Source organism: Adiantum capillus-veneris, chromosome 9, assembly GCF_014529385.1.
Source record: "Adiantum capillus-veneris isolate H3 chromosome 9, ASM1452938v2, whole genome shotgun sequence".
Lineage (NCBI taxonomy): Eukaryota > Viridiplantae > Streptophyta > Polypodiopsida > Polypodiales > Pteridaceae > Adiantum > Adiantum capillus-veneris.
The window spans coordinates 65,742,846-65,814,934 of NC_140939.1; the positions used below are offsets into that span (position 1 = coordinate 65,742,846).

Below are 72,089 nucleotides of genomic sequence, written 5' to 3' on the forward strand. Positions count from 1 at the left end.
GTGCAGGGACAAGGAAAGCACTTGAATACCACCTCTGCAAAGTTTCATGGGCAACGCAACCCGTGTCTACAATGTATTATGGCGAAGCCAAAACGAAAGAATTGGCGATTGTGCCACCATAGACCGATGAGACGGGAGCGGATGGCCATGAAATATTGCAAGGATAGGGAAACCATTTAAATACCTATTCTTGCAAGGTTTCATGGGCATCCCAATCGATCTCGACGGGCTTAGGTGGCACAATCACCAATTTTTGATCGTTGGGCCCTTAACGAAGCCAAAACAAAAAAATCGGCGATTGTGTTACCCTAGACCGACGAGACGGGAGCGGATGGCCATGAAACTTTTCCAGGGCAAGGAAAGCACCTAAATCCCTACCTCTGCAATGTTTTATAGGCATTACACTCCGTGTCGACGGGCTATGGTGGCACAATCGCCAGTTTTTGACCATTGGAACCTTGGAGAATCCAAAACGAAAGAATTAACGATTGTGCCATCCTAGACAGACGAGACGGGAGCGGATGGCCATGAAACTTTGCAAGGGAAGGGAAAGCACTTGAGTATCCACCCGTGCAAAGTTTCATGGGCGATGCAACCCGTCTCGACGGTTACTATGGCACAATCACCAGTTTTTGACCATTACGCCCCTAGCGAAGCCAAAACGAAGAAATTGGCGATTGTGCCACCTTAGACCAACGAGACGGGAGCAGATGGCCATGAAACATTGCAAGGGCAGGGAAAGCATCGAGATCCCCATCCCTATTATGTTTCATGGACATCCTAATCCATCTTGACGGTTTACAATGGCACAATCACCAGTTTTTGACCGTTGGGCCCTTAGCGAAGCCAAAACAAAAAAATTGGCGATTGTGCTACCCTAGACCGACGAGATGGGAATGGATGGCCATGAGACTTTGCAGGGGTAGGGAAAGCATCTTAGAAAGTTTCATGGACACAAAATTTGTCTTGACGGGCTGCAGTGGCACAATCGCCAATTTTTGACCATTGGGCCCTTAGCAAAGCCCAAACGAAAAAATTGGCGATTGTACCACCCTACACCAACGAGACAGGAATCGATGGCCATGAAACATTGCGGGGGCAGAGAAAGCACCTAAATCCTTGTTCTTGGAAAGTTTCATGGGCATCACAATCGGTCTCGACGAGCTACAGTGGCACAATCACCATTTTTTGACCATTGGGCCCTTAGCGAAGAGGGAACAAAAAAAAAAGGAGATTGTGCCACCCTAGACCTACGAGACAGGAAAGGATGGCCATGAAACATTGCAGGCACAAGGAAAGCACCTAAATCTTTGCCCCTACAAAATTTCACGGGCAACGCAATGCGTTTCGACGGGCTACAGTGGCACAAATCGCCACTTTTTGACCATTGGGGCCTTAGTGAAGCCAAAACAAAAAATTTGGCGATTGTGCCACCCTAGACCGACGAGACGGGAGCGGATGGCCAGGAAACGTTGCAAGGGTAGAAAAAGCATCGAAATCCCTATCCCTGTAAAGTTTCATGGTTATCACAATCTGTCTTGACAGTCTATGATGGCACAATCACCAGTTATATACCGTTGGGCCCTTAGCGAAGCCAAAACGAAAAAATTGGCGATTGTGCTACCCTAGACCGACGAGACTAGAGCAGATGGCTATGAAACTTTGCAGGGTTAGGGAAAGCACCTTGGAATTTTTCATGGGCACACAATCCGTCTCGACGGGCTACGATGGCACAATCACCAGTTTTTGACCACTGGGTCCTTAGCGAAGCCAAAACGAAAAAATTGGCGATTGTACCACCCCAGACCAACAAGACAGGAACGGATGGCAATAAAACATTGTGTGGGCAGGGAAAGCACCTAAATCCCTATTCTTGCAAAGTTTCATGGGTATTGTAATCAGTATCGATGGGCTACGGTGGCACAAATTGCCAGTTTTTGACCATTGGGGCCTTAGCGAAGCCAAAATGAAAAAATTGGCGATTATGCCACCCTAGACCGACGAGACGGGAGCGGATGGCCATGAAACGTTGCAAGGGCAGGAAAAGCATCTAAATCCATGCCACGTAAAGTTTCATGGTCATTGCAATCCATCTTCACGGTCTACGATGGCACAATCAACAATTTTATACAGTTGGGCCCTTAGCGAAGCCAAAACGAAAAAATTAGCGATTGTGCTGCCCTAGACCGACGAGACTAGAGCGGATGGATATGAAATTGTGCAGTGGTAGGGAAAGCACCTTGAAAAGTTTCATGGGCACACAATCCGTCTCAACGGGGTACGATGGCACAATCGCCAGTTTTTGACCATTGGGTCCTTAGGGAAACCAAAATTAAAAAATTGGCGATTGTGCCACCCTAGACCAGCGAGGCAGGAACGGACGGCCATGAAATGTTATTGTCAGTTTTTGACCATTGTACCCTTAACGAATCCCAAGCGAAGGAATTGGCGATTGTGCCACCCTACACAGACGAGACGGGAGCAGATGGCCATGAGACTTTGCAGGGAAAGGGAAAGCACTTGAGTACCCACCCTGCAAAGTTTCATGGGCAATGCAACCCGTCTCGACGGTCTACTATGGCACAATCGCCAGTTTTAACCATTAGGCCCTTAGCGAAGCCAAAACGAAGAAATTGGCGATTGTGCCACCCTAGACCGACGAGACGGGAGCGGATGGCCATGAAAAACATTGCAAGGGCAAGGAAATCATCTAGATCCCCACCCCTATTAAGTTTCACGGGCATCGCAATCTGTCTTGACAGTTTATAATGGCACAATCACCAGTTTTTGACCGTTGGGCCCTTAGCGAAGCCAAAACAAAAAAATTGGCGATTGTGCTACCCTAGACCGACGAGATGGGAGCGAATGGCCATGAAACTTTGTAGGGGTAGGAAAAGAACCTTGGAAAGTTTCATGGACACACAATCCGTCTCGATGGGCTACAGTGGCACAATCGCCAGTTTTTGACCATTGGGTCTTTAGCAAAGCCAAATCGAAAGAATTGGCGATTATGCCACCCTTGACAGAAGAGACGAGGGCTGATGGCCATGAAACTATGTAGGGACAGGGAAAGCACTTGAATACCACCTCTGGAAAGTTTCATGGGCAACGCAACCCGTCTCTACAATCTATTATGGCACAATCGCCAGTTTTTGACCATTAGGCCCTTAGCGAAGCCAAAACGAAAAAATTGGCGATTGTGCCACCATAGACCAATGAGACGGGAACGGATGGCCATGACATGTTGCAAGGGGAGGGAAAGCATATAGATTCCCACCCCTGTTATGTTTCATGGGCATCGCGATCCGTCTTGACGGTTTACAATGGCACAATCACCAGTTTTTGACCGTTGGGCCCTTAGCGAAGCCAAAACAAAAAAATTTGACGATTGTGCTACCCTAGACGGATGAGATGGGAACGGATGGCCATGAAACTTTGTAGGGGTAGGAAAATCACCTTGGAAATTTTCATGGACACACAATCCGTCTTGACGGGCTGCAGTGGCACAATCGCCAGTTTTTGACCATTGGGTCCTTAGCAAAGCCAAAACGAAAAAATTGGCGATTGTGCCACCCTAGATCAACAAGACACGAATGGATGTCCATGAAACATTGCGGATGCAGGGAAAGCACGTAAATCCATGTCCTTGCAAAGTTTCAAGGGAATCACAATCGGTCTCGATGGGCTACAGTGGCACAATCAACATTTTTTGACCATTGTGCCCTTAGTGAAGAGAGAACAAAAAAAATGGAGATTGTGCCACCCTAGACCTACGAGACGGAAAAGGATGGCCTTGAAACATTGCAAGCATAGGGAAAGCACCTAAATCTTTAGCCCTACAAAATTTCATGGGTAACGCAATCTGTTTTGATAGGCTACGGTGGCACAATCGCTAGATTTTGACCATTGGGCCCTTAGCGAAGCCAAAACAAAAAAATTAGCGATTGTGTTACCTTAAACCGACGAGACGGGAGCGGATGGCCATGAAACTTTTCAGGGGCAAGGAAAGGACCTAAATCTTTGTCCCTGCAAAGTTTTATGGGCGTCACAATCCGTCTTGGACGGGCTAGGGTGGCACAATCGCCAGTTTTTGACCATTGGGCCCTTAGCGAATCCAAATCGAAAGAATTGGCGATTGTGCGACCCTAGACAGGCGAGACGAGAGCTAGTGGCCATGAAACTTTGTAGGGATAGGGAAATCACTTGAATACCACCTCTACAAAGTTTCATGGACAACACAACCCGTCTCTACGGTCTATTATGGCACAATCGATAGTTTTTGACCATTAGGCCCTAAGCGAAGCCAAAACGAAAAATTGACGATTGTGCCACCATAGACCGATGAGACTGGAGCGGATGTCCATGAACTATTGCAAGGACAGGGAAAGCATCTCAATCCCTATTCTTGCAAAGTTTCATGGGCATTTCAATCGGTCTGGACGGGCTACATTGGCACAATCACCTATTTTTGACCCTTGGGCCTTTAACGAAGCCAAAACAAAAAATTGGCGATTGTGCTACCCTAGACCGACGAGATGGGAGCGGATGGCCATGAAACTTTTCCACGGCAAGAAAAGCACATAAATCCCTACCTCTATAAAGTTTTATGGGTATCACAATCCATGTCAACGGACTATGGTGGCACAATCGTCAGTGTTTGACCATTGGACCCTTCACGAATCCAAAACGAAAGAATTGGCGATTGTGCCACCCTAGACAGACGAGACGAGAGCGGATGGCCATGAAACTTTGTAGGGGAAGGGAAAGCACTTGATACCCACCCTTGCAAAGTTTCATGGGAAACGCAACCCATCTCGACGGTCTACTATGGCACAATCGCCAGTTTTTGACCATTAGGCCCTTAGCGAAGCCAAAACGAAGAAATTGGCTATTGTGCCACCCTAGACCGACGAGACGGGATTGGATGGCCATGAAAAACATTGCAAGGGCAGGGAAAGCATCTAGATCCCCACCCCTACTAAGTTTCATGGGCATCGCAATCTGTTTTGACGGTTTATAATGGCACAATCACCAGTTTTTGACCGTTGGGCCCTTAGCGAAGCCAAAACAAAAAATTGGCGATTGTGCTACCTTAAACCAATGAGATGGGAGCGGATGGCCATGCAACTTTGTAGGGGTAGGAAAAGCACCTTGGAAAGTTTCATGGACACACAATCTGTCTCGACGGGCTACAGTGGCACAATCGCCAGTTTTTGACCATTGGGTCTTTAGCGAAGCCAAATCGAAAGAATTGGCGATTGTGCCACCCTAGACAGACGAGACGGGAGCTGATGGCCATGAAACTCTATAGGGACAGGGAAAGCACTTGAAGACCGCCCCTGCAAAGTTTCATGGGCAACGTAACCCGTCTCTATAATCTATTATGGCACAATCGCCGGTTTTTTACCATTAGGCCCTTAGCGAAGCCAAAACGAAAAAATTGGCGATTGTGCCTCCATAGACCGATGAGACGGGAGTAGATGGCCATGAAATGTTGCAAGGATAGGGAAAGCATTTAAATCCCTATTCTTGCAAAGTTTGACGGGCATCCCAATCGATCTCGACGGGCTTAGGTGGCACAATCACCAATTTTTGATCGTTGGGCCCTTAATGAAGCCAAAACAAGAAAATTGGCGATTGTGCTACCCTAGACCGAGGAGACGGGAGCGGATGGCCATGAAACTTTTCCAGGGGAGACAGACGAAACGAGAGCGGATGGCCATGAAACATTGCAGGGGAAGGGAAAGCACTTGAGTATCCACCCCTGTGAAGTTTCATGGGCGACACAACCCGTCTCGACGGTCTACTATGGCACAATCGTCAGTTTTTGACCATTAGGCCCCGAGCGAATCGAAAGAATTGGCGATTGTGCCACCCTAGACAAACGAGACGAGATCTGATGGCCATGAAACTTTGCAGGGATAGGGAAAGCACTTGAATACCACCTCTGCAAAGTTCATGGGCAAGGCAACCCGTCTCTACAGTCCATTATGGCATAATTGACAGTTTTTTACCATTAGGCCCTTAGCGAAGCCAAAACGAAAAAATTGGCGATTGTGCCACCATTGACCGATGAGACGGGAACGGATGGCCATGAAATGTTGCAAGGATAGGGAAAGCATCTAAATCCCTATTTTTTCAAAGTTTCATGGTCATCGGAATCGATCTCGACAGGCTAGGTGGCACAATCATCAATTTTTACCGTTGGGCCCTTAACGAAGCCAAAACAAAAAAAATTGACGATAGTGCTACCCTAGACCGAGGAGATGGGAGCGGATGGCCATGAAAATTTTCCAGGGCAAGGAAAGCACCAAAATCCCTACCTCTGCAAAGTTTTATGGGCATCCCAATTCGTGTCAACGGGCTATGGTGGCACAATCGCCAGTTTTTTACCATTGGACCCTTAGCGAATCCAAAATGAAAGAATTGGCGATTGTGCCACCCTATACAAACGAGACGAAAGCGGATGGCCATGAGACTTTGCAAGGGAAGGGAAAGCACTTGAGTACCCACCCCTACAAAGTTTCATGGGCAACGCAACCCGTCTCGAGAGTCTACTATGGCACAATCGCCATTTTTTGACCATTAGGCCCTTAACGAAGCCAAAACAAAGAAATTGGCGATTGTGCCACCCTAAACCGACGAGACGGGAGCGGATAGCCATCAAACATTGCAAGGGCAGGGAAAGCATCTAGATCCCCACCCTTGTTAAGTTTAATGGGCATCGCAATCCGTCTTGACGGTTTACAATGGCACAATCACCAGTTTTTAACCGTTGGGCCCTTAGAGAAGCCAAAACAAAAAAACTTGGCGATTGTGCTACCCTAGACCGATGAGATGAGAGCGGATGGCCATGAAACTTTGCAGGGGTAGGGAAAGCACCTTGGAAAGTTTCATGGACACAAAATCCGTCTCGACGGGCTGCAGTGGCACAATCGCCAGTATTGACCATTGGGTCCTTAGCAAAGCCAGAACAAAAAAATTGGCGATTGTACCACACTAGACCAACGAGACAGAAACGGATGGCCATGAAACATTGCCGAGGTAGAGAAAGAACCTAAATCCTTGTTCTTGAAAAGTTTCATGGGCATCGCAATCGGTCTCGACGGGCTACGATGGCACAATCTCCAATTTTTGACCATTGGGTCCTTAGCGAAGAGAGAATAAAAAAAATGGAGATTGTGCCTCCCTAGACGTACGAGACGGGAAAGGATGGCCATGAAACATTGAAGGCGTAGGGAAAGCACCTAAATCTTTGTCCCTACAAAATTTCATGGGCAACGTTGACGGGCTACGGTGGCACAAATTGCCAGTTTTTGACCATTGGAGCCTTAGCGAAGCCAGAACAAAAAAATTGGCGATTGTGCCACCCTAGACCGACGAGATGGGAACGGATGCCCATGAAACATTGCAAGGGTAGAAAAAGCATCCAAATCCCTACCCCTGTAAAGTTTCATGGGCATCACAATTTGTCCTGACGGTCTATGATGACACAATCACCACTTTTATATCGTTGGGCCCTTAGCGAAGCCAAAACGAAAAAATTGGCGATTGTGCTACCCTAAAGCGACGAGACTAGAGAAGATGGCTATGAAAGTTTGCAGGGGTAGGGAGAGCACCTTGGAAAGTTTCATGGGCACACAATCTGTCTCGATGGGCTATGTTGGTAGAATTGCTAGTTTTTGACCATTGGGTTCTTCGTGAAGCCAAAACAAAAAAATTGTCGATTGTGTCACTCTAGACCAGGGAGATAAGAATGGATGGCCATGAAACATTGCGGGGATAGGGAAAGCACCTAAATCCCTCTCCTTGCAAAGTTTCCTAGACATCGCAATCCGTATCGACGGGCTACGTGGCACAATGACCAAATTTTGACCTGAAGCCACAACAAAAAAATTTGAGATTGTGCCACTCTAGACCTACGAGATGGGAAAGGATTTCGATGCAACATTGCAAGCACAAGGAAAGCATCTAAACCCTTGTCCCTACAAAGTTTCATGGGCAACACAATCCATTTCGACGGTCTACGATGGAACAATCGCCAATTTTTGACCATTGGGCCCTTAGCGAAGCCAAAACAAAAAAATTGGCGATTGTGCTACCTTAAACCGACGAGACGAGAGCGGATGGCCATGAAACTTTTCAGGGGCAAGGAAAGAACCTAAATCCCTACCCCTGCAAAGTTTTATGGGCATCACAATCCGTCTTGGACGGCCTAGGGTGGCACAATCGCCAGTTTTTTACCATTGCGCCCTTAGCGAATCCAAATCGAAAGAATTGGCGATTGTGCCACCCTAGACAGACAAGACGAGAGCTGATGGCCATGAAACTTTGCAGGGATAGGGAAAGCACTTGAATACCACCTCTACAAAGTTTCATGGACAACACAACCCGTCTCTACAGTCTATTATGGCACAATCGATAGTTTTTTACCATTAGGCCCTAAGCGAAGCCAAAATGAACAAATTGGCGATTGTGCCATTGTAGCCCGTCGAGACGGGAGCGGAAGGCCATGAACTATTGCAAGGACAGGGAAAGCATCTAAATCCCTATTCTTGCAAATTTTCATGGGCATCGCAATCGGTCTCGACGGGCTACAATGGCACAATCACCAATTTTTGACCCTTGGGCCTTTAACGAAGCCAAAACAAAAAAATTGTCGATTGTGCTACCCGAGACTGACGAGACAGGAGCGGATGGCCATGAAACTTTTCCACGGCAAGAAAAGCACCTAAATCTCTACCTCCACAAAGTTTTATGGGCATCACAATCCATGTCCACGGGCTATGGTGGCACAATCGTCAGTTTTTGACCATTGGACCCTTAACGAATCCAAAACGAAAGAATTGGCCATAAGTTTCATGGGCAGCGCAACCCGTCTCGACGGTCTACTATGGCACAATCGCCAGTTTTTGACCATTAGGCCCTTGGCGAAGCCAAAACGAAGAAATTGACGATTGTGCCACCCTACACCGACGAGACGGGAGCGGATGGCCATGAAAAACATTGCAAGGGCAAGGAAATCATCTAGATCCCCACCCCTATTAAGTTTCACGGGCATCGCAATCTGTCTTGACGGTTTATAATGGCACAATCACCAGTTTTTGACCGTTGGGCCCTTAGCGAAGCCAAAACAAAAAAATTGGCGATTGTGCTACCCTAGACCGACGAGATGGGAGCGAATGGCCATGAAACTTTGTAGGGGTAGGAAAAGAACCTTGGAAAGTTTCATGGACACACAATCCGTCTCGATGGGCTACAGTGGCACAATCGCCAGTTTTTGACCATTGGGTCTTTAGCGAAGCCAAATCGAAAGAATTGGTGATTGTGCCACCCTAGACAGACGAGACGAGAGCTGATGGCCATGGAAATTTGTAGGGACGGGGAAAGCACTTGAATACCACCTCTGCAAAGTTGCATGGGCAATGCAACTCATCTCTACAATCTATTATGGCACAATCGCCAGTTTTTTACCATTAGGCCCTTAGCGAAGCCAAAACGAAAAAATTGGCGATTGTGCTACCATAGACGGATGAGACGGGAGTGGATTGTTGGGATTAAAGCCCAAGTGGCCTCTTATGCGGATATGGCCGGCTGCCTGCCTAACTCACTTTCCTCTAACTCTTTGTATATACTCACATATACTTTGTGAATACTAAGGTAATTGGGAGATAACCCTTCTAACAGTTCTCTGCGTACTGTACTGTGTAAGCTCACTATGTGTGTGTGTGAGAGAGAGTCGACCCACGCTCCGCTCCGCGACTTCAATTGGTATCAGAGCCTTGGTTCAGTGCGGTTTTGCGCAATCGCGCGCGCGCACTTTTTCGGCAGATTCTGGATCCGGAGTTCGAAAATTCACACTCGGCGTTCCGGGAGCGTTTCCATTAGGCGACCTGTGGTTTTACCCCCCTTTCGAAGCCGTTTATGCCCTCAAAATTTCGTTCTGAGCACTACAGCAGAAGATAGATTTCAGCCGCAAAGAAATCCGTCTTGTGTAGATTGGCAAGCAGGAGGTGGTCGACATCAATATCGGCATCGACATACATCACTTATTAGTCTTCAGAGCATCATCTATAGACCAAGTACACATATATATCATCAGATATATATATTGCAGTCTGCATTGCTACTTCTTGTGCTTGCCAGGTTCCAGGGGAGGTGTGGCCATACGACGGCTTGACACCACTGGCATGTATTGCAGATTGATGTACTGTGATTGTGGGTCTGCTAGTTGTGAGTCACGCTAGAAGACAAACCGCCGCAGCGGTCATAGGACAGTGATTGGTCTATTATACGATGTATGCTAGTTCTGGGCAGTTTGCTGAGCCATCTGAGAGGGTCGTGTGTGAGGTTTTTGGAAGCCAAGCACTGGGGGCTGGGTTACCCAGTGTGAGGTGGATTAGGTTGCTGGAGTTCCCCTCTACACGCATCCTCTTCGGCGACTTTTATCCCTTAGGATGTATGACTTTGTGTAGACACTGGATTGCATCTTATGCGTCAAGCCGTTGAGGCATTGTTCAGGGTTCAGTCTTGAGACAGATACAGGTTCTGTCATCGCCCAGAGAGAAGACAGTGTATGCTTACAGGACAGCATATTACAAAGATTTTTTAGATTTGTCACTGGTCAGCTATTTATTATTGTTTTTTGAGCTATCTTTTGGTTCCCAGAGCTCAGTTTACAGGGGAGACTCTGTCAAAAATTTTCAAAATACTGACAGTTCCTGAGGAGAGGTGTTCAGCTTGTTGATTACAGCTTGTTTACTGTGTACAGAGGCCAGTTTACAGGGGAAACTCTGCCGGATTTTTCTCAGGAGTAAACAGTTTGGCAGATATGGCATCTTCTCAAAGTGAGACTCTTTACAACATAAAGAAGCTGGATGGCACAAACTTTCCATTCTGGAAGAAGCAGATTTGGCAGGTTTTGGTGCAGAAAAAACAAGTGAAGCCACTGAAGCTCAAAGGGGAGAGACCAGAAGGTATGGCTGAAGATGAGTGGGAAGAGCTTGACGAGTTAGCTTGTTCCACAATCATGCTGACACTGGCAGAAAATGTTTACTTCAACGTAGCAGAAGAGACTACAGCGTATGGCGTATGGCAAAAGCTATGTGATATGTACGAGAAACAAAGTGCTGCTTCTCAGATTTACTGGCTCAAGAAATTGGTGGATTTAAAGATGAAGGAAGGGACAGCCATGTCAAATCATTTGAATGAATTTCACACAATTTTCAGCCAGTTAACAGCACAGGAGATAGTCTTTCCAGATTCAGTGAAGGCTATGTTTCTCTTAATCACTTTGCCAGACAGTTGGGATACTTTTCGTACAGCGTTAAGTAATTCTGTCGCGCCAGAAGGTCTTACAAGTGCCAATGTAGAAGGCAGCTTGCTCACAGAGGAAGTGAACAGGAAGAACATTGACAAAGGCAAAGGCAATAGTGCTTTGGTCGTTCGAGGGAGACAACAGTTTAAAGAGAAGAAGGGTAAGAAGGCACAAAACCGAAGTAAGTCTCGTGATTCGAAGTCAAAGGATGACATAGAATGCTACCATTGTGGCAAGAAGGGTCACATGAAGCGAGACTGTACGAAGTGGAAACAAGAAAAAGGAAAAACAAAGAGTTCTGAGCAAGATGAAAAGAAGAGTTCAGTGAAGATTGAAGAGGTGAATGCCACAGGATCTGGTTCAGACAGTGATTCTGGTATAGCAGCTGGTGACATCTTCCTTACAAGCAATCTTGATTCTGTTTTCTTGACTGCAGACGATGGACATGCTATGAGTGATTGGATTATCGACTCAGGGGCATCTTTACATGTTTCTCCGCACAAAGAGTGGTTTACATCATATGTGGCTACTAAAGATTATGTCAGACTTGGCAATGAGCAGGTTTGTGACATACTTGGAGTGGGAGATGTGCAGTTGAAGTTTCAGAATGGCTCTTCTTTATGGCTCAAGAATGTCAGACATGTTCCAGCAATCCAAAAGAGCTTGATTAGTACAGGGAAGTTGGATGATGCGGGTTATGTGACAGTTTTTGGGAAAAGCGCTTGGAAGATCTCCAAAGGTTCGATGACTGTAGCACATGGCAGCAAGTCAGGAACTCTGTACACTTTACATGTTTCAGAGGTTAAAAACCATGTAATTAATGTGATTGAGCAACCAAGTGTGTCACTGTGGCATCGTAGGTTGGGACATATGTCAAAAAGAGGAATGGAAATACTTTCTCATTATGGTTATTTTCCTGGATTTTCATTTCAAGATTTCGAGTTTTGTGAGCATTGTGTTTATGGTAAGCAAACATAGGAACCGCACAGATCAAAGAGCAATCGTAGGGATGAACGGTTAGCTCTTGTACACAGTGATCTATGCGGACCAATGCCTAGTTTGTCACTAGGGGGAGCAGCGTACTTTTGTACATTCATAGATGACTATTCTCGCAAAGTATGGGTTTACTTCTTGAAGCACAAGGATGAGGTGCTCAAGGTCTTTAAGACATTCTTGCAGCTGGTGGAGAATCAAAGTGGTCAGAAGCTGAAGTGCTTGAGAACTGACAATGGTGGAGAGTACGTTTCCAAAGCTTTTCAAGACTTTTGTGAAGCAAAAGGGATTAAGCGGGAACTTACTACACCATATAATCCTTCACAGAATGGGGTTGCAGAACGTATGAATAGGACCATACAAGAGAAGGTCAGAAGCATGTTGTCAAATGCTGAGTTGCCTGATGGATTTTGGGCGGAAGCAGTGGCTACAGCAGTCCATTTGATCAACAGGTCTCCTAGTAGGGTTTTGGATAAGAGTGGAGTGGCCGAGATGCTATGGACAGGCAAGGCACCTTCATATAAGCATCTCAGAGTCTTTGGTTGTGAAGCTTATAGCCATATTCCTAAGGAGTTCAGAAATAAGTTTGAACCAAAGAGCAAGAAGTGTATATTTCTTGGCTACGGAGAATCGGGCGAGATGGGTTACCGGCTTTGGGATCCTGAGTCCAGAAAGCTTATTCGTAGCAATGATGTGCATTCCAATGAAGCCAAGTTTCACGCTAAGCCACAAAAGACAGAGGAGATCAGAAGAGTTGTCTTCAGGGAAGATGGACCTAGTGCTAGCACATCAAGACAGCATGGTCAGGCTCAGGAACAACCTATAGTGGCTAGAGAGGCAGAATCAGTTGTGGTGAGACGTTCTGAGCGTGTCTCCAAACCACCTGATCGTTATGTGCCATCTCTAAATTATGTCATGCTCACAGATTGCGGAGAACCATCTTGTTACAAGGAAGCATTACAAGTGGTTGACTCGAAAAAATGGCAGTTGGCCATGCAGTCAGAGATGACAGCTCTGCATAAAAACCAAACATGGAAGTTGGTTAAATTACCACAGGGCAAAAAGGCTCTACCTTGTAAATGGGTTTACAGGTATAAGATCACCGCTCATGATAGTCAGCCAAAGTACAAAGCAAGGCTTGTTGCCAAGGGCTTTAAGCAAGAACAAGGCATTGACTTTGATGAAGTCTTCTCTCCAGTGGTCAAGATGACTACATTGAGATGCTTTCTTGCATTGGTTGCTATATTGGATTTGGTGTTGCACCAAATGGATGTCAAGACAGCGTTCTTGCATGGTGATTTAGATGTGGAAATTTACATGCAGCAGCCAGAAGGGTTTGTTGAGAAAGGCATGGAACATTTGGTATGCCAGTTGTTAAAAAGTCTTTATGGCTTAAAACAATCACCGAGGGCATGGTACCATAAGTTCCACCAGTTTATGCTTTCTCAAGGCTACAAACGTAGTGAGTTCGATCACTGTCTATATACAAAGAAGGCTAAGGATGGCAGTTGGCTGATCCTTATTTTGTATGTGGATGACATGTTGATTGCTGGCAAACACTTGGAAGAAATTTCAGCTTTGAAGTCAAAGATGGCAAAATCGTTTGACATGAAAGACATGGGTAAGGCAAGTCATATACTTGGTATGCGCATTGAGAGAGACAGATCAAAGAAGTTGATTTGGTTATCTCAAACAGAGTATATTTACAAGGTTTTGCAACGTTTCAATATGGAGAAGGGAAAGGCATTGAGTGTTCCATTGCCACCATATGTGAAACTTAGCAAACAAGATTGTCCTGTGTCTGAGGAAGAAAAGGCTGAAATGGATAAGATTCCATATGCGTCTGTAGTGGGTAGTTTGATGTATGCAATGATTGCTACACGTCCGGATATTGCATTTGCAGTGGGAGTGGTTAGCAGATATATGTCAAATCCCGGCAAGAAACATTGGGAGGCAGTGAAAGGTATCATGAGATACTTAAAACATACAAAGAGTATGCGCATATGCTATGGTAGTCAGGATTTGAGTGTCAGAGGATACACTGACTCAGATTATGCAGGAGACTTGGATAAGAGGAGATCTACATCAGGCTATGTCTTTACATTGGCTGGAGGTGCCATATCATGGCGATCTCAATTACAAGATTGTGTTACGCAGTCTACTACAGAAGCTGAGTATGTTGCAGCAAATGAGGCATGCAAAGAAGCTATTTGGCTTGGTAGATTGGTTGCAGACTTGGGAATCAAAGTAGATATGCCAGAGTTATATTGTGATAGTCAAAGTGCTATACAATTGGCAAAGAATCCAGTGTTCCATTCGAAGACTAAGCATATTGATGTCAAATATCACTTCATTAGGGAAGTACTTGAAGACAAGCAGATACAACTGCTGAAGATCCACACCAAGGACAATCCTCCTGATCTACTCACAAAGGGACTTCCAGGAGAGGGCTTTGTGCATTTTCGTGAGTTATTGGGCATTGGATAGATGGCAGCCATGTAAATCTTTGTACATTTATGTTCATAGATTTACAGTTACTTAAAGTGCCACATTGGACTTTAAGTGGGAGGTTGTTGGGATTAAAGCCCAAGTGGCCTCTTATGCGGATATGGCCGCCTGCCCGCCTAACTCACTTTCCTCTAACTCTTTGTATATACTCACATATACTTTGTGAATACTAAGGTAATTGGGAGATAACCCTTCTAACAGTTCTCTGCGTACTGTACTGTGTAAGCTCACTGTGTGTGTGTGTGTGTGAGAGAGAGAGAGTCGACCCACGCTCCGCTCCGCGACTTCACGGATGGCCATGAAATGTTGCAAGGATAGGGAAAGCATTAAAATCCCTATTCTTGCAAAGTTTCATGGGCATCCCAATCAATCTCGACGGGCTTAGGTGGCACAATCACCAATTTTTGACCGTTGGGCCCTTAATGAAGCCAAAACAAAAAAAATTGGCGATTCTGCTACCCTAGACCGACGAGGCGGGAGCGGATGGCCATGAAACTTTTCCAGGGCAAGGAAAGCACCTAAATACCTACCTTTGCAAAGTTTTATAGGCATTACACTCCGTGTCAACGGGCTATGGTGGCACAATCGCTAGTTTTTGACCATTGGACCCTTAGAGAATCCAAAACGAAAGAATTAACGATTGTGCCACCCTAGACAGACGAGACGGAAGCGGATGGCCATGAAACTTTGCAAAGGAAGGGAAAGCACTTGAGTATCCACCCCTGCAAAGTTTCATGGGTGATGCAACCCGTCTCGACGGTTTACTATGGCACAATCGACAGTTTTTGACCATTAGGCCCCTAGCGAAGTCAAAACGAAGAAATTGGCGATTGTGCCACCCTAGACCGACGAGACGGGAGCGGATGGCCATGAAACATTGCAAGGGCAGGAAAAGCATCTAGATACCCACCCTTGTTATGTTTCATGGGCATTGCAATCCGTCTTGACGGTTTACAATGGCATAATCACCAGTTTTTGACCGTTGGGCCCTTAGTGAAGCCAAAACAAAAAAATTGGCAATTGTGCTACCCTAGACCGACGAGATGGGGACGAATGGCCATGAAACTTTGGAGGGGTAGGGAAAGCACCTTGGAAAGTTTCATGGACACACAATCCGTCTGGACGGACTGAAGTGGCACAATCGCCAGTTTTTGACCATTGGATCCTATGAAAGCCAAAACGAAAAAATTGGCAATTGTGCTACCCTAGACCAATGAGATAGGAACGGATGTCCATGAAACATTGCGGGGGCAATGAAAGCACGTAAATCCCTGTCTTTGCAAAGTTTCATGGACATCACAATCGGTCTCAACGGGCTACGGTGGCACAATCATCATTTTTTGACCATTGGGCCCTTAGCGAAGAGAGAACAAAAAATATGGAGATTGTGCCACCCTAGACCTACGAGACGGGAAAGGATGGCCATGAAACATTGCAGGCACAGGGAAAGCACCTAAATCTTTGCCCCTACAAAATTTCATGGGCAACGCAATCTGTTTCGACAGGCTACGGTGGCACAATCGCTAGTTTTTGACCATTGGGCCCTTAGCGAAGCCAAAACGAAAAAATTAGCGATTGTGCCACCCTAGTCAAACGAGACGGGAGTGGATGGCCATGATACTTTGCAGGGGCAGGAAAAGCTTTTGAATATCCACCTTTGTAAAGTTTCATGGGCAACGCAACCCGTCTCGACGATCTACTATGGCAAATCGCCGATTTTTGACCATTAGGCCCTTAGCAAAGCCAAAACGAAAAAATTGGTGATTGTGCCACCCTAGACCAACAAGACGGGAGCGGATGGCCATGAAAAGTTGCAAGGGTAGGTAAATCATGTAAATCCTTGCCCCTGTATAGTTTCATGGGCATCACAATGCGTTTTGACGGTCTACAATGGCACAATCACCAGTTTTTGACCGTTGGGCACTTAGCGAAGCCAAAACAAAAAAATAGGCGAATGTGCTACCCTAGACCGACGAGACGGGAGCGGATGGCCATGAAACTTTGCAGGTGTAGGGAAAGCACCTTTCAAATTTTCATGGACACAAAATCCGTCTCGACGGGCTACGATAGGAGAATCTCCAGTTTTTGACCATTGGGTCCTTAGCCAAGCCAAAATGAAAAAAATGGCGATTGTGGCACCCTAGACCAACGAGACAGGAACGGATGGCCATGAAACATTGCCAAGGCAAGGAAAGCACCTAAATCCTTGTCCTTGTAAAGTTTCATGGGCATCCCAATCGGTCTCAACGGGCTACGGTGGCACAATCATCATTTTTTTACCATTGGGCCCTTAGAGAAGCCAGAACAAAAAATTGGAGATCGTGCCACCTTAGACCTACGAGACGGGAAAGGATGGCCATGAAACATTGCAAGCATAGGGAAAGCACCTAAATTCTTGCCCCTACAATGTTTCATGGGCAACGCAATCCGTATCGACGGGCTACGGTGGCACAATCGCCAATTTTTTATCATTGGGCTCTTAGCGAAGCCAAAACAAAAAAATTGGCGATTGTGCCATCCTAGACCGACGAAACGGGAGTGGATGGCCATATAAGATTGCAAGGGAAGGGAAAGAATCTTAATCCCCACTCCTGTAAAGTTTCATGGGCATCGCAATCCGTTTCGACGATCTAGGGTGGCACAATCGTCAGTTTTTTACCATTGGGCCCTTAGTCAAGCCAAAACAAAAAAATTGGCGATTGTGCTACCCTAGACCGATGAGACGGGAACGGATGGCCATGAAAACTTTCACGGGCAAGAAAACCACCTAAATGTCTTCCCCTACAAAGTTTTATGGGCATCACAATCCGTCTCGACGGGCTTCGGTGGCACAATCGCTAGTTTTTTACCATTGGGCCCTTAGCGAATCCAAAATGAAAGAATTGGCGATTTTGTCGCCGTAGACTGACGAGACGACAGTGGATGGCCATGAAATAGTGCAACAATAGAAAAAGCATCTAAATCCCCACCCCTATAAAATTTCATGGGCATCGCAATCCGTCTTGACGGTCTACAATGGCACAATCATCAGTTTTTTACCGTTGGGCCCTTAGTGAAGTCAAAACAAAGAAATTGGCGATTGTGCCACCCTAGACCAACGAGATAGGACAAGATGGCTATGAAACATTGCGGGGATAGAGAAAGCACCTAAATCCCTCTCCTTGCAAAGTTTTCTGAACATCGCAGTCTGTATCGACGGGCTACGGTGGTCAAATCACCAGTTTTTGATCCGAAGCCAGAACAAAAAAATTGGAGATTGCGCCACCCTAGACTTACGAGATGGGAAAGGATGGCCATGAAACATTGCAGGCACAGGGAATTCATCTAAACCCTTGCCCCTAGAAAGGTTCATGGGCAACACAATCCGTCTCAACAGTCTACGGTGGTACAATCGCCAATTTTTGACCATTGGGCCCTTAGCGCAGCCAAAACGAAAAAATTGGCGATTGTGCTACCCTAGATCGACGAGACGGGTGCGGATGACCATGAAACATTTCAGGGGCAAGAAAAGAACCTAAATCCCTACCCCTACAAAGTTAGATGGCATCAGAATCCGTTTTGACGGGCTAGGGTGGCACAATCGCAGTTTTTTACTATTAGGCCCTTAGCGAATCCAAATAGAAAAAATTGGCGATTGTGCCACCCTAGACAAACGAGACGAGAGTTGATGGCCATGCAACTTTGCAGGGACAGGGAAAGCACTTGAATACCACCTCTGCAAAGTTTCATGGGCAACGCCACCCGTCTCTACAGTCTATTATGGCACAATCGACAGTTTTTCACCATTAGGCCCTTAGCGAAGCCAAAACGAAAAAATTGGCGATTGTGCCACCATAGACCGATGAGATGGAAACGGATGGCCATGAAATGTTGCAAGGACAGGGAAAGCATCTAAATCCCTGTTCTTGCAAAGTTTCATGGCCATCGCAATCGATCTCGACAGGCTAGGTGGCACAATCATCAATTTTTTACCGTTGGGCCCTTAACGAAGCCAAAACAAAATAATTGGCGATTGTGCTACCCTAGACCGAGGAGATGGGAGCAGATGGCCATGAAAATTTTCTAGGGCAAGGAAAGCACCAAAATCCCTACCTCTGCAAAGTTTTATGGGCATCACAATCCGTGTCGACGGGCTATTGTGGCACAATCGTCAGTTTTTGACCATTGGACCCTTAGCGAATCCAAAACGAAAGAATTGGCGATTGTGCCACCCTATACAAACGAAACAGGAGCGGATGGCCATGAAAATTTGCAAGGAAAGGAAAAGCACTTGAGTACCCACCCCTACAAAGTTTCATGGGCAACGCAACCCGTCTCGAGGGTCTACTATGGCACAATCGCCAGTTTTTGACCATTAGGCCCTTAGCGAAGCCAAAACGAAGAAATTGGCGATTGTGCCACCCTAGACCGATGAGACGGGAGAGGATGGCCATGAAACATTGCAAGGGCAGGGAAAGCATCTAGATCCCCACCCCTGTTAAGTTTCATAGGCATCGCAATCCGTCTTGACGGTTTACAATGGCACAATCACCAGTTTTTGACCCTTGGGCCCTTAGAGAAGCCAAAACAAAAAACTTGGCGATTGTGCTACCCTAGACCGACCAGATGAGAGCGGATGGCTATGAAACTTTGTAGGGGTAGGGAAGCACCTTGGAAAGTTTCATGGACACAAAATCTGTCTCGACGGGCTGCAATGGCACAATCGCCAATTTTGACCATTGGGTCCTAGCAAAGCCAAAACAAAAAAATTGGCGATTGTACCACCCTACACCAACGAGAAAGAAACGGATGGCCATGAAACATTGCGGGGGCAGAGAAAGCACCTAAATCCTTGTTCTTGCAAAGTTTCATGGGCATCGCAATCGGTCTCCACGGGCTACGGTTTCACAATCACCAATTTTTGACCATTGGGCCCTTAGCGAAGAGAGAACATAAAAAATGAAGATTTTGCCTCCCTAGACCTACGAGACGGGAAAGGATGGCCATGAAACATTGCAGGTGTTGGAAAAGCACCTAAATCTTTGTGCCTACAAAATTTCATGGGCAACGCAATCCGTTTTGACGGGCTACGGTGGCACAAATCGCCAGTTTTTGACCATTGGGGCCTTAGCAAAGCCACAACAAAAAAATTTGGTGATTGTGCCACCCTAAACCGATGAGATGGGAGCGGATGGCCATGAAACGTTGCAAGGGTAGAAAAAGCATCTAAATCCCTACCATTGTAAAGTTTCATGGGCATCACAATCTGTCCTGACGGTCTACGATAACACAATCACCAGTTTTATATCATTGGGCCCTTAGCGAAGCCAAAACGAAGAAATTGGATTGTGCTACCCTAAACCGACGAGACTAGAGAGGATGGCTATGAAACTTTGCAGGGGTAGGGAGAGAACCTTGGAAAGTTTCATGGGCACACAATCCGTCTCGATGGGCTATGTTGGTAGAATTGCTAGTTTTGGACCATTGGGTCCTTAGCGAAGCCAAAACAAAAAAAATTGCCCCTAGACCAAGGAGATAGGAATGGATGGCCATGAAACATTCCGGGGACAAGGAAAGAACCTAAATCCCTCTCCTTACAAAGTTTACTGGACATCGCAATCCGTATCGACGGGCTACGTGGCACAATGACCAGTTTTTGACATGAAGCCACAACAAAAAAAATTGGAGATTGTGCAACTCTAAACCGACCAGACGGGAAAGGATGGCCATGAAACATTGCAGGCACAAGGAAATCATCTAAACCCTTGTCCCTACAAAGTTTGATGGGCACCACAATCCCTTTCGACGGTCTACGATGGCACAATCGCCAATTTTTTACCATTGGGCGCTTAGCGAAGCAAAAATGAAAAAATTGGCGATTGTGCTACCTTAAACCGACGAGACGCGAGCGGATGGCCATGAACTATTGCAACGACAGGGAAAGAATCTAAATCCCTGTTCTTGCAAAGTTTCATGGGCATCGCAATCGATCTCAACGGGCTACAATGGCACAATCACCAATTTTTGACCTTTGGGCCTTTAACAAAGCCAAAACAAAAAAATTGGCGATTGTGCTACCCTAGACCGACGAGATGGGAGCGGATGGCCATGAAACTTTTCCACGGCAAGAAAAGCACCTAAATCCCTACCTCCACAAAGTTTTATGGGCATCACAATCCATGTCGACGGGCTATGGTGGCACAATCTTCAGTTTTTGACCATTGGACCCTTAACGAATCCAAAACGAAAGAATTGGCGATTGTGACACCCTAGACAGACGACACGGGAGCGGATGGCCATGAAACTTTGCAGGGGAAGGGAAAGCACTTTAGTACCCACCCCTGCAAAGTTTCATGGGCAACACAACCCGTCTCGACGGTCTACTATGGCACAATCGCCAGTTTTTTACCATTAGGCCCTAGCCAAGCCAAAACGAAGAAATTGGCGACTGTGCCACCCTAGACCGACGAGACGGGAGCGGATGGCCATGAAAAACATTGCAAGGGCAGGGAAAGCATCTAATGGCACAATCACCAGTTTTTGACAGTTGAGCCCTTAGCGAAGCCAAAATAAAAAAATTGACGATTGTGCTACCCTAGACCGACGGGATGGGAGCGGATGGCTATGAAACTTTGTAGGGGTAGGAAAAGCACCTTGGAAAGTTTCATGGACACACAATCCGTCTCGATGGGCTACAATGGCACAATCGCCAGTTTTTTACCATTGGATCTTTAGAGAAGCCAAATCGAAAGAATTGGCGATTGTGCCACCCTAGATAGACGAGACGAGAGCTGATGGCCATGAAACTGTGTAGGGACAGGGAAAGGACTTGAATACCACCTCTGCAAAGTTTCATGGGCAACGAAACCCGTCTCTACAATCTATTATGGCACAATCGCCAGTTTTTTACCATTAGGCCATTAGCGAAGCCAAAACGAAAAAATTGACGATTGTGCTACCCTAAACCGACGAGACTAGAGAGGATGGCTATGAAACTTTTCAGGGGTAGGGAGAGCACCTTGGAAAGTTTCATGGTCACACAATCCGTCTCGATGGGCTATGTTGGTAGAATTGCTAGTTTTTGACCATTGGGTCCTTAGCGAAGCCAAAACAAAAAAAATTGCCCCTAGACCAAGGAGATAGGAATGGATGGCCATGAAACATTGCGGGGACAAGGAAAGAACCTAAATCCCTCTCCTTACAAAGTTTCTTGGACATCGCAATCCGTATCGACGGGCTACGTGGCACAATGACCAGTTTTTGACATGAAGCCACAACAAAAAAATTGGAGATTGTGCCACTCTAGACCTACCAGACGGGAAAGGATGGCCATGAAACATTGCAGGCACAAAAAAGCATCTAAACCCTTGTCCCTACAAAGTTTGATGGGCACCACAATCCCTTTCGACGGTCTACGGTGGCACAATCGCCACTTTTTTACCATTGGGCGCTTAGCGAAGCCAAAACAAAAAAATTGGCGATTGTGCTACCTTAAACCGACGAGACGCGAGCGGATGGCCATGAAAATTTTCAGGGGCAAGGAAAGGACCTAAATCCCTTCCCCTGCAAAGTTTTATGGGCATCACAATCCGTCTCGGACGGGCTAGGGTGGCACATCGCCAGTTTTTGACCATTGGGCCCTTAGCGAATCCAAATCGAAAGAATTGGCCATTTTGGCCACCCTAGACAGATGAGACGACAGCTAATGGCCATGAAACTTTGGAGGGATATCGAAAGCACTTGAATACCACCTCTACAAAGTTTCATGGACAACACAACCCGTCTCTTTAGTCTATTATGGCACAATCTACAGTTTTTGACCATTAGGCCCTAAGCGAAGCCAAAATGAAAAAATTGGCGATTGTGCCGCCATAGACCGATAAGATGCGAGCGGATGGCCATGAACTATTGCAAGGATAGGGAAAGAATCTAAATCCTTGTTCTTGCAAAGTTTCATGGGCATCGCAATCGATCTCGACGGGCTACAATGGCACAATCACCAATTTTTGACCCTTGGGCCTTTAACGAAGCCAAAACAAAGAAATTGGCGATTGTGCTACCCTAGACCGACGAGATGGGAGCGGATGGCCATGAAACTTTTCCACGGCAAGAAAAGCACCTAAATCCCTACCTCTTCAAAGTTTTATGGGCATCACAATCCATGTCGACGGGCTATGGTGGCACAATCGTTAGTTTTTGACCATTGGACCCTTAACGAATCCAAAATGAAAGAACTGGCGATTGTGACACCCTAGACAGACGACACGGGAGCGGATGGCCATGAAACTTTGCAGGGGAAGGGAAAGCACTTTAGTACCCACCCCTGCAAAGTTTCATGGGCAACGCAACCCGTCTCGACGGTCTACTATGGCACAATCGCCAGTTTTTTACCATTAGGCCCTAGCCAAGCCAAAAGGAAGAAATTGGCGACTGTGCCACCCTAGACCGACGAGACGGGAGCGGATGGCCATGAAAACATTGCAAGGGCAAGGAAAGCATCTAATGGCACAATCACCAGTTTTTGACCGTTGGGCCCTTAGCGAAGCCAAAATAAAAAAATTGACGATTGTGCTACCCTAGACCGACGGGATGGGAGCGGATGGCTATGAAACTTTGTAGGGGTAAGAAAAGCACCTTGGAAAGTTTCATGGACACACAATCCGTCTCGATGGGCTACAATGGCACAATCGCCAGTTTTTGACCATTGGATCTTTAGAGAAGCCAAATCGAAAGAATTGGCAATTGTGCCACTCTAGATAGACGAGACGAGAGCTGATGGCCATGAAACTGTGTAGGGACAGGGAAAGCACTTGAATACCACCTCTGCAAAGTTTCATGGGCAACGCAACCCGTCTCTACAATCTATTATGGCACAATCGCCAGTTTTTGACCATTAGGCCATTAGCGAAGCCAAAACGAAAAAATTGGCGATTGTGCCACCATAGACCAATGAGATGGGAGCGGATGGCCATGGAATGTTGCAAGGACAGGGAAAGCATTTAAATCCCTATTCTTGAAAAGTTTCATGGGCATCCCAATCGATCTCGACGGGGACTTAGGTGGCACAATCACCAATTTTTGACCGTTGGGCCCTTAACAAAGGCAAAACAAAAAAATTGGCGATTGTGCTACCCTAGACCGATGAGATTGAGTGGATAGCCATGAAACTTTTCCAGGGCAAGGAAAGCACCTAAATCCCTACCTCTGCAAAGTTTTATAGGCATTACACTCCGTGTCGACGGGCTATGGTGGCACAATCCCCAGTTTTTGACCATTGGACCCTTAGAGAATCCAAAACGAAGAATTAATGATTGTGCCATCCTAGACAGACGAGACGGGAGCGGATGGCCATGAAACTTTGCAGGGAAAGGGAAAGCACTTGAGTATCCCTCACTGCAAAGTTTCATGGGCGATGTAACCCGTCTCGACGGTTTACTATGGCACAATCTCCAGTTTTGACCATTAGACCCTTAGCGAAGCCAGAACGAAGAAATTGACTATTGTGCCACCCTAGACCGACGAGACGGGAGCAGATGGCCATGAAACATTGCAAGGGCATGGAAAGCATCTAGATCCCCACCCCTGCTATGTTTCATGGGCATCGCAATCCATCTTGACGGTTTACAATGGCACAATCACCAATTTTTGACAGTTGGGCCCTTAGCGAAGCCAAAACAAAAAAATTGGCGATTGTGCTACCCTGGACCGACGAGATGGGAACGGGTGGCCATGAAACTTTTCAGGGGTAGGGAAAGCACCTTGGAAAGTTTCATGGACATACAATCCGTCTTGACGAGGTGCAGTGGCACAATCCCCAGTTTTTGACCGTTGGGCCCTTAGAAAAGCCAAAACAAAAAAATTGGCGATTGTGCTACCCTAGACCGACGAGATGGGAGCGGATGGCCATGAAACTTTGTAGGGGTAGAAAAAGCAACTTGGAATTTTTCCTGGACACACAATCCATCTCGACGGGCTACAGTGGCACAATGGCCAGTTTTTGACCATTGGGTCTTTAGCGAAGCCAAATCGAAAGAATTGGCGATTGTGCCACCCTAGACAGACGAGACGAGAGCTGATGGCCATGAAACTGTGCAGGGATAGGGAAAGCACTAGAATACCACCTCTGCAAAGTTTCATGGGCAACACAACCCGTCTCTACAATCTATTATGGCACAATCGCCAGTTTTTGACCATTAGGACCTTAGCGAAGCCAAAACGAAAACATTGGCAATTGTGCCACCATAGACCGATGAGACGGGAGCGGATGGCCATGAAATGTTGCAAGGCTAGGGAAAGCATTTAAAGCCCTATTTTTGCAAAGTTTCATGGGCATCCCAATCGATCTTGATGGGCTTAGGCTGCACAATCACCAATTTTTGACCGTTGGGCCCTTAACGAAGCCAAAACAAAAAAATTGGCGATTGTGCTACCCTAGACCGACGAGACGGGAGCGAATGGCCATGAAACTTTTCCAGGGAAAGGAAAGCACCTAAATCCCTACCTCTACAAATTTTTATAAGCATTACACTCCGTGTCGACGGGATATGGTGGCACAATTGCCAGTTTTTGACCATTGGACCCTTAGCGAATCCAAAACAAAAGAATTAACGATTGTGCCACCCTAGACAGACGAGACGGGAGCGGATGGCCATGAAACTTTGTAGGGGAAGGGAAAGCACTTGAGTATCCACCCTTGTAAAGTTTCATGGGCGATGCAACCCATCTCGACGGTTTACTATGGCACAATGAGGAGAGAACAAAAAAATGGAGATTTTGCCACCCTAGACCTACGAGAGACGGGAAAGGATGGCCATGAAACATTGTAGGCACAAGGAAAGCACCTAAATCTTTGCCCCTACAAAATTTCATGGGCAACGCAATCCGTTTCGACGGGCTACGGTGGCACAAATCGCCAGTTTCTGACCATTGGGACCTTAGTGAAGCCAAAACAAAAAATTTGGCGATTGTGCCACCCTAGACCGACGAGACGGGAGCGGATGGCCAGGAAACGTTGCAAGGGTAGAAAAAGCATCGAAATCCCTGTCCCTGTAAAGTTTCATGCTTATCACAATCTGTCCTGATAGTCTATGATGACACAATTACCAGTTTTATACCGTTGGGCCCTTAGCGAAGCCAAAATGAAAAAATTGGCGATTGTGCTACCCTAGACCGGCGAGACTAGAGCAGATGGCTATGAAACTTTGCAGGGTAGGGAAAGCACCTTGGAAGTTTCATGGGCACACAATCCGTCTCGACGGGCTACGATGGCACAATTGCCAGTTTTTGACCATTGGGTCCTTAGCGAAGCCAAAACGAAAACATTGGCGATTGTACCACCCTAGACCAACAATACAAGATTAGATGGCCATGAAACATTGCGTGGGCAGGGAAGGCACCTAAATCCCTGTTCGAAGATAGAACAAAAAAAATGGAGATTGTGCCACGCTAGACCTACGAGACGGGAAAGGATGGCCATGAAACATTGCAGGTGCATGGGAAGCACCTAAAACTTTGTCCCTACAAAATTTCATGGGCAACACAATCCATTTCGACAAGCTACGAAGGCACAAATTGCCATTTTTTTACCATTGGGGCATTAGCGAAGCCAAAATGAAAAATTTGGCGACCCTTGACCGACGAGACGGGAGCGGATGGCCATGAAACGTTGCAAGGGTATGAAAAGCATCTAAATCCATGCCCCTGTAAATTTTCATGGGCATCGCAATCCATCTTGACGGTCTACGATGGCACAATCACCAGTTTTATACAGTTGGGCCCTTAGCGAAGCCAAAACGAAAAAATTAGCGATTGTGCTTCCCCAGCCCGACGAGACTAGAGCGGGTGGCTATGAAATTGTGCAATGGTAGGGAAAGCACCTTGAAAAGTTTCATGGGCACACAATCCGTCTCGACGGGGTACGATGGCACAATCGCCAGTTTTTGACCATTGGGTCCTTAGCGAAGCCAAAACGAAAAAATTGGCGATTGTGCCACCCTATACCAGCAAGACGGGAACGTATGGCCATGAAACGTTGCAGGGGTAGGTAAGCCACGTAAATCCCTGTCCTTGCAAAGTTTCATGGGCAACGCAATCGGTCTAGACGGGCTACGGTGGCACAATCAACATTTTTTGACCATTGGGCCCTTAGCGAAGCCAGAACAAAAAAAAATGGCGATTGTGCCACCCTAGACCTATGAGATGGGAAAGGATGGCCATGAAAAATTGCACGGATAGGGAAAGCATCTAAATCTTTGGTCCTGCAAAGTCTCATGGGCAACGCAATCTGTTTCGACAGATTATGGTGGCACAATCGCCAGTTTTTGACCATTGGGCCCTTAGCGAAGCCAAAACGAAAAAATTAGCGATTGTGCCACCCTAGACCAACGAGACGGGAGTGGATGGCCATGAAACTTTGCAGGGGTAGGAAAAGCACTTGAATATCCACCCCTGTAAAGTTTCATGGGCAACACAACCCGTCTCGATGATCTACTATGGCAAATCGCCGATTTTTGACCATTAGGTCCTTAGCAAAGCCAAAACGGAAAAATTGGCGATTGTGCCACCCTAGACCGACGAGACGGGGAGCGGATGGCCATGAAACGTTGCAAGGGTAGGTAAAGCATCTAAATACCTGCCCCTGTATAGTTTCATGGGCATCACAATCCGTCTTGACGGCCTACAATGACACAATCACCAGTTTTTGACCGTTGGGCACTTAACGAAGCCAAAACAAAAAAATTGGCGAATGTGCTATCCTAGACCGACAAGACGGGAGCGGATGGCCATGAAACTTTGCAGGTGTAGGAAAATCACCTTGGAAAGTTTCATGGGTACACAATCCGTCTCGACGGGCTATGGTAGGAGAATCTCCAGTTTTTTACCAATGGGTCCTTAGCCAAGCCAAAATGAAAACAATGGCGATTGTGCCACCCTAGACCAACGAGACAGGAACAGATGGCCATGAAACATTGCCGAGGCAGGGAAAGCACCTAAATCCCTGTCCTTGCAAAGTTTCATGGGCATCCTAATCGGTCTCAATGGGCTACGGTTGCACAATCCCCAGTTTTTTACCATTGGGCCCTTAGAGAATCCAGAACAAAAAAATTGGAGATCATGCCACCCTAGACCTACGAGACGGGAAAGAATTTCCATGAAACATTGCAAGCACAGGTAAAGCACCTAAATCTTTGCCCCTACAAAGTTTCATGGGCAACGCAATCCGTATCGATGGGCTACGGTGGCACAATCGCCAATTTTTTTATCATTGGGCTCTTAGCGAAGCCAAAACGAAAAAATTGGCGATTGTGCCACGCTAGACCGACGAAACGGGAGGGGATGGCCATATAACGTTGCAAGGTAAGGGAAAGCATCTTAATCCCCACCCTTGTAAAGTTTCATGGGCATCGCAATCCGTCTCGACGATCTAGGGTGGCACAATCGTCAGTTTTTTTACCATTGGGCCCTTAGCCAAGCCAAAACAAAAAAATTGACGATTGTGTTACCCTAGACCGATGAGACGGGAGCGGATGGCCATGAAAATTTTCACGGGCAAGGAAATCACCTAAATCCCTCCCCCTGCAAAGTTTTATGGGCATCACAATCCTTCTCGACGGGCTTCGGTGGCACAATCGCGAGTTTTTGACCATTGGGCCCTTAGCGAATCCAAAATGAAAGAATTGGCGATTGTGCCACTTTGACCGACGAGACGGGAGCGGATGGCCATGAAAATTTGCAGGGGTAGGAAATCACTCGAATACCCACCCCTGCAATGTTTCATGGGCAACGCAACCCGTCTCAACGGTCTACTATGGCACAATCGCCATTTTTTGACCATTAGTCCCTTACCGAAGCCAAAACGAAAAAATTGGTAATTGTGCCACCCTAGACAGACAAGATGGGAGCGGATGGTTATGAAACTTTTTAGGGGAAAGGAAAGCACCTAAATCTCCACCCCTGCAAAGTTTTATGGGCATCACAATCCATCTCGATGGGCTACGGTGGCACAATCGCCAGTTTTTGACCATTGGGCCCTTAGCGAATCCAAATCGAAAGAATTGGCGATTGTGCCACCCTAGATAGACGATACGAGAGCCGATGGCCATGAAAATTTGCAAGGACAAGGAAAGCACTTGAATACCCATGCCTGCAAAGTTTCATGGGCAACACAACCCGTCTCGACATTCTAATATGGCACAATCGTCAGTTTTTGACCATTAGGCCCTTTGCGAAGCCAAACAAAAAAATTGGTGATTGTGCCACCGTAGACCGATGAGACGGGAGTGGATGGCCATGAAATATTTCTAGGACATGGAAAGCATCTAAATCCCTGCCCGTGTAAATTTTCATGGGCATTGCAGTCCGTATGGACGGTCTACGATGGCACAATCCCTGAATACCTACCCTTGCAAACTTTCATGGGCAAGGAAAGCACCTGAATCCCCGCCCCTACAAAGTTTTATGGGTGTCACCATCTATCTCGACGGGCTACAGTGGCACAATCGCTAGTTTTTGACCATTGGGCCTTTAGCGAATCCAAATCGAAGGAATTGGCGATTGTGCTACCCTAGACAGACGAGCCGAGAGCCGATGGCCATGCAACTTTGCAGTAACAGGGAAAGCACTTGAATACCCACCCCTGCAAAGTTTCATGGTCAACGCAACCCGTGTCGATAGTCTACTATGGCACAATCGCCTGTTTTTGACCATTAAGCCCTTAACGAAGCCAAAACAAAAATATTTGCGATTGTGCCACCCTAAACCAACGAGACTGGAATGGATGGCCATGAAACATTGCGGGGGCAGGGAAAGCACCTAAAATCTTGTCGTTGCAAAGTTTTATGGGCATCGCAATCTGTCTCAAGGGGCTACGGTGGCACAATCACCAGTTTTTGACCATTGGGGCCTTAACAAAGCCAAAACAAAAAAATTGGCGATTGTGCTACCCTAGACCGATGAGAGGGGAGCCGATGGCCATGAAACTTTGCAGGCACAGGGAAGGTACCTTGGAAATTTTCATGGACACACAATCCGTCTCGACGGGCTACGGTGGAAGAATCGCTAGTTTTTGACCAGTAGGTCCTTAGCGAAGCCAAAATGAAAAAATTGGCGATTGTGCCACCCTAGATCAACGAGACAGGAGTGGATGGCCATGAAACATTGAGGGGAGATGAAAAGCAACTAAATCCCTCTCCTTGAAAACTTTCCTAGGCATCACAATTCGTATCGACGGGCTACGGTGGCACAATCACCAGTTTTTGACCATAGGGTCCTTAGCGAAGCCAGAACAAAAAAATTGGAGATTGTGCCACCTTAGACCTACGAGACGGGAAAGGATGGCCATGAAACATTACAGGCGCAGGGAAAGCACCTAGATATTGGTCCCTACAAAATTTCATGGGCAACACAATCCGTTTCAACGGGCTATGGTGGCGCAATGGCCAGTTTTTGACCATTGGGCCCTTAGCGAAGCCAAAACAAAAAAATTGGTGATTGTGCCATCCTAAACCGACGAGACAGGAGCGTGGCCATTAAACGTTGCAAGGGTAGGGAAAGCATCTAAACCCTTGTCCATGTAAAGTTTCATGGGCATCCCAATCCGTCTCGACGGTCTACGGTGGCACAATCGCGAGTTTTTTACCATTGGGCCCTTAGCCAAGCCAAAACGAAAAAATTGGCGATTGTGCTACAGTAGACTGATGAGACGGGAGCGGACGGCCATGAAACTTTGCAAGGCCAAGGAAAGCACTTGAATACCCACCTCTGAAAAGTTTCATGGGCAACACAACCCGTCTTGAGGGTCTACTATGGCACAATCACTAGTTTTTTACCATTAGGCCCTTTGGGCGATTTTGCCACCGTAGATCGACGAGACGAGAGTGGATGGCCATGAAACAGTGCAACAACAGGAAAAGCATCTAAATCCCCACCCCTATAAAATTTCATGGGCATCGCAATCCGTCTTGACGGTCTACGATGGCACAATCACCAGTTTTTTACCGTTGAGCCCTTAGTGAAGTCAAAACAAAAAAATTGGCGATTGTGCTACCTTAGACCGACGAGACAGGAGCGGATGGCCATGAAACTTTTCAGGGGCAAATAAAACACCTAAATACCCACCCCTCAAAAGTTTTATGGGCATCACAATCCGTCTGGACGGGGTATGGTGGCACAATCACCAGTTTTTGACCATTGGACCCTTAGCGAAACGAAAGAATTGACGATTGTGCCACCCTAGACAGACGAGATGGGAGCAGCTGGCCATGAAACTTTGCAAGGGCAGGGAAAGCACTTGAATACCCACCCCTACAAAGTTTCACGGGCTACACAACCCGTCTCGACGGTCTACTATGGCACAATCGCCAGTTTTTGACCATGAGGCCCTTACCGAAGCCAAAACGAAAAAATTGCCGATTGTGCCACCCTAGACCGACGAGACGTGAGCAGATGGCCATGAAACGTTGCAAGGGTAGGGAAAGCATCTTAATCCCCACCCCTCTAAAGTTTCATGGGCACTGCAATCCATCTTGATGGTCGACGATGGCACAATCACTAGTTTTATACGTTGGGTCCTTAACGAAGCCAAAACGAAAAAATTGGCGATTGTGCTACCCTAGACCGATGAGACGGGAGCGGATGGCCATGAAAATTTTAAGAAGCAAGGAAAGAACCTAAATACTTACCCCTGCAAAGTTTTATGGGCATCACAATCCGTCTCGACGGGCTACAATGGCACAATCGCTAGTTGACCATTGGACCCTTAGCGAATCCAAAATGAAAGAATTGGCACCCTAGACAGACGAGAAGGGAGTGGATGGCCATGAAACTTTGCAGGGACAGGGAAAGAACTTGAATACCTACCCTTGAAAAGTTTCATGGGCAACGCAATCCGTTTGGATGGTCTACTATGGCGCAATCGTCGATTTTTTACCATTAGGCCCTTAGCGAAGCCAAAACGAAAAAATTGGCGATTGTGCCATCCTAGACCGACGAGACGGAAGCGGATGGCCATGAAACATTGCAAGGGCAGGGAAAGCTCCTAAATATCCACCCCTGCAAAGTTTCATGCGCATCGCAATTTGTATCGGCGGCCTACGGTGGCACAATCGCAAGGTTTTTACCATTGGGCTCTTAGCGAAGCCAAATTGAAAAAATTGATGATTGTGCTACACTAGACCGACAAGATGGGAGCGGATGGCCATGAAACTTTACAAGGGCAGGGATTTAGGTGGCCCAATTGCGAGTTTTTGACCATTGGGCCCTTAGTAAAGCCAAAACAAAAAAATTGGCCATTGTGCCATCCTAAACCGACGAGACGGGAGCGGATGGCCATGAAACATTGAAGGGGTAGGGAAAGCACCTAAATCCCCACCCTTGAAATGTTTCATGGGCATCATAATTTTTCTTGACGGTCTATGGTGGCACAATCGCAAGTTTTTTACCATTGGGCCTTTAGCGAAGCCAAAATGAAAAAAATGACTATTGTGCTACCCTAGACTGACGAGATGGGAGCGGATGGCCATGAAACTTTGCAGGAGCAAGGAAAGCACCTAAATTCCCACCCGTGCAAAGTTTCATGGGCATCGCAATCCTTCTTGACAGTCTACGGTGGCACAATGGCCAGTTTTTAACCATTGGGCCCTTAACAAAGCCAAAACGAAAAAAATGGCAATTGTGTCACCCTAAACCGACGAGACGGGAGCGGATGTCCATGAAACTTTGCAAGGGAAAAAAGAGCACATAAATGCCCCCCCCTGCAAAGTTTCATGGGCATCGCAATCCGTCTCTACGGTCTACGTCGGCAGAATCGCCAGTTTTTTACCATTGGGTCCTTAGCGAAGCCAAAGCGAAAAAATGGGCGATTGTGCCACGCTAAACCGACAAGATGGGAGCAGATGGCCATGAAACATTGCAAGGGTAGGGAAAGCACCTAAATCCCTACTGTTGCGAAGTTTCATGGGCAACGCAATGCGTCTCGATGATCTACTATGGCACAATCGCAAGTTTTTGACCATTGGGCCCTTAGCAAAGCCGAAACGAAAAAATTGACGATTGTGCCACCCTAGATCGAGGAGATGGGAGCGGATGGCCATGAAACTTTGCAGGGGTAGGGAAAGCACCTGAATCCCCACCCCTGCAAAGTTTCATGGCCATCGTAATCCGTCTTGTGGAAACCTTCTCTTACGACCTTCCCCCAACAAGCGGGTTTCCCCCGTTTGTCGGCCCGTGGGTCATGGTTCTTGGGGGGTTTGTCGACCTGCACCGGATTGTGTACAACTATAAGATAGTGGTGCTCGGCTGAGACTGGAATGGGGTAGACCACGGCGCGAAGGATGGGTGAGGTGAGGCGACGAGTTCCCCACACCCCTCTTGTGACGTTGGGATGCAACTCCCCCCCTCGGGCGAGTGCCAAGGCTACCTTCCACGGATGGGCTTGGCTATTTTCGGGCCGTTTTCAGGTCTAGCGGGGCTCAACGTGCTTGGGGTGGCCGGCGGGGCTCGATAGGCGATGAGTGATGGCGGACTGTGTCTTGGGCCGAGTCACCGACTACGGTAAGGTCCCGCCCGAGCTGCAGTGTAATCAAGGAGCGGGGTGGACGTTTTTTCCGCCGCGAGCTACGTGTGGCTTGTATCGATACTGAAGGTCCCGAATCCATGTGCATAGTAAACCAAAAGTTAATTAAAAAAAGTTCTTTCTTTTTGTGGTCCAATGATATTTCAAATAAATAGAATTTTGATATTAATTTACACTTTTAAAAAATAAAAAATTACCAAAAAATAATATATATAATTTTTTGCAAATTAGGTTTTTATAAATAGAAATTCAATAAATCAAGTTAAATTGCTTGCCAAGTGAACATTTCATGTGCAAGAGGGTAAGTAAAGAAAAAAAGCACATAAAAAGTTATACTTCTTCATCAAGGTCACAATGTTGTGACAGGGTATGACAGGCTAAACCAGATTAGTCCTTGCACAATAAAATTACCGTTTAGATGTTAAAAAAATGAAGATCAGAGCTTTGTGCGACTACCAAATCTTGCCTCTTCAAAGTAAGTGCAAGCAAGTCAAATGTATGTAGGAATGGCAAAAAAGAGCCTGTTTCTTGGCTGTCTTGGTGGGGGAAACTGTTGAAAGTGGGTACATTGTATCATGCATACACCCAACAATATGAAGATTCTCAAACCATAAACGTAACATGATTCAAAAATTGTTACCATATTCACAACATAATTGCAAAACTATAATCATAACCTGATTGTAAAACCATAAACAAAGATCATATCCACAACATATTTACAAAAGCATAACCATAACTTAATTGCAAAACCATAACCAAAGATCATATCCACAACATAATTACCAAGCCATAACCATAAACTGATTGCAAAACCGTAAACAAAGATCATATCCACAACATATTTACAAAAGCATAACCATAACCTAATTACAAAACCATAACCAAAGATCATACCCACAACATAATTACCAAGCAATAACCATAACCTGATTGAAAAACCATAACCAAAGAGCATATCCGCAACATGATTACAAAAGCATAACCATAACCTGATTGCAAAACCATAACCAAAGATTATATCCACAACATAATTACCAAGCCATAACCATAACTTGATTGCAAACCATAACCAAAGATCATATCCACTATATGATTACAAAACCATAACCGTAACCAGAATGCAAAACCATAACCAAGGAACAATTGAAACATGTATGACCATAACATCAACCCAAAAGGATAATCATAACCATAACTTGATTTCAACACAATAACCGTATCAGATTGCAAGGACATAAGCATAAATATCTAGCAAAGAGCATAAACACCTAACCGTAACTGTAAACTTCAAACTGTATACAATAAATACAATCATCAGGATGACCATAAGTACAAGAAAACATAGATGGAATATGTCACCCTCATGGTACTGCCACCCAATCCTTTGGGCGTGTCGAAGGGCATGTCATGGTAACTTCCTGCAAAATAAACAACTATTTATAAGATAAATATCAAGATAACATATACATATCTTACAATTTGTGAATCTGCAGCAACTGACATACATGCATGATGGACAGAAGGATCGTAAGTGCACTCTGTACTAAATGCCCACTCTGCATTTGCATCGGTATCACAATCTCCTTTCACAAAAGATTCTACAATAGCTACACTTGTAGTGGAACCATCATCTTTCTTCTCGGTTTCTTTTTTCTTCAATTTAGGACACTGCTTCATCAAGTGATCATAAGCTTTGCAATAATGGCAACACATCTTCTTTTTTCCTTTTTCACCAGAATTCCCAGACGAGGTGCTTCCAATAGAAGCATTAGAAAACAGGTGATTTGCTACTCTCACTGAAGAACCATGAGAAGTGGCTACATTGTTGTTGCCACCTTTTCTTTGAGCAACAACAAAAATCTATTCAACTACAAGGTGTTTAGCCTTGTTCTTTAACAGAAATTGCATAATGTATTAAACTTGACACTTTGAGGATTTCTTTGGGTCATAAGTCTCCAAGTACTAGCAAAGGTTTGGTAAGAATTTGACAATACATCAAGAACAATCTGCACAAGTGAACTGTCAAAAATGACTTTGCATGCAGAAATGAGTTGCTCTTTAATATCCTTGATACCAACAAGGAAAGTTTCCATTTCATCTTCCTCGTGCATAATCTTTGACTCCATCTCTTTACATAGCAATGAAATTTTAGTCTCATTACGACTTTGCATAAAGACCAAATAGAATATTTCAAGCCTGTTTTGATGATTTAGCTGAGCAAATGTGAGGAGTAATAGTGCGCTTCACAGATGATGCAATCAATGCATGAGCCTCTACATCTCTAACATCCCAATGAGACTGCTCAGCCGTAGGCAAAACAACTCTAGCAGCAACACACCTACCACCAGAACTTGCAACATCCTCAATAGAGGCTCTATCCACAGAAGGTGTGCGTACATCAATGTCCCGCACAACATTCCAAACGCCCTTTGATACAAGAACATGTTGCATCAAGTAAACCCACATTGAGTAATTATCCCCATCCAGCTTATCCTTAGCAACGGACATCTCAAAAACATCTGTGTTGTTATCAGCCATGGTGAATGACTGCACTTGATGTGAAAATTGTACGGAAAGAGAAAAAAGGAAGAAGGACCAACACATGTTGTATAGCACAACCAAAAGAGAATTGTAAAGAACATGCAAAAAAATACATTGACAAAAATTCTACAAAAAATTGGACAAAATTGCCTGCACAATATTGCTTGTAGTGGAAATGAAGGCCGAAATAATCTAAAACGGAAATTTTGAGTAGACTTAGATCTCCTAGCTATCCCAAAGTATTTGTCAACCTTCTGAAGCTCACCAAAACTCACCCAAATGGAGAAAGTGAGCAAGTGTGTATTGGTGACTGTCTGGGAGGATGCGACCTGATATGATGCCAATTTGTTGAAAATAGGGTTGGAGGGATACACATACAACTTGAAGAAGATGGAAGCTCAAGGCACACAACAAAGAGTATGTTTCTTGGTGCACAAAGAAAATATAAGTTAGCCATCTAGTGATTATATACAATGCACGGGGAAAAAACCTCCTAGTGAGGGAAAAGTGCCCCGGTGGTCCTAAGTGTGTTCACATACATCATTACCACATATATATGGTAACAATGTCTGCTCACCCTTTGGTAAGACTCCTCTCCCTCCTGCCTCCCCTCCCTTCTCTCTTCTTCCTCTGGTTCCTTAGAATCAATTCCCATTGTGCTTAACGACATAGCAAATCATATCCCTCTAGTACGTACTCTGTATATCACAAGCTTACACATTTTCTTATCCATGGAGTTTTCACTGAAGGCTGCGCATGTGGCTAAGCAAAGATCATTACAAAAATGTCACACTGCTAGTGACACTAATGTGGATAGATGGTTATTTGTACTCGTGCAATCTTACAAACTGCTTCCATCCAACATTCAATAGCCTCTCAAGGTTTCTTAATAGGTTGGGAGAGGAGAGATAACCTACTAGGTTATTGCAAGTAGTTGTCTATGGATACAAATGATTGTTTGCATATGTGGATACACAATTGTCAATAGACACTTTGGCACAACACATTGGCATTACAAGAAAAAATTGCTTCTTCAGAGATTTCAAAGCTTTGGCAATACCAATTGCAGGATTGAAAGAAACATCCCTTGATGCAAGAGAATACGAGCGTACATTTTCATCCATGGAAACACTTGCACATCTGAACAAAGAACACAAACGATGAGTGACAATCACAAAGTGAATCACCTTCTTCATTTGCTGTCACATCTCCACTTCACACAAACCACTCACATTTAACTTGTTGCGGGTAGAAACTTTATTCAAGAGACATGTAGTGGCTCGAGCCAAGAAGAACAAGTCAACTTTCTCAATAATTGTCTCAATAAACGTGTTTATTCAAGAGACATGTAGTGGCTCGAGCCAAGAAGAACAAGTCAACTTTCTCAGTAATTGTCTCAATAAACGTGTTTCTATCTTATTTTTTGCGCAATAATGATGTGGGCACTAGGAGTTACATAAGTTGGAAAATGTGGTTAGTGCCAGTGATATGCAAATTTCTTGTGACAAAGCTTGGATCAGCACCAAGACCTACAAGCTGTTTCAACCTCTCAAGGATGCCCTACGAGTGTAAGACATTGTGGAAAACATATTTTCCGTTCCAACCTTGCAAAGGCGGCCACAAATGAAGATGTGCTCTCTCCCATCGGGTTAAACCTACACATTGAGGACACAGTGTCTGCTTCAAGCTGTATGAAGAGTGAAAAGCTAGGCAAAACTACTTAAGATCTTATAAAAGGGATTCTCTTACACAATGTGAAGAAATATGTTTGTGAACCTTAAAAGGCATTAACAAGCTATGCTTACATTCCATGAGTGAGCTTAAAAAGGTACGTAATTTACTAATGCATTTAGAATGTATTTTTTTCTATCACAAACTCCCATGACTAAGGTCTTCTCCTTAAATGTTTTGCAATGATGGGTACGAAGGTTTCTTTTGTGTTGAAACTTGCAGATATAGTGAAAGATCGAACGCTCGAGAGACTTAGCATCACTTTGATGAATGAAGCCCTATTGCCAAAAAGACAAAGGGATACAGGTGAGCCATCTCTCACCCTATCCATTAGTGTGCAATCAAGTACATCATGTACATCTACATCAGTAACAGGATGATCTGCAACATCTTTTGAAACCCCCATAGGCTGTACATTTGCCTCATTGGAATTTACATTTGTACTTCCACCATTGAACAAAGGCAGCAAAGTGTCATAAGTGTCTTGTGAGCTTACATTACTGTCTCTAGTACATGAGAGCAAGGGCTGAACAGAATCTTCCACAAACACAACATCCCATGACACCAAAATACGCTTTGTTTGTGGATGATACAACCTTTAACCTTTTCTTTTAGAACTATAACCAGCAAAAATACATTTGACAACCTTATCATCCAATTTTTTGCATCGTGTTTGTGGCAGCAAAGCATATGCCAAACAACCAAAAACACGCATATGCTCAATAGAAGGCTTTCTATCAGAAGGATATATGATTCAACAACCCCTCCATGTACTTTCTTCATGACCATGCAGGTTTTGCAAGACTAGAATCCATTTCACTTGTCCAAGGTACCTACACAAATAGCCGCACTTTGCACCTTATCAACGATATCTATTCATTGATTGAACATACACAAGTGCACGTAAGGAATGCCAACAACTATTTATTTGCGGTGCAAATTTGCAGAGCATGTCATTAGAGTGTTAACATAAATCTCTCTCAACTCACACTTCCCACACCCTTGAGCATTCATTAAAAATTTAGTCTGTATAATAAAACATATAGATTTCAAGCAACATTTGAAATTATGCAACTATGCAAAGGAATGAAAAGCTCACATTGTGCTTTCCTATGTTGTAGTTCATCAATGTTCCTCGATGTAGTTCATTAATACATGTACAGATATAGCATGCGAGTTCAACAGGAGTTTTTAAAGGTTATTTTTTATGCATTTTTCACATACTTAAGGGTACTAATAAAGTAGGAAACACACATATTGAATAGGAAAGGGCATGTTTTATTGATGAAAACATCATAGAATAATAGGCCTTTAGATAAGGCTATGATCAAACGTAATATATAGGTCTACACATAGTACCCCCCTTCCCCAACAATGTTTGGAGGTTTTTCTAGATGTCATTTTGAGCTCTATAGCAAGGGTTGAAAATGAAAAAGAAGATTCATTAAAAGTCCACAATTTTGCGACCTAAGAAAATCTCCTACTCATAATTTGCAAAAGCCTTAGACATGATTGTCCAAGGTGTTATTTAGACTAGTATGGCCGGTGGCCTTCGGCCGTGTCTCTCTCTCTCTCTCTCTCTCTCTCTCTCTCTCTCTCTCTCTCTCTCGTTGTGCAACTGAGAGGCGCAGGGCACACAGGTCGGTTCGTGCTCTTTTTGGGGGAATCACTTCCCCTTTTATTATAGTATAGATACGGAATCTATATAATGGACAGGATACATTTGAGAGAATATTATGAAAAATCCATGCACATTTAGAAAATATGTAGGCCTACAAGGTTACAAGCCCAAATTCAAAACAACAATTTCTTCACACTATGTATCCTTCATGGAACAATCTATAATTACTTTGATCTTTGTGTGCAATTTAGTTATGTCCTGATAATAGCTTAAGTGAAGGTTTTACACGCGGTGCCTTTGAATCACTCTTTGTACATATTGTAAATAAAGATACGGTTTAGTACAAGAAAATACAGTGTATTACAATTTACATCATATGATTTAGACTCGTACGGTGTCTTTTTTTAATTCTTAAGAACCATTTGATATTGTACACGATATGGTGTGTTATATCATACATATATCCATATAGTGCGACTGTGAGTACGACGTATTTGTACGATATGGGTATTCATACAACATATGGAAACTTCCCATTGATATATGGATCACCTTAACAGTGTCAAAACCTTGAACAACTTCATCTCTACCACAAATACATTTTGAGCCACTCAAAGATGTTGTCATGGGCCTCCTCTGCCTTTTCCACTTCCCTTGCATCATCGATATTATAGCGGATGACCCATCCATGACTAGTACCCGGGTATATTTTCACAAAACTCTGGACCTGCAAATTTTGACAGAGAGAAATGAAATGTATTAATAAAACAGAAAAAAAAAAAGCTTTTGTACCTCATTTCTCGACTCTAATATTTCTTGATATTGCATGACAACATCAGGCGGAGAAAACCTGTCTGTCTCTGCCGCTAAAATCGCTATGGGTGTCTTTACATCTGAAAAAATGAGGATTAAGGGGTTTAAGGTTTCCGGTTAATTAGGGCTTAGGAATGAGACTTATTTCAAGATAACAATCACAGCAAAACAAAACAATACTGCAAGAGAAAAGCCAACTATGTTTCCACACCTTTGAAGTCATCAACTGAGGCAAACGATGGATGGCACAATACTGCCACTTTTAAATAGTCCCGCTTTGCTAGCTCTACGACGACTTTGGCTGCAAAGCAGTCGGTTTGAAGGCAGTTTAGCAGCAGCAGCTAAGAACCTTATCATGCTTATCACACACACACATACAAATGCTTATTATAGACACATTTACAACCACAGACACAATCAGATCCTTACCCACAAATTGCCACAAATGAAGCTGGTTGATTAATTTTCATGCACAGTTGTGGTTGACTCAAAACTAAAAAACCTTTTATCAAACCCATGATCTTGCAAGAAATTTGAGATGTGGAAACTGATACCTCCCCAGCAAAATCCAACCGCTCCAGTCGAAAAAATTCCCTTGTTTTTCAGAGTTTCCACGATGCTTATTGTACCTTCAACAAAATCCATCTTGGAGAGAAAAACGACGGACTCAAATGTTTTGCAGAAGCGAGTCTTAACAAGCGAAGTATGAGACTAGCTAGCAATCTATTGGTGTACATACAGGTTCATGAGTCTTTTTCCATTCTTCAACTGGCACTCTGGCACTTGCGCTGAAAGGATCCTTGTTGAAATAGTCCGGCACAACCACCAAGTAACCGAGGGATGATGCAATCTTGTCTGCCAATTTTCTACATGATAGCACAAAATGTAATTAGCTTAGTCTTCGGAGGAAGTTTATGAGAGTATTTAAAAGAAGGCTGTCTGTCTTTTGTCCCTCCTCTAGCCGTCTTCGAACACGATTATGGAAAATTGATCCGTGCCATAAGGCAAAAGACTTCCCATTAAGGCTTACAGCTTTAATGCAGCCTTTCACTAGCAACACGGGCTGCTTGACAAGAGCTTGATAAATGGCCTCAGATGCATGAGGGTAAAAAATATTGTCCATTTCATGTTCGAGCGAAAATTCACAGCTGGGATTTCGGTCGGATTGTCTCTGGAAAAGGTTTAATAGTCCCATATTGTATCATGCCAAGCATACCACCAACATCATAGCAAAGAAATATGTTGCTGCGGTAGCTACTCATGGATTGTCAAACTGACACACTGCCTATGGTCGGTACAAACAAAACCAGACCTCCATGTTGCACACCTCCCAAACCTTCTCAGAAATCATGGAAGAGCACATCCTCATTGGAAAAATGGAAGCTTTTACACATGATTGAACGTTGAATGGGAAGAGACCCCCCTCACGATCACCTGAGAAGTGGAGATTCAAAACCTTCACAGAAAAGAAAAAATGAAAAGATGCATCAATGTTTATCTATGCAGAAACGGAGCTGCAAAAGCAATGGTGGGTGTGGGGCACTGGGGGTGTGTGTGTGTGTGATTTTAATTCAAAGCACCTCATTGCTGCACCTTTAAGCGCTTGAAAAGATTAAGAGCATAATAGCTGGTAGGACAGGATGAAAGAATTACCGAAAACATCTGAGACAAGGATGACCGCAGCTGTGGGGGTGGCAGAAGAAGGGTGCGACAGGTAGGAGAAGAAGGGGCCGAAGCTCTCTTCAGAGCCCGTGCATGCATGCTGGCATGGAGGGGCGGGAACACAGCACTCGGGACCGGCCATCTCTCTCTCTCTCGTATATCAGGTCTTTTGAGGTCTTTTGGGATTGTTCCTCGCCACGTTAAAATCTTTCTTCCCCTCCTCCTCTTCCTCCTCCTCTCTCTCTCTCTCTCTCTCTCTCTCACACAGTTTCCAATATTTTGTTCGATCTCAATTCAATGTGAATGCAGCTAACGAAGCACTCTAGTTTATTTGAGAGAGAGAGAGAGAGAGAGAAAGAGACTTTTCATGAAAGCGTGCTAGATTTTCTACCTGAGAGTGTTTGGGATACTGATGGTCGTGGTTCACAGGTGTACCTCCGCATAAATTGGATACCGATCGTAGTGCTTCAGAGGGGTACCTCGTCAAAAACCACAAGGAGTGTTAGAGTTTTCTCAAGCTCAATGTTCATGATCATACAAGATGTCAATGTTATTGTTTGTTGTTCCATTTTTATGTTTAAAAAAGAAGAAAACTTGTAAGTCTCCTTGCATGGGGGAGTTTGCACAGTCCTCCCTAATTTTTATAATACGAGAGAACGTGCCATTCCCAGGGCAACGTGCAATTTTCAGTGTGTTCATTAACTGCGTGTTCAGTGTCAAAAATCAAAAAATGATAATGCTTACTCATCGCACGGTTGAATGTCTATCGCCAATGCACTTCCTTACATCAACAATGTTGGGTATCTCCTGCACTTAACGAGCACTTAACCCGCTGCAAGAGATGACATCCCAGAGAGGATACCCTTCAAGAAGTTTTTCTCCTATTGTGAGGACACCACATTTTGTATACATATTGATCAAACCACCACCAAGCATGAAATCGTACTCCCAACAAACATTGACTAGCGATCACATCGTGAATTCCAATACCCATGTGAGAGTCTTTCATAAGGCCACAGGCCTTCAAGGTGTAAGTGTAGGTGAATGTATTTGGAGAAAGAGGTTCCGTAACAACAATCAAGAGATTTCTTGCAATGAGCATATTAGGTATATCTTGCAACCAACACGTTGCAGGTTATGACACTCCAGGGAGAATGTGAATCAAGAACTTTTCATCTTTTGATGCTTTATGACAGTACCACATTTGGCATACATATCAACGAAGCGCTGCCAAGCATGACATCCTTTACCGACAACGTCGGACTAGGTATCTTCTCGTTAATTCTCTCACCCATGTCAACAGGTTGCATAAGGCCACTGGCCTTCAAGGTGCAAGCGTCGGTGAATGTATTTGGAGAAAAGTCTTCCATTTGCATCCGCTTCAAGAGCTACACTCTCACAATGAAGTTGGGCATATCCATCAATCAATGCGTTCGAGGTGATGACATTCCGGAGGGAAGCCCATCAAGAGGTTATTTTGCTATCGTGGGAGCACCACATTTGACATATAGTTAGACCAAAGCACCACCAAGTACGATATTTCTTCACCAACAATCCCTTATCAACAATCTTCATATGAGAAACCATCACTTGCCATTTGTCTAAAGCAGCCTAGAGTACTCCAAGAGATCTCACTTCACATCTGATGAATGCCTTCAAGATGCACGCATAGGTGATTGCATCTAGACAAAGGCCCTCACTTTGCATCCACTGAGAATAGCCGAGAGCTTTCCGTCCCTGCTCCTATTGTGCGTATCGTGCAATCAGTTAACACTGTTCTGAATAGTAAGCTCCTCAAGCATCTGCAAAAAACAGCCCAGAGCTCCCGACGCGGCCCTTGTCGGGCATATCCTGCAATCATAGCGTTCCAAGAGACAACATCCCGCACCACATTTGGCATACATATCGACCAAGGCATTGCCAAGCATGGCAATTTTTTGCAAACAGCCCCTATTAAAGTGAATTTTCAAGCCCATATCGGCATCTTGCGTACATCAAGATGCATGCGTATGTGATTGCATCTGGAGAGAGGCTCCGGATTTGTGTGCGTATCCTGCAATCAGTTAACGCCGTTCCGAAGAGTAAGCTCCTCAAGCACTTGCAGAAAACAACACAGAGCTCCTGACGGGGCCCTTGTCGGGCATATCTTGCAATCATAGCGTTCCAAAAGACAACATCCAACACCACATTTGGCATAGATATCGACCAAGGCATTGCCAAGCACAACAATTTTTTGCAACAGTCCCTGTTAAAGGGAATTTTCAAGCCCATATTGGCATCTTGCATATAGTCACATGCCCTTAAGATGCACACGTATGTGATTGCATATGGAGAGAGGCCCTCGCTTTGCATCCGTTGAAAACAACGGAGAGCTTTTTGACCCTGCTCCTGTTGTGCGTATCCCGCAATCAATGCACTCCAGGAGACGGCATTCGGGACAGGAAGTCACGCACGTTTTGTGCTTTCTGAAGTGCACCACATTTAGCATATTTATCGACCAAACCAGTGCCAAGCACGACAATTTCTTGCAACAATTTCTTGCAACAGCTGTTGACTAACAATATGAGTGTGAATTTTTAAGCCCATATCAACGTCTTGCGTAGAGCTGCATGCCTTTGAGATGCCTGCGTATGATTGCATCTATGGCTACGAAGGTGATTGCATCTGCTGACCCGCATGCCTTCAAGATGTCTGCGTAGGTGATTGAATCTACGGCTGCGTATGTGATTGCATATGCTGACCCGCATGCCTTCCAGATTCTTGTGTAGGCGTAGTTGATTGCATCTGGAGAGAGACCCTGCCTGCGATTGCATCTGCTGTCCCACATGCCTTCGAGATGCTTGTGTAGGCATAGGTGATTGCATTTGGAGAGACCCTGCCTGCCATCGAGACAGGAATCTTCTCAGGCACGTTTCGTGTTTTCTGAAGTGCACCACATTTAGCATACATATCGACCAAGGCATTTCCAAGCACGAGAATTTTTTGCAACAGCCCTTGACTAATAATATTAGAGCAATTTTTAAGCCCGTATCAACATCTTGCATAGAGCCACATGGCTTCAAGATGCATGTGTAGGTGACTGTATCTGGACAGAGGCCCTCACTTTGCATCCACTGAAACAGCCAAGAGCTTTCTGTCCGTGCTCTCGCAATCAATGCACTGCAAGAGACGCCATTCGGGACAGGAAGCTCCTTAGGCACGTTTTGTGATTTCTGAAGTGCACCACATTTAGTCTCCATTTAGTATACGTATCGACCAAGGCATTGCCAAGCACGACAATTTCTTGCAACAGCACTTGACTAACAATATGAGAGTGAATTTTTAAGCCCATATCAACAGCCCACAGCTTTCGGCACGGCCCATGTCGGGCATATCCTGCAGTCATAACGTTCGAAGAGACAACATCCCGCACCACATTTGGCATACCTATTGACCAAGGCATTGCCAAGCACGGCAATTTTTGCAATAGCCACTATTAAAGAATTTTCAAGCCCATATCGGCATCTTGCGTATAGCCACATGCCTTCAAGATCCACGCGTATGCGATTTCATATGGAGAGAGGCCCCCGCTTGGCATTCGGGAGAGAGACCTGCCTGCAATTGCATCTGTTGACCCGCATGCCTTCGAGATGCTTGCGTAGGCGTAGGTGTAGGTGATTGCAGCTGGAGAGACCCTGCCTGCGAGATAGGAAGATCCTTAGGCATGTTTTGTGAGGCCCTCACTTTGCATCGGCTGTAGACAATCGAGAGCTTTCTGTCCCTGCTTCTGGTATGCGTATCCCGCAATCAATGCACTCCAAGAGACGGCATTCGGGACAGGAAGCTCCTCAGGCACGTTTTGTGCTTTCTGAAGTGCACCACATTTAGCATACATACCGATCAAGGCCCCCTCTTTGCATCCGCTGAAAACAGCCGAGTGCTTTCTGGCCCTACTCCTGTTGTGCGTATCTCGTCCAAGAGATGGCATTCGGAACAGGAAGCTCCTCAGGCACGTTTTGTGCTTTCTGCACCACTACATATCGAGCAAGGCATTGCCAAGCACGACAATTTCTTGCAAAAACCTTTGACTAACAACATCAGAGTGAATTTTTAAGCCCATATCAACATCTTGCGTAGAGTCGCATGCCTTCACAATGCCTACGTAGGTGATTGCATCTATGGATGCATAGGTGATTGCATCTGTTGACCCACATGCCTTCAAGATGGCTGCATAGGTGATTGCATCTATTGACCCGCATGCCTTCTAGATGCGTGCGTAGGTGTAGTTGATGGCATCAAGAGAGAGACTGTTCCTGCAATTGCATCTCCTGACCCGCATGCCTTCGAGATGCATGTGTAGGCGTAGGTGATTGCATCTGGAGAGACCCCGCCTGCCATCGAGACAGGAAGCTCCTCAGGCACGTTCTCTGCTTTCTGAAGTGCACCACATTTAGCATACATATCGACCAACGCATTGCTAAGCACGAGAATTCTTTACAACATCCCTTGAATAACAATATCAGAACGAATTTTTAAGCCCATATGAACATCTTGTATAGAGCCACATGCCTTCAAGATGCACACGTAGGTGATTGCATCTGGAAAGAGGCCCTCATTTTGCATCCGATGAAAACAGCTGAGAGCTTTCTTTCCCTGATCCTGTTGTGCGTATCCACAATCACTGCACTCCAATAGACAACATTCAGGGCAGGAAGCTCCTCAAGCACGTTCTGTGCTTTTTGAAGTGCACCACATTCATCATACGTATCAACCAAGGCATTGCCAAGCACGAAAAATTCTTGAAACAGCCCTTGACTAACAATATGAGAGCGAATTTTTAAGCCCATGTCAATAGCCCAGAACTCCCGGTGCGCCCCATGTCGGGCATATCCTGCAGTCGTAGCATTCCAAGAGACAACATCCAACACCACATTTGGCATATATATCGACCAAGGCATGTAGTTGTACGCAAGATGTCGATATGGGCATGAAAATTCACTTTAATAGGGGTTGTTGCAAAAAATTTCCGTAGCATACGTATCGACCAAGGCATCAATCAAGCATGACATTTTCCTGCAACAACCCTTGACTAACAATATGAGAGCGAATTTTGAAGCCCATATCAACAACCCAGAGCTCCCGTGCGGCCCATGTCGGGCATATCATGCAATCATAGCATTCCAAGAGACAACATCCCGCACCACATTTGGCATACGTATCGACCAAGGCATTGGCAAGCACGACAACAACCGCTATTAAAGTGAATTTTCAGGCCCATATTGGCATCTTGCGTACAACCACATGCCTTCAAGATGCGATTGCATCTAGAGAGAAGGCACCGCTTTGCATCCGCTGAAAACAGGCGAGAGATGGCATCTGCCGACGTGCATGTCTTCAAGATGGCTGCGTAGGAGATTGCAGGCATACATATCGACCAAAGCATTGGTAGCAACATGCCTTCAAGATGCACGTTTGTGTGATTGCATGTGGAGAGAGGCCCCCGCTTTGCATCCACTGAAACCAGCGCACGACATCTTTTTTCAACACCCTCTGACTACCAATATGATTGTGAATTCTTGTGCCCATATCAGCATCTTGGGTAGAGCCACATGCCTTCAAGATGCATGTGTAGGTGGTTGCATTTGCTGGAAATAGACTAGAGATTTATCTTGTGACAAATCCTCATCATGCTCTACTTGTTTATGCTTGACTTGTGTTCCAAGCATTGCTTGTTCCTTGGATTTCGTTAATAAAAAATTGACAAAATAGATTGTGTTTAAAGATCTTGTATGAGGCCACAAGCCTTCGAGGTGGAAGCGTAGGTGAGTGCAATTAGATTTGGGCCTTCTCGTTGCATCCAGTAAAAACAGTCGAGAGTTTCCTTGCCACGATGAGGTTGGCCATATCCTGCAATCCACTCACTACAAGAGATGATAGCCTGGAGAGGATCTCCATCACAAACTTCTCGTGCTATCATGACGGCACTACATTTGGCATACATATAGATCAAAGCACCGCAATCAATGGATTCCAAGAGACAACAGCCTCTGACTAACAATATAACTGCAATCAATGCATTCCAAGAGGTGACATTTTGGACAGGAAGCTCCTCAAGACAATGCAACAACCTTTGCCTGACATTATAATCCTGTAATCAGTGCATGCCGGGAGGTGAAATTTTGGACCGGAAGCTCCTTCATACAGTTCCAAGTACGACATCTTTTTTCAATAGCCTCTGACTAACAATATAATCCTGAATCAGTGCATTCCAAGACAGTGCCAAGCATGAAATCTTTTTTCAAAGGCCTCTGACTAACAATATAATCCTGCAATCAGTGCATTCCAAGAGGTGACATTTTGGACAAGAAGCTCCTCAAGCACTTTTTGTCCTTTCTCAAGTGCACCACATTTGGCATACATATTGACCAAGACTACCAAGCACGACATCTTTTTTCAACAATGTAATTGTGAATTTTTGTGCCCATATCAGCATCTTGCGTAGAGCCACATGCCTTAAAGATTCTTGCGTAGGTGATTGCATCTAGACAGGTCCTCGCTTCGCAGCTCGATTCTACATGTGGCGATTAAAGAAGTGCAACAGAGCCGCATGTCTTTACGATGCCTCCGTAGGTGATTGCATCTGGAGAGAGTCCCTCGCTTCGCATTTGTGGTCCAGAGCTTCTCATGCCTTCAAGATGTAAGCATATCCTTCAAGACAAAAGTATAGGTGACTGACTTTGGAGAGATACACTTGCTTTGCACCTACTAAATTCCTTGAGCGCACCACATTTGGCATGCATAACGACCAAGACAGTGCTAAGCACGACATCTTTTTTTAACAATGTAGTTGTGAACTTTTGTGCCCATATTAGCATCTTGCATAGAGCCACATGCCTTCAAGCTGTGTGCGTAGGTGATTGCATCTAGAGAGGCCCACACTTTGCATCTGGATTTTGCCTGCGACGATGAAAAAAGCACAACAGAGCCGCATGCCTTTTTATATGCTTGTGAGGTGACTAACAATATATTTGTTAATTTTTGTGCCCATGCCGCACGCATCTTACGTACGCTCCCATGTTCCTAAAAATATTGTAATCATAGAAGTCCAGGAAACAACTTTACGTCCTTCCAGCTTGTTAAAAAATACATATGCGTTCTCAGTACTACCACATTTACCATACATGTCAACAAGGCTGTCCCCCTACAATGAGGTGCAAATCGAGGCCATTTGCAATAGAGTATGCATGAACGTCCATTCCATCATTCAAATCTTTTGAGTTGATGCATGCCTTCAACACACTTAGAAATGTCACATCATCTGGGGCAATAACCTTTTACATTGCTCTAAAAAGAGCAAAGGCCTCTCTACTATAACCTTCTTTGACGTAACCAATGATCAATGTATTCCATCCAACTCCATTTGGCTCCCTTGTCTTGTTAAAGACAATTTGAGCACAATGTACGTTGCCAAGTTCAACATGCATGAAAACGAGACTACTCCCCACATGTGAATCAGACTCGAAACCATATCTAGCCACAAAAGTATGTACTTTTGAACCTCCTTCAGGGGACAAAAGGTCAGCGCAAGCCTTCAGAACGACAACAAAGAGCACCTTATCAGGCTCTACATGTGTCTCCAAATTTTACCAAATGAAAGAACTGCAATTTCAGCTTTGTCATGTTTCACATGAGCTAAACGCATTGTTGTCCAAGAGAACACATTGGGCTGAAAGCAAGGGATGGTGGTACAAAATTGGTTGTCCTTGACACCACCTAGGCTTGGTGGGTGTGGTAAGGAGAATCAGACCCAAGTAAAAGATGCAAAATTGAACAAAAAGGAGAAACAATAAAATCAATTTCTTGGAGGCTTTATAATCTACTCTACTTTATTCTTTTCTCCCAAAACGGGTTATAACAGATAAACGACGTGGGTGCAAGAAGTGGGGAAGGAGATTCGGTTGGCTCTCTCTCTCTCTCTCTCTCTCTCTCTCTCTCTCTCTCTCTCACACACACACACACACACACACACACACACACACACACACACGCATTCTCTGTTTTGTTCTCTGTGGAGCACCCACCGTTCCCGCCCACCCTCTCTCTCTCTCTCTCTCTCTCTCTCTCTCCCTCTCTCTCTCTCTCTCTCTCTCTCTCTCTCTCTCCCACCATACAGCCATGGCAGCTCAGGCCAGTACCATATCTTCAGAGATGACGATGGATACTGAGCGTGATTCCTTCACCTATCTCGAGTCAAGGGTACCTGCATCTACATAGGGTGCTATGATGGAAACCACGAGCATTCATGAACTTGTCAGCAACCAAGTATTTTTGCGAGACTATTGGGCACAAAAGAAGCATGAGCAACGACACAAGGAGCGCAACCCTGCTAAGAGAGCTGAACTTGCTACAACCAGATCAAGGAACAATATATGCAAAGCCATGGCTAGATGTTGGTGTCGGCAGACCCAAGGACTAACAACACTAGAACAACAAGAAATTCTAGAGCAGCTCATGCATCATCAGCCATTTTCCAAGTTGAGGAGTTCAGTTGTGCAATCGAGTCTTCTTTCCGTTGTTTGCAACACATTGACTCAGCTGAAAGTGCCCCACTCTTCAACTGAGCTTTTTGTGAAGAGAACCTCTTTGACGATGATACTGACAATGGTGATCAGAGCATAACCACTGTGAACCAGTCCAAAATTGTTGCTGCCTTGGGTGTTCATCGACGTAATATAGCGGCAACAAGCAGTCGACTGTGAATGAAAGATGAGGATGAAGTTTTGCCACTTAGTGCTTGTCACAGATAGTTGCCTCTGCATACAAGTATCACAGTCGAAACTAGAGATTTGGTGGCCGCTTTCTGGAAATCTGAGACAAGAGTTTCTCCTAACAAAAAGGATATCTGTAAGCACATGATCGAGGCAAAATGTGTCATCAAACATCCCATACATCTTCTAAATGATTCTCAGGTAATATGTGCTGCCCACACTGTAATCCTTGCTCGCCTTTTTACTCTTGGATTAACACAGAATACCAGAACTTGTTAGCCAACAATCATTGTACGAATACTCAGCTCCATAGTACCATTTCCAGCATGCCAAAATTTGACCAATTCCTAGCATGCCAAACCTGGTATCATTCTGGTACCAATTGCTACCTCAGTAGTACCCAATTTGAAGCTTCTCTAGATTCTGAATAGTACCAAACAGATGCATAGTACCATTATTTGGTAGAAATGCTCCAAAGTAAAGATGCACAGTCCCAATTAGGTACTCTGGAAAGTTGTTATTTTGGAACTATGGATCCATTTTGTAGCTTTGCAGTATACAAAAAAGTACCCAAAATTGGTACTATGCAGGGTACAGACATGTACCCACTTTGGCACTAGGGATCCTGTTTGATACTGTGAAGTTAGGCTGGTACTATGCAATGTACATAATTTGGTACTAGGGATACTGTTTGATACTATTAAGTCAGGCTGGTACTATGAAATGTACAGGATTTGGTACTAGGGATCCTTTTTGGTACTATGGATTCAAGCTAGTACTATGCAATGTACAGGGTTTGGTACTAGGGATCCTTTTTGGTTCTATGAATTCAAGCTAGTACTATGCAATGTACATGATTTGGTACTAGGGATCCTTTTTTGTACTATGAATTCAAGCTAGTACTATGCAATGTACAGTATTTGGTACTAATGATCCTTTTGGGTACTATGAATTTAGGCCGGTACCATGCAATGTAGAGAATTTGGTACTGGGGATCATGTTTGGTACTATGAATTCAGGCTGGTACCATGCAATGTACAGAATTTGGTATTAGGGATCCTGTTTGGTACTAGGTTTGGTACTATGAATTCAGGCTGGTACCATGCAACGTACAGAATTTGGTACTAGAGATCCTGCTTGGTACTATGAACTTAGGCTAGTACCATGCAATGTACGAAACTTGGTACTAGGGATCCTGTTTGGTACTCTGAATTCAGGCTGGTACCATGCAATGTACAGAATTTGGTAGTAGGGACCCTGTTTTGTACTATGGATTCGGTTGGTACTATGCAATGTACATAATTTGGTACTATGGACCCTGCTTGGTCCTATGAATACATGCTGGTTCTATGCAATGTACAGAAATGTACCCACTTTGGTACTATGAATCCAGTTTGGTACTATCAATCCAGTTTGGTGCTTTTCTGCACTTAATTTGGTACTATAGCCTGAAATCTGGCACTACAGTGCCAAATTTGGTATTTTAGAATGAGTTGGTGGTTTACATTGTTAATTTTGGTACTGTAAACTACTTTGGTGCTTTGCTGTTTTATAGTAATATTCTGAGCTCTAATGTGGATCAAATTTTGTATATAGGTGGAGCTCTACAGAAGATTCAAAAGCACGTATGGTGCGGTGGAGTTGTCACTTAGGTCCTTTGAGACACTCAAGCCATTCTTTGTCCGAAAATTTAAGGAGCGCTATACTTGCTGCTGTATTTACCATATCCAGACGGTATACTTCAGGGATGCTTTCAATCAAATGCGCCAGAACAAGTTTGGGCATCACGCAAAGGAACATCCATGTACATGCTCCATTTGTGGTACACAGTGTGAAGTAGGTGAGTGTTCTACAAACCAGGCAGTTTTTCAGCACATAAGTATCTCGCTGGATTTCATATTGTGCCCTCGCCCTAAGGATCATGAATATCATGCACAGCGATGCTTGCTGGGAGAGTGCCCTAGATGTGGTGTAAGGAAGTTGTCATTCTGCCCAGATGAGATTGCAGCAGATAGCAGGGAGGTGATTGTTAAGATATTTAAGGATGTGGATATTGGACAGGTTAATGCTGGAGGAAACGAGAAGAAGAGAAAGGAGTTAGTCGTGGAAAGGATGAAAAGTGCAACTTTCATTCATCTTTTTTCAAATCATCTGAAAAGCTTTGTCAAGCACAACTTTGTTTTTAGGTGGTAGGCCCAACAATTTAAAGACTACTTGCTAAAGTTTCCAAGAGACGTTGTGGTTTCTGTTGTTGATTTTGCAGAGAATTATAGCTTTAAAGTGCAGAATGAGATTCAGTCCATGCATTGGTGGTCAACACAAGTCACAATACTGGTGCACATCTCTTATATCAGAAATTCAGTAGGAGCCATTGAGAAGACTCTGCATTTTTACATATCAGACGATAAGCTCCATGACATGCTCTTTGTTCAGCATTGTTTTCTCTTGCATGACAGTTGGATGAAACAACAAGGACATTGTTTCCGGTATCATTGGGTTTGGTCAGATGGTGCCGCTTCACAGTTCGAGGCACGACGACCATACTATTTTGTAGCTAGGTATTATCAGTTGACAGGATTGCATATGATTCACAACTTCTCCGCTTCAAGACATGGAAAAGGAGAGCATGATGGTGCAGGTGCTGTTATCAAGAGAACCTTGACGCATGAGGAGCTAAAGCCCAATGGTTGGCCCATGAAGTGTGCGGCTGATGTGGTCAATTTTCTAAACGTGAGGTTTAACACAGCGAGGGAAGGTGGGGGTGCGAGCACAAGAAGGGTCTTCTGGTTGGTTTCATCGAATGATGTGTTGCGTTCTCCACTATGGGACTGCAAACCAATTGCAGGGTCTCGCTCATTCCATTGTGTTGACGGCTACTCAACACACAATCCATGTGATGTGCGTTTTAGGACGTTGTCTTGCTTTTGTTATCCTTGTGTGCATGGGCAATGGAGGAGATGCAATAATAAACAGCGCACTGAAGAATGGAAATATCTCTCCATTGAGCCATTGACAGAGTCTGTACAAGTAGGTAGTGATGAGGACGAGGATGATGAGGAAAACTACAATGATCTTCTTTCCTCCCAAGTGAGTGTGGATTTAACCATGCCTATGTATGGAGGAGACCCTAAGGTGCTGAGCCAATTATTGCCCATTGGGGATAACTTTGCAGTGAAAGCAGCTGAGGAGAAAGAGGACTTCTACCTTCTAAAGTGCACCAAAACCATGTACCAGGCACCAAGAGTACTGAAGGACCTTTGGCATAACAAGATCGTAAAGGGTGGAATTCTGGTTGAGGGTTTGTACTATGCCCTGGTTGAGGGAAAAGTTGATACTTATACCCTATTGAATGAGAAACCACCGGTCATGATCTACTCCCATCTTGTTAGAGCCATACGGTTCCCTATGGAGGTCATACCGGGCCTGCATAACCATTTTAAACTATCCTCAGAGATATATGAAAATATCTACAAAAGTATGCCATATGACAAAGGGAGTGACCACGAGGGGAGCCATACAACGTAAACCCCAACTACAAGTCTAGCCACTGGCAGCAACAACTGTAATTCTCTTGAATAGAATCTTACTTGTGATCAGTAGTGTGTACTTGCTAATTTGTTTTCAGCTGACTCTTGTAGTACCAAATTTGATAGCCAGACTGCCTAATCCTTGTTTGATAGCAGGATACTTTAATATGGTTGAAAATATCTTAGGCAGGTGCAAGAATCCGGGTTTAGTTATCAATGGGACACAAATTAAAGTGGGAAGGAGTAATCAATGCTCGTGGGTTATTTGACATTTCTACTGATTCAGGCTTCACATGCAAATAGCAACAGAAAAATTACCAAAGAAGTGGCAAGAAAAAGATCATGTGCAGAAAAATTAAGTGCATGTGTTAAACTTTTGCAGACGAAGGTTCATGCAATAATTTCTTATTACACGAAAATGCCAGTCTTTTACAGAATATTTTACACATAAGGGGGGTCAAACCAGTACGAGTACGCTTCCAAAGATACAAAGTAGTCAGCAACATACAGGGAGATGTCGTCCTCTACATCAAACAAGGGTGTGCGTCGGCTATAAGCGGTGGGGAACTTCTCATCTAGCCATCCTGTGATCCATGGCAGAATGACATCCATGAGATACTTCGGCTCGTTCTGATAGTAATATTTTGGCTCATATGTCCGAATGCAGCAACACGACTCATAAACGTTCTTCAATGATTTGTATCTTGTGTCGTCCACAAGGAGCGTGCTGTCTTCATTAAATTAAGGATGCTTGCGCCAAACTGTTCACAGGAGCTTCAGGAAAATGGGCTTGTCGCCGAACTGCCCCAAACGGCCTGCCACATCCTTCATAGAGGAAGCCCATTTTTCACAATGGGACTGGTCAAAAATATATGTGTCAAGTAAACTAAGTTGTTAGAGCAGGTATACAGTTCAGAGTACCAAAGTCTGAAAAACAGCAACAAGTTCTGTACATAACAGTACCAAAGCACCAAAACACCAAAGTACCAAAAGTACCAAAGGACTTAATCACCAAAGTCTGAAAAACAGCAAGTTCTGTACATAACAGTACCAAAGTACCAAAGGACTAAAATCACCAAAAAAAGAAAAACAGCAAGTTCTATACATATCAGTATCAAAGTACCAAAGTACCAAAGGACTTAAATCACCACAGTCTGAAAAACAGCAAGTTCTGTACATAACAGTACCAAAGTACCAAAGGACTTAAATCACCAAAAAAAGAAAAACAGCAAGTTCTGTACATAACAGTACTAAAGTACCAAAGTAAGTTGTGCAAATAGTACCAGGTTGTATGGACAGTATCAAGTTGTGCAAACAGTACCAAAAGTACCAAATGTACCAAAGGACCAAAATGAATAAAAATAACCAAAAAGAACCAAAAGAAACAAATAGTTCCCAATTGTGCAAACATTACCAAATTGTGCTAACATTACCAAAATTATGTGGACAGTATCAATTGGTACAAACAGTACCAAATCCTATACACGATAATACCAAATAGTACAAAAAGAACCAATAGTACCAGAATATGTACAAATCAGTAGCAAAGGTAGATACAATACCAAAATCAGCCAAACCAGTTTGGAAATTAAGGGATTCATACCTAAAAAGATACTTTGCATCTTCATCAACTTAGGGAAGCAAGCATGCAGTATGGTCATCAGATTGTGTCGTTGGCTGCAGGACCAAAGCATCACATCGCATCGCCTCCTCAGGCTAAGGATGAAATCCTCCGCATCAGGTCTGACCACGCAATATTTGTGCCGGGAGACCTGCACCCATCGGGGCTTACATCCCTAAGGAAATGGGATTTTCCACAAATCTTCGGGTTCTTCATGACAATCCTTCAACATAACTCCATTCACATCCAGAATGACAAGGCACTTAGTGCTCGCCTTTACGTCCAGCGGCATTGATGTATCCGGTCGCTTTTCATTCAGCCACCACCTTTCCCTCACTGAAGTACCATGAAGCAAAATGAGTAAAGGAACACCCAGCCTTTTGGCAATAGAAAGTGTGGACATATAGCACCATTAAAGGTTACCAATTGTTGACAGCATGACATAACAAGGAACGGACACATTAACATCTGACTAACATGACACCAAACATTGACAAACGCAAAATGGGACGTATTTCATGATAAGCCATAAGCAAGTACAAAATGCTGTTAAATAGCTAATTCTTGGAGGTTCGCGGCTTGAGACCATGACCTTTGGGGCTCTTTTTACATTTCATACGGAAGAGTTCAAAGAGTGTGGCACAGTCAATGTTATAACCTGTTTCTAAGGTTGTCGCTTGCCCCGCACCTTCATCCTCCTCCATGGCTTTCGTCTCCTCCGCAAAATAAGTTTCCTCCTCCGTGCACATACTCTTTCGCAGCCTCCTTCGCACCCTCCTTCGCACTCTCGGCAGGTTCCGCCTCCTTCGCACTGTCAGCAAGTTCCACCTCACTCTTTGCCTGCTGCCTCGTCTTTCTGCCTGCCTTCTCCTCTACATACTTTGGAGTTGCATCCAAACATCGGCCGCCGAGGGAACTTCCACTGCCACCTCCTCATCAGCCTGAATTTCTGCATTGTTCTTCTTGCCTAGCTCTATCTCTATGTCATCAACTTCCTCAATCGGTTTGCTTTCCTGTTTATCCTTCTCCTGCACTTCAGTTTTCAGTTTAGCTTCTGCCATACCAGATCCCACACCAGCCTCAGACCCTTTCCCTTGTGCTGGCATTAGAGCCTTGTTGGCTTTCCTGCGCTTCGGCTTTAGTGTTATCTTCCTCCAAACTGGAGTCTAGAGCAGGCTCACTCTTTTTGCCTTCCATCGTGTTGGCACCAATGTCATGCAGTACTTCATGCAATGACTTATAAGAATATTCCTGGAACATGTGACTAGCATCTGACTTGCCGTATCTAGGAAGATCCTTTCGATCCACAGGGGTGTTGGTGTTGTCATGGGTGTCCGTGTTAACCCTCACGGCTCACGGACACCCTATCACCTACGAGACGGACGTTGTAACCTACGGTGGACATTGTATTATTTATTTGGTAGAGTCAGGTACCGGGCTTGTCGGTCCAATAGGAAAAGGGTAAGAGTGATCGCCGATGAGAGGCGCACTCTAACTGGGACATTCAAGGGATTAGTTGGCTAAGCATGGGCGCCCAAGTGTGAATGGGGTGAGCTCATATAAAAGCCAACTAAACCTAAAATTCACTTATTCTCTCATTTGTGCAATAGAAGAGTGCTCTTGCTCCATCTCCATCTTCTTCTTCTTCACCTCCTTGTGTGTGTGTGTATGAGAGAGAGAGAGAGAGAGAGAGAGAGAGAGAGAGAGAGAGAGAGAGAGAGAGAGAGAGAGAGAGAGAGAGAGAGCATTGCGGCGGCACGACGGTGGTGAAGCGGTTGAGCGTGACGTAGCGGCGTCTCCTTCTTCTTCGCGGCGAGGAATCCTCCACGGCAGGAGCATAGAGCGGTGAGTGACACACCATTGCCCTCTTTTGAGCTTACTAGTTAAGCTAGTTGTGTGCTTGGAGCCGTCTGTGGCTCGAACACAGTGTTAGGCAAGGCCCTTGCTTCGACAGTGCGGCAAGGAGCGCACATTTTTGGCGCCGTTGCTGGGGAATCACCCTGCACTAAGCCCAAGAGGCACTTTGTGCTTCTCCTATGAGTTGTTTGTAGTAGGAAAGAAGAGGAAGAGGAAGAGGAATGAATTATTTTTTTGCAGGTTGTTAATTTTTGTATTGTTTGCAAGTTCTATGATTTCTGCATAATGTTGTGTTTTCTGTTTGCACACAGTCTTTGCACAATTAGTAGTCGTTAGCTTGTTCGCAGTGAATGAATAAGTAGGTAGACAGTTAGCAATTTTTGTTTGCACACAGTCTGTACACAGTTTTCTGTCAAGGTTTGCCTGCACACAGTCTTTGCACAGTAAGGTAGTGAGAGAGGAAGTAGGTGGACAGTTAGCCCACTGTCAGTAAGCAGTTAGCAGAGTGGTTAACAGATTAGTTAGTGGTTAGCAACACTGTTAGTAAGTAGATAAGGTAGTGAGCTGTCTGTGAGCTGTGAGCTGTTGACAGAGAGGTTAGGTAGGTGTTGACAGTGTGTGTGGCCAAGAAAGGGTCACCGAAACCGCGCGCGGTCGTCGCCTCAAAAAAAATAAAATAAAAAAAAAAATAAAAATGAAAATATTTAAGCGTGAGTGATTGGGAGGCTACACTAAAATTTTGATCGGGATCGGTTCCCCAAGCCCAAGCCCAAGCCCAAGCCCAAGCCCAAGCCCAGGCCTCAGTCCTCAGTCTTATGATATATATTAGACTCACTCTTATATATATACCCTACCCCCTCAAGAGGGAATGAGAGCATGTGGGGCAAGTCCTCCACTCTCCTCCCTTCTCTTCCCACTTGCACCTTTAGACTTTCTAATTTGGGCCTAGTTCCCTACTAGAAATTGACGGTTTTAGGGGTTCCAAGGGCATAAAGTGACCAAATGGAGGGCTGTAAAGCACGACACATCCCTCTGATCGAGACGCTCGTTTTGAGCTATCATACGTTCTATTCTATAGTTGGGTCAGAAAAAAAGGACCAAAAAATCAAAAAATAAATAAATAAGAAAAGACTTGGGTTGCAAAACACCCAAAATTACTAGGTGAGCAGCCTTCACGGGCACTCACTGACACTTCTAGGGGATCCAATTCATATGAACCTACGCTCTGGACGAGTGTTAGAGCACGAGCATATTGGTAGTGCCTCCATTTATGCGGGCACCCATTATTCCTCCACCCTAGGTTCTGGACCTTCGGCTGGGACTCAAGGTAGCGCGACCCAAGATCCTCATATCGCGTCTAGTGATTCTTCCTCTGACTACGAAGTCATGGAGGGGTATCCTACACCAAAACCTGATAGTTCAAGTCAAGACATGCATGCCATGGGCCCACGGCCCGGGTCCAGCGTGTTTAGCCGCTTAAAAGAGACCCTTAGTAGAGCTACTCGCTCCGAACATGCGGTTAATGAAATAAATGAAGGGAGTGGGGAAGTAAATTCGTCATTCATGTCTAAAATAGACCCTATGCTTCTTGAGAGTGTGCATGTGAATGCTCCATCCACTGCACCTCCTGATCCTTTAGGACTATCTCCCTCTGAGGTTTTACTACCCGATGGTAGGAGTCTTGCCGAAGTACAAGAGATCGAACGCTATATGCAAGCAACAAGGGAGAGGGAAATTGAGAACCTACGAAGGCTAGAACAAAGTCGAGCCCTGAAAGCAAAGGCTCCTATGACAACAATCATGCCAGCTGAGCAACCGAGTGCTCCCAAGGTAGCAGTCACGGAGGGGCAAGCGATGGGGAGCAATAATGCTTCCACTTCGAGGGAAACCTCCAGCATGCCAGGCCTAGATGGGATATTCCTAAACGAAAATTGGGAGTATGACCTAGCAGAAGCTTTAACTGATCGGTACACAGGACACACCTATCATGTGGGTTGGTTAGATGTTCTACAATCCACATCGGGTGCTACTAGCATAGATGAGCAACAACAGAAAGTCTCTGATGTCCTCCATAGGATTGTCGAGTTAGAAAGACAGAACACAGGGATCAACATGCCTTCAACAGGCCTAATGAGATTCTTGGATACGGGAAAGGCCAACCAACCAACCCTATCACAAATGGAGACTCCCTCAGTGAGCCCAATTGATCCTCCATATGTTGTTTCGCCAGGAGCCTCAGTACAATCTGAGCCCACAAGTGGCAGCTTTACCTTCCCAGATCTAGCTCATCTTTCTCTTAATGACACTACGGCTACCATGCATATCCCAGTGGTGAGCATGACAAGAAGTACACCATGGAGTTCATTTGTTAACACTGCGCCGATGCCTAGTAGCACAGTGCCCCCAACTATACCTACATGTATGTATCAATCGTGTGCACCTGTCGTACCTCAACCTCATGTAGCTCCTACACCTCCGATTATTCCAAGAGCTTACAATCCACAATGGCATTATCCAAGCTCTTATACAAGTGGAGCCATGCCATTTAATAATAACATGCCATATCAAGCACCCCCTATGCCTAGGGCCACGCCTGTAAACTTTGGACCACCGTCTGGTACACCACCATACGAAATATGGGACCCAAGAGCCACGCGTATGCCAAGGCCAAGGCCAACTCCCATCTCACATGTGGTTCCAGGAGCACATACACCCATTATACCTGCTCAAATAGGAGATTTGGTAGCATTTGCTCAAACTATCGGTCGCTCTATTGCGGAAAACATGCGTAGTGCACCTGATAGAGAGCCTAGGAGCAAGGCAGTTCAAGTAGCTAAGCTCACACAGAAATTCAGTGGAGATGGAGATGCTAGAAAGCATATGGAAGTCTTTGAACATGTGTGCGATTCCTTGGAAGAGCACAATGAGCTACATAAATGTAAGGCTTTGAGTTTGACCCTAAGCGGAAAGGCTGGAGATTGGTATAGAACCTTAAGAGTAGAAGAGAAAACGATCTACTCTACTCTTAGGAGACTGTTCTTAAAAGAATACATACGAGAGGGAGTACTTTGGGGTGTAGCCTCTCAGCTCCAGAAAGCCCAACGAGAAGAAGGTGAATCCGTGAGAGACTTCATTAGTCGCCTAAAGAATTTGAATTCTTGATGCAATCCAAACGAGCGATTCAACAACAACCAATTGCTCGATAGATTCATTAGGGGACTACGACATGAAAGTATTTATAATGGCCTAGTCATTAGAGGTATCACTACTTGGGAAGCAGTCACCATGAATGCAATCCAATTGGAGGATAATTTAATGATTGCAGGAGAAAGAGTGTCTGCCGAGCCGAAGCCTAGTAGCTCGCAAGCATCAGGGCATGAGCCAATGAAGATAAAGCCAATCGTGAAAGAGCAAATGATATCTAAGATGACTTTGGCAGATCTCACCAAGGCCATCCAAGAAAGCCTTAGGGGTAATTGTGCTGCACAAAACACTCATATGTATCCAAGAAGGGAGCAGCAATGGTGCTCAATCTGCTTGGGCCCACATACTACGAGTGAATGCCCTACTTTCAGAGTAAAGTTTAACGGGACTTGTAACGCGTGTGGTAGGTATGGCCATCAAGCGAAGGATTGCCTAATGCTTAAACGCATCATGGAAAATAGACCGCCTATAGCTTGGGCAGACTCACCTCGAGTTCCTGTATTGATGCCTACCCCACCCATGGAGCAACAATTGCCATTACAGCACATGGTCCCTAGAACCCAAAATGTGGTCCAAACCAGACCGTTGCCACCTCCAGTGCTAGGACCGCAACCCCCTCATCCAAGAGTTACACCTATGAACCAAATAGGTTGCGAGTCATCTAGTACTTATGTAGATTGCGAAGAGGACATAGACTCTAGTATCACCTATGGAGTCAACATGCTTGAGGAGTGTCCCATGTACTATATGGAAGACCATTGGGGAAAAATCAAACAGGTATATCAAGCTACTGCGCTAGCAGCAAGAGGCCAAAACATTAATAGTTTTGCCAGGAGACCACCTCTTCAGTGCTACGAATGTGGTGGACCACATCGAGTAGCTGAGTGCCCCATTAGAATGCAAAAGAATGCTGCACTAATGCAAACAAGTTAAGGGAGTGCATTGGCAATGCCAATACTCACTTGTAATCGTTGTGGCATAGATCATTTGATCGCACATTGTCCTAACAATCCAAACGCGCCGAAAATCACACCATTGAACTTAATAGAGATTGTTGATGGGACACCACCAACTATAAACATAGCACCAGTGAATGCACTCACACGGTCGATGCTCCAAAAGAAAAATTACATCCTCGAAGAGAGAGATGCTGCATCCATTGGCCGAGCGAGAAAGAAGAAAACACGAAGAAAGAAATCCCTTAATGCTTCTAGCTCAAAACCTAGTTCAAAGACTAACATAGGGACAGGAGAGGATCCCGTATATATGAATGACCCTGAGGATGACTCAGATTCGATAGAGACCACGGAGACCAAAACTGTTACTACAAAGGAAAAAGCCAGTGAGGAGGATCACGAGAGGGAATTACGACGAACACCAAAAGAGTATTCAAAGTTAAACCACTTAGTTGCGAACCCCCCAGATAAGCCACGAGAGACAAAAAATGAGGATTGCAAGAGAAAGATTGGAACCTATCCAAACCCAACAGTGGAAATTGAACGAGTCCAACAACTGAGGGGTTTGGTGGAAGAAACTCAACGAACATTAGAACCTGAACCCAAACATATCCAGATGTCGGACACAGTGTTTCCCACACAAGTTCAACCTCACAAGAACTACAGGCCGTTAGCTATACCCAGTATCATTCGGGAAGAGAGTGAGGGTAGGACATCTGAAAGTGGACACACACCTTTCCTACTAGAGAGAATGTTTGGGGAGGGAATGCCCGACCCCCTTGAGGAAGTGGAGATTCCATCTTCACCATTCTCTTGTCAGGGTCCTACGTACGTCCCACAAGATGCCATTAAATGTTGCCAAATTGATGGATTTCATGTCTTCAGAAGTTAGAACCACCATCATGTCCAAACTATATAAAGACCCCGAGCTAGTCTCAGCTCTTTGAGCCTTCCTCAATGGAGAATTACAGGCCGGATTACCACAGTTTGCACATATGAACAAACCTGACTCGGTAATGAATGATGAGGAACATTTAGCACCACCATCTGACCTAGCGGGACATGAATCTGTAATTGAAATACCCGTTAACAAGTTGGGGCAATACTTTGAAGGTGATGAATCTAATGCTACTCTACCAATCACTACTAAAGGATTAACTGTAAAGGGGGTCCTTGACGGTGGTGCGGGAGTCAGCATGGTGACAAAGAGTTGTTGGGAGTCTATGGGGCGACCTCACCTTGAAGCCACAAGTGTAGTGGTAAAAATGGCTAATGGATCTATTGTTACGCCTATTGGAATGCTAAAGGATCTCAGAATCAAGGTCTTGGGACACAAGGTAAGGCAGAATTTCATTGTTATGGATTTTTCCAAGCATCCTATGTCATTTGAGATGATCTTAGGGCGTCCATTCATGAGGGAAGCAAAAATGGTGCATGACTGGTTCAAAAACCACGTCTCTTACAGTTCCAAGACTCTGTCATTCGAGTTGATCTTTTAAGTGGTCGAACGCATCCTCTAGGAAATAAATTCATCATTGATAATCGATCAGACACAACAATTCACTCAGCTCCATTACAGTATTGTTACACGTGTAACGAAGACACGGATATTGGGGAGAACTCTCCTTATATGGATATCCTACCCGGAATGGCTGAGTCAGACAATGTCGATTGGGTACACCTAGCGGCAACTATAGATACATGGGGAGCTAGAGGAACAACCTGGGTAACACCAGATGGAGAAGAGATACCACACATTACACCAGTAAACATGTTAGGTGTAGCGCATGTAACATCCGATGATAAGAAAGAGGCACACCTATCTGAGAGTGAAACCGATGATTCCTTAAAGGCTTCAGACCAATACACATCAGAAACGGAATCTCAAGGAGAAATGGATTCAGAACCTGAGGAAACATCGAGTGAGCCAAGTATAGAAACTGAACACTCAAGGCCTAGTACGACCATCTATGGTAATTTATATGAGAGTGAAGAAGATACAAGCGAAGACCTATCAGGCGAGTCGAGTTCAAACATTTACCAAAATCAAAACCTTAACAAGAAACAAAGGTCATATAAGAGACGACGATACCGAGCAAATGTGAGAGCTAGGATAAACAAGGAAAGATCTACTGTAGAATGGCTTAGCTATCTAGGGGCATGTGATGCTCATCGAAAGCTAGTAGATAATTGGGGTGAACATCTCCAGAGTGTCATGTGGTGTAGCCCACGACCCATTGACCTCGCTCAATTGGAGGTTACAGAGCCGAAATTGAGTCGAACTATAAGAAGACGTCAAAACCGAGAGTTAGCACAACAACAAAAGGAGGCAGAACTAAAAGAAAGGTCTCCGTCAGGACAAGAGCCTGCTGACTTACATACGGGTCCTGAACATTTTAAATCTTATACCACGGGGGAGCGAAAGGTTGTGTATGCCAAAGCCCAACGAATACCTACCAATGGAAGCAGTGGAGTCTATGATGGTCCAACGGTAGTTAAAGAGATAGAATTAGCAGAACCAGGTGAGGAGTCTAAACCAATCTTTATTGCTCAAGACCTTACCGAAACTGAAGAGGCTGTACTTAAGGAGCTCCTCAAGGAATACAAGGATATCTTTGCTTGGACATATCATGACATGAAGGGAGTTCCACCTTCTGTGGTGCAACATACAATTCCCATGATCAACATTGCTAAACCCGTCCAGCAACGACCCTATCCAATGAATCCTAAGTATGCCAAAATTGTACAAGAGGAGATTGAAAAACTTATCCAATGTGGATTCATATACCCTATTGAGCACTCAGAATGGGTTTCTCCAATAGTCATTGTGCCAAAAAAGAATGGTAAACTAAGAGTGTGCGTGGACCTCAAGAAAGTTAATGCAGCTACTAGGAGAGATCATTATCCCTTGCCATATTCAGAACATGTGCTTGAAAGAGTTGCGGGCAAGGAAGCTTATAGCTTTTTAGATGGGTATTCTGGTTACAATCAAATCACAATTGCATTAGAGGACCAAGCTAAAATTGCTTTTATCACAGAGTTTGGAGTGTTTGCATTTCGTGTTATGGCTTTTGGATTAACAAATGCCCCTGCTACATTCCAACGATTAATAAACACTGCGTTTAAAGAATTTCTAAGGGAGTTTTGTGAAGATTTCTTAGATGATCTTTGTGTTTATTCTTCTTGGGAGAAGCATTTGTTATATCTACGAAAAATATTTGAAAGGTGCAGATTTTATCGCATCTCATTGAACTCTTTCAAATGCCAATTTTGGGTTAAGCATGGAGTCATTCTAGGGCATATAGTGTCCAAGAACGGGATATCCACAGATGAGAGTAAGATTAAAGCCATTGCCGATTTGCCACCACCTACTAACTATAAGGAGTTCAAAGATTTATGGGCCATGTTGGTTATTATCGAAGGTTTATTTTAAACTTTGCCGAGATAGCGCGTCCATTGTACAAGCTTCTTATCGAGTTTCACTGGACGGAAGAATGTCATCAATCTTATGAGTTATTAAAGAAGGCCCTAACAAGTGCTCCAATCCTGCGAACACCTGATTGGAATGTACCTTTTCATGTGCATATTGATGCATCAAATTTTGCTATTGGGTGTGTTCTAACTCAACCAGGAGAACATAAATTGGACTACCTATTAGCTTTGCAAGTCGCCAATTAAATGATGCCGAGATGAACTACACTACTACAGAGTGCGAAGGTCTAGCTATGATTTACGCAGTAAAGAAATTTCGCTATTACCTTCTTGCTACCAAGTTTGTGTTTTATTTTGATCATCAAGCATTGCTATATTTGGTAAACAAGCCGTGTTCCACAGGTCGAATTACACGATGGTTGTGAATTCTTCTTGAGTTTGACTTCACCGTTGTTGTGAGGCCTGGGAGGAAACATGTCATGGCAGATCATTTATCTCGTATCCCTAATGGTGAAGCTCCTACGGGGGTTGATGATGAATTGCCTGATACTCCTTTGTTCATTGTTGAGACAATGCCTGAATGGAGTGAAAAGATTGTTAACTTCTTAGTTAATGGTTTTCCACCCAAAGAGCTGCGAAAAGATGTAGCTCGAAAATTAATCAAGGAATGAGAACCCTATTGCTTACTGGCTGGAACTCTCTATAAGAGAGGAAAAGATGATGTTCTTAGACGCTGTGCCCGTGAGGATGAGTATTTATATATTCTACAAGAGGCACACATGGGCGGAGCTGGTGGTCACTTTTCAGGAAAGTTGACTGCCCGAAAGATCTTACAGTCAGGCTATTGGTGGCCCACTCTTTAAGGATGCATCACTTTTTGCAAAGGGATGTGATGAATGCCAACGCTTCAACAAGCCACAAAGAAGGGATAGGATGCCTCTACATCCCATCAAGGTAACCCAACCATTTGAAAAGTGGGGCTTAGACTTTGTAGGACCGATTAGTCCGGCTGCACGTAACACGCAATCACGATATATCATTGTGGCTACCGACTATGTAGCCAAATGGGCTGAAGCAAAAGCAACACGAAAGGCGGATGCAAAAACAACAACTAAGTTCCTCTTTGAGAACATTATCACACGTTTTGGATGCCCCTTTGAACTTGTGAGTGACAATGGAACTCATTTTATAAATGAAGTAATAAAAGAACTCACATCAAACTTCATGATATCTCACCACAAGTCTACACCCTATTATCCCCAAGCAAATGGCCAAGCTGAGAGTACCAACAAAACTCTCATCTCCATTTTGACAAAGACAGTCGAGGCTCATCGCACTGATTGGGACCTAAAGCTTACATAAGCTTTATGGGTTTATCATACTGCGTATAAAGTTGCTATTAATTGCACACCGTTTAAGATGGTGTATGGCCAAGAAGCAGTTATGCCATGGGAGTTTGTCATTCCTAGTCTTCGAGTAGCTTCTCAAGAAGGTTGGGATGGTAACCCCTTAGTGGAGCGATTATATATCCTAGAAAGGCTAGATGAAGAAAGGCAATTAGCTGTGCGAAATGCTCTAGTGGAGAAGGATAGGAGAAAGAAGTGGTTTGATAGCCATTTAAAGGATAAAGACATCAAGGTTGGTGATAAAGTTCTTATGTACGGGGTACGTAATGAAAAAAAGAAATTGAAATATGCTGGTAAGGGACCATATCGAGTGTGTGAAATTACCCCGCAAGGGACCATTCGTGTGGAGACTCTAGATGGAGTTGAAACCATTGGATTCCTTAATGGGAGTAAATTCAAAAGATATTATGATCTTCTAAGCCAGGAAGAGTTGCAAGCCATCCATCAAAAGAAGGTTGCCAAGGAACAAGCAGAGCTTAGAAAAATCCAAGCAAGAGTTGAGGCTCGAGAACGACAACAATGTCTTAGGCGTTGTCAGGAGTTTTCTGGAGCAGGGGATTGCGCTTATGTACATATACATGCATGGTGCATCAAATAAATGATTGCCCATTTTCCTTAGCCAGGTGGTTATGTAGGGCTCACATGTGTACAGGTAGGACAGGGTGTACATAGTGCAACGATTTTCACTATTATCAGTACTAGTGTGTTTTTTCTGCAATAAGGAGGAGTTCGTAGCGCGTAAAACTTCTCGAGGAAGCTATTCGCGGGCCGACGACATGAGGTCAGCAAGTGCGTCAGATGGCATCTAGTGGCGTCAGGAGGGCGAACGAGGTCAATATTTGCACGCGGATGAGGACAGACACAACGTGGGTGTTTTCTTGCGAGAGTTATGCAGAAAGGTCATCATTAGGATCACTTTTTGGGGCCACTTCACGTGGTGGCGAGATGCATTATTGAAAAGAAATGAGTGCCAGGTGTGCGGATGATGCAAAAAGGTGACAACTATGCACTGCGAGGTCAGTTTTTGGCCTGTTCGGGGTCCGTTTGAGGTCATCTAAAAGGCCAATGGTGCCCAAATAATAAAGCTAAGTGTGGGAACTGAAAAAGAAGAGATAAGACCAGAAAAAACGTGGAGAAGAGAGGAGGAACAGCCGTAGGTGTGTTTTTGGGGTTTTTGGAGCCTGTTTTGGCCGTAAACTGCTCATCCAGAGTCGGATTTGAGCACTTTGACATTGTAGACTGGGGTTTTGGGCCGTTCCGGAAGCGATGGTGCTGTCCATTTTGCCAAATTCCTCACTCTTTTTCTGCTTTTTTTCTGTGTAAGTTTCTCCTATGAGCGAAGTTTCTGCTCCAGCTTGTGATTGTATCTGGTATCTTTTACCTATATTTTGTGAGCTGTTTGCCCCATTGGTGTTGGCCCAAGCTCAATTGTATCTAATTATTAGAAGTTTCCCTCTTTTGAGCTGAGTTTTTTGGGTGTGTGTGTGTGTGTGTGTGTGTGTGTCTCTGTGTGGAGTGGGCAAGTGGATAGTCTCTCTCCTCTCACTCCATAGGTGTGTTCCTTGTCTCGGCTAGGTGTGTTGTGTAAGCCGAGTGGTGCCCCATAGTGTGTGTGTATCTTCCCAAAAGTGTGTGTCGGGTCATTATAGAGGCGTTCTGTGTGTTTCCATCCCGCTCACATTCTTTTGGCGCCCCCACGGAGGATCTTCTTCGAGTACCTTCTGCTTCAAGCTTCGAGGTTCGAGCTTCGAGCTTCGGGATTACAGGTTGCAGGTTGCAGATTACAGGTTACAGGTTACAGGTACAGGTACAGGTGATTCACATAGGTACAGGTAGCTGGAGTACAGTGATATACTAGGAGTGATGTCACTTGCAATTGTTGTGGGAATGCATCACTTGGCGCCTATTTGAGCGCATTGTCTGCTAGATTGTACGTTACTTGTGGAAACTGCCATTGTATGCATTTGTGGAGCCATACTTGGTTGTATTTGGCAGTCCCAGCCATTTCTGAGACTTGGTCTGGAAGATAGTCATTTCTGAGACTTGACTATATGCGATTTGCATTAGCCTTCGTGTGAGGGTCGATAGCGTGAGGTTTTTATTGAGCTGGGGGATTCTCAAATGTGGATATCCTTTCGGTGATACAGGTAGCTGGAGCACCCTTTTTGTGACCTCGCCATAGGCTATGTACTAGTGAGTCCTACTTGATACTCGGGTTCTATTGTTGACAGTTTATGCATACATAGACAGTCTATATTTTGGGTTCCTACTGCTCTACTTCTGGGGAAACTCTGTCGAAATTTTCCCAAGTTATGATGGCTGGTTTTTTGGTATTTTGAGCCATTTATGCTGTTATGCTGCTGAAATTTTGGCAAAATCAGAGGTTGAGTCAGGTGTGCCTTCTTGGGAGCTTCATGGTTGGCTTTAATGGATGATGAAAATGGCCCTCAGTTCACTACTTTTCATTTAACTCAAAGAATTCAGATTAATGTTCATGTGTCCAGGAAGATCTTTTTCCAGCAGCGCATAGTCTTTATGTTTGGGCCAAGAAGATTGAGAGAGATCTTGGAATGTCCTTTGCCTGTTGTCATTCCGATGATTAACTATGAAAACTCATTTGATGTGCATGTGTTTGTCCTTATCTAAAGTTGAGCTCCATTGAAGTTTCTGGGGATTGGGTAGTGAAAAGTTTTGGGTTCTTGCACGTGTGTTCGAAGGGGTTCTCAAAGCATTGTAACTTGGGTAGCCATGGCTTTCTCTTATTCGGAATTTCATGGAAGAAGTGGTGAAGATGCGGAAGACTTTCTGGAGCAAGTCGAGGTGGCATGAATAAGTAACAATATGTGTGATGAGGAGAAGACTTTGAGGCTATTTGGATTGCTTTTGAAAGATGAGGTCCGTGTTTGGTTCATGGATTTGGAAGCTAAAGAAGCAGTGGCTTCTTCTTATGTTTTGAGTCTTGACAAGTTTATAGAAGCTTTTTTAGAGCGTTTCCAGGTTTTTGAAGATGCAAATGCAGTATGGAATGAGCTCAATGCTCTTAAGCAAGGTTCTTGTCAAGGTGTTGATGCCTATGTACAAGGTTTTACAGATTTATGGACTCGTTGGTGTGTTGCTCTTAAGGATGAGACCCTCCCTTGTTCATTGAAGAAAAGTTTTTTTGTTGATGGTTTGTCACCTTGGTTGCGGCTCGAGGTTGAGTTGAAGATGCCCAAGTCTTTTGAAGATGAGGTATGCATTGCAAAGCACAAGGAATGGAAGTTTAAGTGTCTTGAGGAACATGGTATCAGTACAGGTATGCATGTGCAAAATGGATATGACATGGAAGATGAAGTTAAGCCTAAGCAGGTGAAAAGTAGCCTATCCTATGATGTTTCTCATTTCTTCCCAAGGTCTATTGTGAAGCGTAAAGAGGTCTAGCAGGTTGACAGGTTTATGGAAGAGCCTAAAGAGGTGAGTAATGCTTTGGATACAGGATTGAAAAGTCTTGAAGAGGATGCATTGGCTACTTGTGTACCTTGTGATTCTGGGTGTGAGTGTGAGGTTGAGGTTATTGATGATGAGCATGTATCTTTGGATACTAGTTCCTTGGAAATTAGGGAAGGGGGCAAGGTTGAGAGCCATTTTGTGGATTTGTTAGATATGGAGCCTGTTTTGAAGCCATATTTTGATGTATGTGTAGTGATTGAACTGATTTGTGAGCATGATTGTGGTTTAGAGCAGGGATCTATATTCTTGGAGACTGATGAACCCATTCTAGAAGCTATGGATAGTGGTGCTAGCCATGATTATGATGTGGATAAAGTTATGTGTGATGATGAGTATGCTTATGATGATGAGAAGGGGTTTGGCATATATGAGTCCAATCTCAGCTATGTGGATGCCTATGCTAGGGATATGTGTGCTGCGGGGATACTTTTGTGCTTTGGATATCAACAACTTTACCTTCACACAATGCTTTTAGCTACTTGGGTGCATGATTTGCAGGTTGTTGCTATGGCTGGTGAAGCCAAGATGCTAGGTGATGAGTCACTTGAGTTGTCTCTATCGGTTGGGTTGAATGTGGCATGTAATATTTATGCATTTGGAACTCCAGACAGGGCGGATGTGTTAGTTGGATATGCCTATGGTGCATTTTGGTTGATTGGTGACAAATATATGTGTGGTGTTATGATGCTTCTTGTGAATCAAGTGATATGTCTTTGGCCTTTTGATCCAGGTGGAATGAGTATCTACTAGTGCTGCTGCTGAGCATGAATGCTCTAGCAGGCTAGGGGGTGGGCAAATTATGTCAGGAGTTTTCTGGAGCAAGGGATTGCGCATATGTACATATACATGCATGGTGCATCAAATAAAGGATTGCCCATTTTCCTTAGCCAGGTGGTTATGTGGGGCCCACATGTGTACAGGTAGACAGGGTGTACATAGTGCAACGATTTTCACTATTATCAGTACTAGTGTGTTTTTTCTACAATAAAACTTCTCGAGGAAGCTATCCGCAGGCCGACGACATGAGGTCAGCAAGTGTGTCAGATGGCATTTAGTGGCGTCAGGAGGGCGAACGAGGTCAATATTTGCACGCGGATGAGGACGGACACAACGTGGGTGTTTTCTTGTGAGAGTTATGCAGAAAGGTCATCATTAGGACCACTTTTTGGGGCCACTTCACATGGTGGCGAGATGCATTATTGAAAAGAAATGAGTGCCAGGTGTGCGGATGATGCAAAAAGGTGACAACTATGCACTGCGAGGTCAGTTTTTGGCCTGTTCGGGGTCCGTTTGAGGTCATCTAAAAGGCCAATGGTGCCCAAATAATAAAGCTAAGTGTGGGAACTGAAAAAGAAGAGAGAAGACCAGAAAAAACGTGGAGAAGAGAGGAGGAACAGCCGCAGGTGTGTTTTTGGGGTTTTTGGAGCCTGTTTTGGTCGTAAACTGCTCATCCGGGGTCGGATTTGAGCACTTTGACATTGTAGACTGGGGTTTTGGGCCGTTCCGGAAGCGATGGTGCTGTCCATTTTGCCAAATTCCTCACTCTTTTTTTGCTTTTTTTCTGTGTAAGTTTCTCCTATGAGCGAAGTTTCTGCTCCAGCTTGTGATTGTATCTGGTATCTTTTACCCATATTTTGTGAGCTGTTTGCCCCATTGGTGTTGGCCCAAGCTCATTTGTATCTAAACATAAAAAATTCTCCTCTTTTGAGCTGAGTTTTTTGGGTGTGTGTGTGTCTGTGTGGAGTGGGCAAGTGGATAGTCTCTCTCCTCTCACTCCATAGGTGTGTTCCCTGTCTCGACCAGGTGTGTTGTCTAAGCCGAGTGGTGCCCCATAGTGTGTGTGTGTATCTTCCCAAGAGTGTGTGTCGGGTCGTTATAGAGGCGCTGTGTGTGTTTTCATCCCGCTCACAACGCCAACGAGAGGCTAATCTGGGAATCACGCAAGCATTTTTCGAGGACACAGATGACGACTCATTAGAATTTGAGCCACCCCTACGATACCCAATTGAGCTAAATAGCCCCTATGGAAAAGTACTATACAATGCCTTATTAGATACGGGAGCTAAACACAATTTGTTATCCTATGGAGTTTGGTGTCAATTAGGGAAACC

At 44.6% G+C, this 72,089-nt stretch overlaps 1 protein-coding gene across 1 annotated transcript; it reads right to left on the minus strand.

Moving 5' to 3' along the window:
* Positions 1-39,641: 39,641 nt before the first annotated feature.
* Positions 39,642-42,033, minus strand: LOC147450595 (endo-1,3;1,4-beta-D-glucanase-like). Its single transcript, XM_086519764.1, has 7 exons — positions 41,731-42,033; positions 41,512-41,533; positions 40,817-40,943; positions 40,632-40,722; positions 40,289-40,378; positions 40,057-40,157; positions 39,642-39,991 (listed from the first exon to the last, which is right to left on the minus strand). The coding sequence occupies exons 1-7, from the start codon at positions 41,879-41,881 to the stop codon at positions 39,851-39,853; spliced, it is 723 nt and encodes a 240-aa protein (XP_086375890.1). The 5' UTR covers positions 41,882-42,033; the 3' UTR covers positions 39,642-39,850.
* Between the last annotated feature and the right edge of the window lie 30,056 nt (positions 42,034-72,089).

Bases quoted from the DNA above. Each gene is read 5' to 3' on its own strand.
- LOC147450595 (XM_086519764.1), bottom strand. From the start codon at position 41,881: ATGGCCGGTCCCGAGTGCTGTGTTCCCGCCCCTCCATGCCAGCATGCA. The intron at 41,534-41,730 runs GTAATTCTTTCA...TTTTCTGTGAAG, and splicing joins CCTTGTCTCAGATGTTTTCG to GTTTTGAATCTCCACTTCTC. The intron at 39,992-40,056 runs GTACAAAAGCTT...CAAAATTTGCAG, and splicing joins TATTAGAGTCGAGAAATGAG to GTCCAGAGTTTTGTGAAAAT.